At 46.6% G+C, this 71,289-nt stretch overlaps 3 protein-coding genes across 6 annotated transcripts; all 3 read left to right on the top strand.

Annotated features, from left to right (window-relative positions):
- Positions 1 to 6,699: 6,699 nt before the first annotated feature.
- Positions 6,700 to 9,561, top strand: LOC119397564 (proline-rich protein 36-like). Its single transcript, XM_037664987.1, has one exon. It carries the CDS (start codon positions 6,700 to 6,702, stop codon positions 9,559 to 9,561), a length of 2,862 nt encoding a protein of 953 aa, XP_037520915.1.
- A 22,967-nt stretch (positions 9,562 to 32,528) lies between these two features.
- On the top strand, positions 32,529 to 36,007 carry LOC119396449 (uncharacterized). Its single transcript, XM_037663665.2, has 4 exons — positions 32,529 to 32,674; positions 33,767 to 34,655; positions 35,083 to 35,153; positions 35,886 to 36,007. Exons 1-3 carry the CDS (start codon positions 32,638 to 32,640, stop codon positions 35,108 to 35,110), a joined length of 954 nt encoding a protein of 317 aa, XP_037519593.1. The 5' UTR covers positions 32,529 to 32,637; the 3' UTR covers positions 35,111 to 35,153; positions 35,886 to 36,007.
- Positions 36,008 to 39,340: 3,333 nt separating this feature from the next.
- Positions 39,341 to 56,414, top strand: LOC119396448 (pupal cuticle protein Edg-91). 4 transcript variants are annotated; one of them, XM_049417110.1, is made up of 5 exons: positions 39,341 to 39,693; positions 40,886 to 41,227; positions 54,643 to 54,979; positions 55,662 to 55,730; positions 56,372 to 56,390. In XM_049417110.1, the coding sequence occupies exons 1-4, from the start codon at positions 39,588 to 39,590 to the stop codon at positions 55,687 to 55,689; spliced, it is 813 nt and encodes a 270-aa protein (XP_049273067.1). In that variant the 5' UTR covers positions 39,341 to 39,587; the 3' UTR covers positions 55,690 to 55,730; positions 56,372 to 56,390. The 4 variants fall into 4 exon arrangements, with proteins under 4 accessions (XP_049273067.1, XP_049273066.1, XP_037519591.1 ...); XM_049417109.1 differs by having other exon boundaries at positions 39,342 to 39,693; positions 56,265 to 56,414; XM_037663663.2 differs by lacking the exons at positions 54,643 to 54,979; positions 55,662 to 55,730; positions 56,372 to 56,390 and adding exons at positions 42,275 to 42,323; positions 42,989 to 43,108 and having other exon boundaries at positions 39,585 to 39,693; positions 40,886 to 41,585.
- The last annotated feature ends 14,875 nt before the right edge of the window (positions 56,415 to 71,289 follow it).

Below are 71,289 nucleotides of genomic sequence, written 5' to 3'. Positions count from 1 at the left end.
ATGATCACTTACAGGAGAAGCGGCGACGACGCCTTCATTAGCAAAGATAGTGGCAGCCCGTGTTTAACCGCCACGCAAGAACATTTCCTGGGTGCTCGCTTGGATATGCCGGAGAGCGAGCAAGTGGAGATCTAAACGCGTAGATATACGACCCGAGGCGGTCGCTGTTAGCTTGGCGCACCCGCTTTTAGCGGTAGCGTCCCGGAGCAAGCAGGCGCGGGGTCCCATTTCAATAATTGCGTTACGGTGCTCGGCACATGGCGCCCTTTGTCTTTGGCGGTGCATAAGGAAGCAGTCGAGCATCCGGAAAGAAAGCACGCAGAAGTGGAACACTGTCTACGCAGAAACCTTCTAATTGAAGACTGTAGGCCCTGATTTTCGCTTTCGGGTAGGAAGTATGCAGCTGCCCTTTGGGGACGAGGAATTCTAACGCTCGATATTTCAACGGTGGTCTACGAGCAGTTTATCTCAGCGGGAATCTACACTCTTCCGCCTACTTTCCAGACATAGGCGTGATATCTCTGCAAACATTTTACGCCTAAATAGAATCATGATCCAGATGAGATGACAAAATGTACAGAATAGTCTTTCAATATATTTACACGAGTTACTTTTGACAGCGGAGATGTCTAAGCTGGTCGTAATCTGTTCAGCGCAAACAAAAAATTTCGCGCCGCGATGACGTCCCCACGCGTTGCCGGTTCCACAGCTGTGCGCCTGCTTCTCTAGCCCATACACTGCTCGGCGCGCCACCAGCCCGCCTGCCTCGACACTGCGCACAACCGCTCGGTCGCGCCAGACGTGACGTCATGGCCAACTGCTTATGCGCTCCTTCGTTCTCTATAATGCCGTTGCGTGGCGGCGGCGCGCAGCGCCAGATGGGGACATGGAAAGACCGAAGAAGGTTCGCTCTGCCGATGAGGAAGCCGCTTACCGGGAATAAGGGCGCGCTGCCAAGCAAGACTGCTGGACTTGATCGGTTTATAGTAGTCCATGATGTCGTACGGCCGAAACGGCGAGAGGCGACTGTGCTGGACTCGACTGGAACTGGGTATTACTTCGTATAATTTAGCGTCACCTGGAATCATTTCGTATACCTTTGCATAACTTCGTGTGGCCAGCCCCAGCTATAAAAACCGACCAGCTGCGCTATGCCTGTGGCCTTGCGCAGCTAGTGAAAGTTACGCCCTGCTTTTCTTTAGGGTATACATAAAAAAGTAATGTGCAAAAGTACGTTTCACTAACGTAACCACTTTCATCTGGAACTGTGTCCTATATATACAAGTACGCATTCATAGGAACATTGTTCTACCTGAAGTTATGTTTGAGTATGGAAGGCATATTCTAGATAAATGGCTGTCCTACTGGAAATGTTCGTATAGCGGCGAAGCTCTGTGCGTTAGGGCACGTCCGGAAATGTCCGTTGTCTGCCGGCAAAAGCGCATGTGCCACAGAAATGGGGGAAACCCCACTACTCACCACTGGTCCCTTAAAAATGAAGAAGGTAACACGCGGGCGACAAACACCAATTAAGATAGTGCATGAAACGCTCAGCGCATGCGGAGAGAGAGAGACAAGACAACGTACGTCGCGGCAAGAAGACTCAGTGTTTTCAAGTGGAAAGCTTTAAAGGAGTCTTTCTGGACAGGATTTAGTTGCGTGATGTGTGATTGGCGATGACTCGATGTTTTGTGTCATCTCTGTGTAGTGTGATAAACAGCTTCACCGGTCATAGACTTTCACAGAGTTTAACGACTCCTTAATTTTGTTGTTATACTGGCATATTTACTTCAAAAGTGAGATATCTAGACTCAAGAAACGCCATTTCATAGATTTAGGGGTCATTTGTAAAACGCTAGTCCGTATATGCAGGCGCAAAAATATTCGCAGCCGTTTTCCACTTATATGGAAGGAAATTGAGGGTGCGTAGTTTTGAGGAGTGGCCGCGTTATCTTTTTTCTCACCTGTATTTCCAATCGGATTATACAGCGAATACAATATCGACTGGCGGATGGCCGGAAACCGAACACTATCATTGGTGTTCATGGCACTTCTTGCTGAATAACGATGGCGACAATTTCTAGGGTGCCGCTTACTTTGTTTCTCATAAGAGAAGTGTGCGTAACGAAGAGCGCACTATTCCACCCTGCGTCAAAAAGGACACCAACTGAGAACTGGCATGTCTCAGTTCAGGCTATTATAGCAATAGAGCCAATTACAGTCTTTTTAAAACGATGTATTCCAAGAACAACACCGAACACTTAGAAACGCAAGAAACAGCCGTGAGTACAAAAAAAAAATCTAGGAGAGAAACAAACGATGAAAAGCGCATACTTTCACAAACATGGACAAAAGAACAACCACGCAACCGCGCAAACACGTTCACAAGCACACGCAACCACAAACACACGCGCAAACAGCGTACTACCATTGTATGGGAACAATGTACTCTTACAGTAGGTACTGCTGACATTTGTTTGGAAGGTACTGTCTCAGAGTGCAAGCAAACTCACTCAATGCAAACGTATGCAACACATAACAAAGCCCTGTACGTAGTTTCTACTTGCCATGGAGTTTTTTTTTTTTTTTTTGTCTTCCAAACGTTGTTGACGTTGCACACAACTGCACATTACGTAACCATCGCTTGAGCTGCATAGGCCTTAATGTGGCTGAAACGCGTCGACCTATATCTCTCTAGTATGATTAAAATTCCTGGAAACTCCACGCGCATGGTTTACGCAAATAATAGCGGCACTGAAATCCCGTCAGCGGTGTTTCCAAAGCGCGCGCGCAACCGTGCATAGGGTCATCGTTAAAACGCTACCGCGATGTTGCGTCAGCGCCGTCATGAATATTCGCTAACGATTGCAAATTGCCCGAGGCTTTTGTTGATTAGCGGCGGTCCCGCCTTGATGCGCCTTAATTATGCACGCTCCCCAACCGCATCGACCATCTGGGTTCACTTTGCTTGATATGCCGATAATACAGTACCGACCTAAGTACGTGGGGAATATTTGCTCTTAACTTATTGCTTCATTGTACGCCAGTTATTTATTGTGTGTTTCTTGATCCTGCTAGTAGTTGCTAGAGGAAAGCATTTTCTTCGCAACATTTCTTTTTCTTTATCTGAAGCCACGACTGTGAAAGTGAAGAAGTACGAAAAATATTAGTAGTTGTAAGATTACGTTAATTTTAGTGGTACCATTGCTGTAGGCTCGAAATAAATAAATAAATAAATAAATAAATAAATAAATAAATAAATAAATAAATAAATAAATTAATAAGTTACCAGGGTCCCTAGGCCCCTCAAACTTCAAAGAAGACATCAGGCGAAAGCTTCTTCTTTTTCGCCTTCCTTGCGCCTTCACTGTACCCTTCCTTGAATGTTCTTAGTCGCCGAGGCGCGCGGATGCTCATGCGACTTTAGGCCGAGTGAAGCGAACACTTTTGTTGCAGTGGTTGTTTATGATGAGGATGATGATGATGATAATGAAGATGAGGAATTATAACTCTACCCTTTGTAATGGGTTGGCGCCTTTCAACAATCACCTCGTTAAGGAATTCACATGGTGGGACGCGTTGTCCAATTCTGCGCTTCTGCCACGCAATATTAAAATCTGTTAACTTGTCTCCTTGCCCGACAACGTGCCCGACTTGCATAGCTAGTGTATGCTCTCAAAAATATGCTTCATTGCTGAACATTTCCATGACAGGAAATGTAATAGTTTCTTTTTGTATAGCCATATATGATGTCTCATAAGTGCATGGCGAAAAAAATATAGAAAAAGCAATTGGAGATAAAAAAAAGTAAAGATCATAGCGACTGGTGAAGTCTACGATGAAGGCGAGAGGAGCACATACGGAAAGCTTGTATACTTGTACAATGACTCGCGCATATTTTGCTGATCGTCTTTGAATAAGAGTCGTAACAACGACATCCACCGTGACACAGTGTAGTGCATTCGGACAGGACGTAACACACCGCGAGAGGGATGCCTGTCGGGATCCGTAAAACGTGAGGAGAATCAGTCAACACGAGGAAAAACAAAGAATTGCGAAGTGTTTGGACATCGCTTCATGAATAATTCAAGCAGAAACGACAGGCTGCCTTGCGTGCCCATGTTTTTTTTTTCTCGCGAGATTCGTGCTGGAGGAAGCGAGAGTGGCACTGGGAAATTGGAATCTGCATTCTAGGCTTTTATTTATTTATATTTGAGATAGCTTCAAATGGTTCGCAGTATTCATGAATCTAAGCTGACACAGATCAAAGCGCTCGGACGAGCTCTGTATTAATTGTATAAAAGTTTCATATGTGTTTACGTAAAACAACCGAAGATGATGGGTCACAACAGGGAGGATACCTGTACAAAGCAGCAGGCTTCGTCTCACTGTTAATAATAACAGGACACGAAAATAGAGTCCAAGACATGAAAACAGGACCCAAGACTGACCACATAATACCCAGAGAGTACAGCATTTTCAGTCAGATATGCCTAAGCTGGATTTCCCTGAGGCGAGTGAGAGTCGGTTTTCATGCAGAGGCATGGCGTTCGCGATTAGGAAGGAACGGTCCTTGCAAGCGTTCTTTACGATACGTGGTGCAAAATGCCACGAGAACGTACAGAAAGAGCGTAGTAGCTATGGCGTTTTGTTTGGAACCTCGAACTTACGTGGTCTTAAAAAAGAAAAAAAAAACATATCATGTAACCGTACGGGAGCGTAGATATGAATCAATGAGTATTATAACACGTGTGCAGTGTTGAGGCCTAAATATGATACCGACGAAAAAGTGGAAAAAGACATGTGACACGCTGAGTGCATTTTTGGATGCCCTCAGCGAGTCTCTGAAGGCGCCCTTTTTCGGTAGTGTGCCAGTGAACTGTGCATATAGCTATACAACATATTCACCAAAGTTTGGCCAATGATCTTTATTGACTAAAAGCCATAAATTTTCAGGAAATGAATGAATGGATGAATGAATGACTGAATGAATGAACGAACGAACGAATGAACGAACGAACGAACGAACGAACGAACGAACGAACGAACGAACGAACGAACGAACGAACGAACGAACGAACGAACGAACGAACGAACGAACGAACGAACGAACGAACGAACGAACGAACGAACGAACGAACGAACGAACCAATGAATGAATGAATGGCAGATGAATTCTCCCGGTGAAGGTGGAGCCCTCAGTCCGGGACCCCTGTGAGCTTTGCCATCTTGCGAGCTCTGTCGATCAGCTTGAGCTGTTCTTCAGGCTTCGAGCAGGACAGCGCAGCCTACCACTGCTCAGGTGTTGGTGTGTTGTTTATCGGCACCACCTTTGGGAGTTGGAAGGCCCATGCAACGAGGTAAAGCGTTGGGTGTGCCCCGCATAGCGGGCATTTGTTGTAATATGTTGCTGAATAGACCAGGAAAAAGCATGCTCTTTCGAAGGATTTTTCATTGTTAAGCTTGTAGCTAAGAGAATGGTGGTAATCACCTCCAACATATATTCTACCCTTTAGTGTCTGCACACATTAGATGTGCTGGGGTGCCCAGCTATAAATCTTCACTTATGAAGGAAATAGCAGGCATCCCGGTTAAAGTTGCTCTCAGTGGCACTTTTTATCCGCACTTCGTATTGATAGTTACGTAACTACTACCAGATTCAAATGTTGTGCCGTTTATTAAAGTTTTAAAATGTAGCTGTAGCTTATTTCGATGAATATTGACAACCTCTATTGTAGAGGTATAAAAGCTTTCTTCCTGACCAGCAGAATAAAAGTAATTTTTGCCTGGCTAACGCTTCGGATGTTCACCATCAATTTTCGTCTTCAGAATGCTGGTCTAGCGCCCTCCCAGTTCCCAGATATGTCGAGTAGATGAAACCACCGACCACACTTTGTTGTTTTGTCGCCGCTTTTCATCTTTTAGAAAGAAGAGTCTAAAAACACAGTTAAAAAAAAAGGTTGCATTCCCCTTTCCAGTCCGGGCATTCCTCCTTTGGGGGTTTCTTCTCTAGCACACGGCCACAGGGATGTTAGATCAGCTATAGAAAGATTCCCGATTGCTTCAGGGCAATTCTCTTGGTCAGTTCTTCGTAATAATTGTGTTCGTTTTTTCTTGAAATGTTTTCCTGAGCTGATCACTGCATAAAATTTCTTTTAATACCGCCCTAAACTTGGCTAAGATGTCGCAGTGGGCACACACCACTGCAGAAGGAAAACGAAATGAAAGCGGTTGCGCAACGATGCTTTATGTTTTCGCTTTTGTGTTTTGCCTCTTTATTTCTTGGTGTCATGTAATATGTCAAGACAGTAACCAGAAGTTCAGTCACAAGAATCTTCGCCAGCTCTACAGTGTAGGTGCGAGCCATGTTATAGGAACATCATCCTCCTCTTCACTATGGTAATCATCATCGCTGGGAATCAGCTGCGCGTTCGCCTCGAGCTGCGCGTTCCTCTCGCGGTTTATATGTTCTAAATGTATCGTTGTAATCGGACTGGCAGGACCAGCGCTCCAGGTGTATCGCCTACTGCATCAGCGCCTAGCCAGCTTCAAGACATCACAACAGTCTGTTCCAAAGCCCAAGGGGAAGAGGTAGTGAAAATCAAAGCTGTCCTTCAGCTCGTATTCGGTAAGCAGCGGCCACCTCACTCGCCCTCCAGCACGCAAGGCAACCGCCAAAACTATCGTGCACTTTCCGCGATGCATCTGAAGTCTGACCGACGTGAACGTCAATGCACGTTTGGCGGAAACTCAAAGCAAGCGGCTGCTTCCCAGCTCGGTTCGAGAGGCAAGCTTATCCTGAGTCGAGCAGCAGGATCAGCTCGACAGGTCAATGGCTCGGCCAGTGCCCCCGCTGTGTCGGAGAGCACCGTCACTTCGACGCAAAGCCGAGCAGAAGCCACGTGCGCTTTATATTGGACCAATGGTCCGGCCAGTGCCCCCGCTGTGTCGGAGAGCACCATCACTTCGACGCAAGGCCGAGGAGAAGCCACGTGCGTTCCTATTGTACCAATGGCCCGGCCTGTTCACCCGCTGCGTCGGAGAGCACCATCACTTCGACTCGAGGCCGAGAAGAAGGCGTGTCCATTTGCTATTGCACCAATGGTCCGGCCAGTGCCTCCACTGCGCCGGAGTGAACCATCACTTCGACGCAAGGCCGAGGAGAAGCCACGTGCGCTTCGTATTGGACAAATGGTCCGGCCAGTGCCCCTGCTGCGTCGGAGAGCACCATCACCTCGACTCAAGACCGAGAAGTTACGTGCGCTTCCTCTTGAACCAATGGTCCGGCCAGTGCCCCCGCTGTGTCGGAGAGCACCATCACTTCGACTCGAGGCCGCGGAGAAGGCGTGTCCATTTGCTATTGCACCAATGGTCCGGCCAGTGCCTCCACTGCGCCGGAGTGAACCATCACTTCGACGCAAGGCCGAGGAGAAGCCACGTGCGCTTCGTATTGGACAAATGGTCCGGCCAGTGCCCCTGCTGCGTCGGAGAACACCATCACTTCGACTCAAGACCGAGAAGTTACGTGCGCTTCCTCTTGAACCAATGGTCCGGCCAGTGCCCCCGCTGCGTCGGAGAGCACCATCACTTCGACTAAAGGCCGAGGAGAAGCCACGTGCGTTTCGTATTGGGCCAATGGCCCAGCCAGTGCACCTGCGGTGTCGGAGAGCACCATCACTTCGACTCAAGACCGAGAAGTCACGTGCGCTTCCTCTTGAACCAATGGTCCGGCCAGTGCCCCCGCTGCGTCGGAGCGCACCATCACTTCGACTAAAGGCCGAGGAGAAGCCACGTGCGCTTCCTCTTGAACCAATGGTCCGGCCAGTGCCCCCGCTGCGTCGGAGCGCACCATCACTTCGACTAAAGGCCGAGGAGAAGCCATGTGCGTTTCCTCTTGAACCAATGGTCCGGCCAGTGCCCCCGCTGCGTCGGAGCGCACCATCACTTCGACTAAAGGCCGAGGAGAAGCCACGTGCGCTTCCTCTTGAACCAATGGTCCGGCCAGTGTCCCCGCTGCGTCGGAGCGCACCATCACTTCGACTAAAGGCCGAGGAGAAGCCACGTGCGCTTCCTCTTGAACCAATGGTCCGGCCAGTGCCCCCGCTGCGTCGGAGCGCACCATCACTTCGACTAAAGGCCGAGGAGAAGCCACGTGCGCTTCCTCTTGAACCAATGGTCCGGCCAGTGTCCCCGCTGCGTCGGAGCGCACCATCACTTCGACTAAAGGCCGAGGAGAAGCCATGTGCGTTTCCTCTTGAACCAATGGTCCGGCCAGTGCCCCCGCTGCGTCGGAGCGCACCATCACTTCGACTAAAGGCCGAGGAGAAGCCACGTGCGCTTCCTCTTGAACCAATGGTCCGGCCAGTGTCCCCGCTGCGTCGGAGCGCACCATCACTTCGACTAAAGGCCGAGGAGAAGCCACGTGCGCTTCCTCTTGAACCAATGGTCCGGCCAGTGCCCCCGCTGCGTCGGAGCGCACCATCACTTCGACTAAAGGCCGAGGAGAAGCCACGTGCGCTTCCTCTTGAACCAATGGTCCGGCCAGTGTCCCCGCTGCGTCGGAGCGCACCATCACTTCGACTAAAGGCCGAGGAGAAGCCACGTGCGCTTCCTCTTGAACCAATGGTCCGGCCAGTGCCCCCGCTGCGTCGGAGCGCACCATCACTCCGACTAAAGGCCGAGGAGAAGCCACGTGCGTTTCCTCTTGAACCAATGGTCCGGCCAGTGCCCCCGCTGCGTCAGAGGGCACCATCACTTCGACTAAAGGCCGAGGAGAAGCCACGTGCGTTTCGTATTGGGCCAATGGCCCAGCCAGTGCACCTGCGGTGTCGGAGAGCGCCATCACTTCGACGCAAGGTTGAGAAGCCACGCGCGGTACCTGCGCTGCCTACAGGACTAATGGCCCAATCAGTGCCCCCGCTGCGTCCGAGAGCACAATCACTTCGACGCAAGGCCGAGGATAACCCACGCGCACTTCTTATTGTATTGATGGCACGGCCAGTGCCACCGTTGAGTTGGACAGCACCATCACTTCGACTAAAGGCCGAGAAGAAGCCACGTGCGCTTCCTCTTGAACCAATGGTCCGGCCAGTGCCCCCGCTGCGTCGGAGCGCACCATCACTTCGACTAAAGGCCGAGGAGAAGCCACGTGCGCTTCCTCTTGAACCAATGGTCCGGCCAGTGCCCCCGCTGCGTCGGAGCGCACCATCACTTCGACTAAAGGCCGAGGAGAAGCCACGTGCGCTTCCTCTTGAACCAATGGTCCGGCCAGTGCCCCCGCTGCGTCGGAGCGCACCATCACTTCGACTAAAGGCCGAGGAGAAGCCACGTGCGCTTCCTCTTGAACCAATGGTCCGGCCAGTGCCCCCGCTGTGTCGGAGAGGACCATCACTTCGACGCAAGGCCGAGGAGAAGCCACCTGTGTTCCTATTGTACCAATGGCCCGGCCTCTTGAGCCGCAGCGTCGAAGAGCACGATCGCTTCGACTCAAGGCCGAGGAGAAGCCACGTGCGCTTCGTATTGGACCAATGGCCCAGCCAGTGTCCCTGCTCCGTCGGATAGCGCCATACTTTGACGCAAGGTCGAGAAGCCACGTGCGGTACCTACAGGACCAATGTTCCGGCCACGCTCATCTCAACGCGAGGCCGGAAAGAAGCCACGTGCGCTTCTGAATGACTTAACGGATCGTCCTGCGGTCGCTTTCGACAAGAATTTGAGGAGGCCGAGCAGAAGTAGTAATTTAGAACTAGATATGCTTGTACACTTATCGATGCAATAAATATATCGCAAAATTTGTGGCTTCATTTCTGTAATACCTTTCTTCCTAGCTGTGTACTTTGCAGCTGCTTCTCTTGAATAATGGCACATGAGTTTTATGGACCATATTGATATCGGGAAATTGAAGTTTTTGCGACGTGGTCCTTGAATACACCGATTAAGAAATTGAATTCATTTAATCTAGCAAACCGATTAGAAAATTGGTGATTCCATTTAATAGTCTACTTGCGTATCGCGGTTTTGGTGTCGACTTGCCTGTAACACGCATCACACACCATCTTTGCCTGCGGCCACGGCGGTGGGCACTATTTCTCTCATGGCTGCACTCCCTTCGTGTATGGCAGTTTGGTTTGGACTGGTGAATCATAACTATAAAGAAATTGGCTCGAGGAACGGTAATTATTGTACTTAAGAAATTTCCGTAAAACCCCGAGAAAGCGCCTCCCCCCCACGGTGTAAGACAATCCTGCAAGATTGGGAGGGGGGCCCTCGCTCGGTCACGGATCAAAATTCAAGATGGCGGCGGATGAGCCGCGCGTGCTTCCAGTGAAATGCGTCATTGAATAGGCATGCATTAAATGACCTTATTAGCCCTTGTCAGGCGAATAAAAACACTGAATGAAGCAGTGAAAATGGCGGGTGGGCGCTTGCTCGGTCACTGGTGGATATTTCAAATCTCCAGAACAAGGGTAGGGGCGCTTGCTCAGGCAAGGGCGCTTGCTGGGGACTCTACGGTAAGCGCATCCATGTAGGGTATAAGTTATAAAAATAATATGGGGGATGCTTAGAACTTCTTAGAATCTGATGCCGGAGCGTAAAATTGGGACGTCGAACTTGCGGATTGAAAAAAAGGAAATTGTGCACTGAAAAAAAAAAAGACTTTGAAAGAATCCAATCGCAGTGCTCTTATAATCTTCTGGCACAATGCTGCCTGCGCAGTATACGATTTCAGAGTCGAAGAAATGGCCGAAGTCTCACTTTTTTTTAAATTCCATGAAAGTCGCTTGCACGCAGGTATATTGCTGCGTTTTTCCTACTCAACACCTGTACCAAGCTGTAGTGTACAAACTGAAGTGAATAGAAAGAAAGATTCAGTCCCGACAACATACTCGAGCTTATTATGAATAAGTGCGAATGAACAGCTTTGAATTAGATTCGTTTTTTTACATGGAGCTTGTGTAAAAAACTACAGCGTGAATCTAGAAAAATAAAAGATAAACGAACTGGACTTAGCGCACCCATTCAAGGGCATTACTCTTCTATTCTTTTTGTGAAAATGTCGCCTTTGATCGAAACTCGTACTACAAGAAATGTTCTACTTCAGTAACTCCACATTGCGGACTCCACGTACGCAACATGTATTGTGGTTAAAGAATGGGGAACTCGCGAACGCTGTGCGACTTGCAATACGTCGGTATTGTCAACCATGCAATTGGCAAAAAGCTTCCCCTCTGTGCTCTTTCTTTAATTGGGAGGAAACGATTTGCCACTTCCATCTATATCGTCTTGCCGTTTCACGATCCCTTGAAATAAGAATGCTAGTACCACCACTTCAAAAACTGTGCCTGAGCCAGTTATTCTTTCTTTTGGGGCCACTACTCCGGGATACAGCCTCAGGGATTTTTCCTTCGCCACTGAGGACTTTATCATTGGGACTAAACGAATATCGTGCTAAATTCAACCGGCTTTAGATATTTCGTCACTCATAATTGGCAATTCAAATCAATACATTATTTAACTATAGCACCTACCAGTGTTAACCTATAGAATTTAATGAAAAGCCTACCCAAAACTCGGTTAATCTTCTCTATTGGGTATGAGACTACGTCAGGTGTCGCCAACAACGACACGCAGCACAGTAACAGCGTGAGCTAGAGAAGCGGCCTTCCACAGCGTTGTGAAACGTCTAAGGGCGCCTGTACAAGTACTGTTGTGAAGTACCCACAATGGCGTTATTCATTATCGTTTGGTAACATGCGCAATAAAGAACATGTCCCCACCTCCGGATATTTTCATTTATAGAAACAGCGCGGGGTCTGGTCCCATCAGCACACCGTCATGCGGCGTCGGCGTCAATACGAGTGATTAAAAATATCATGACGCGACTGCGTCGCCACATGACGTCATCATAACGTCATCGCCCAAATTCGTGACGGCATCATGACGTCACATGATGTCGTTATCACATGACATCGTCGCTTGGTCAAAGGTGGGCCGATCACGGAGGCATTGCGAAGCCAGGTGTGATGCAAAAAGCTTGCAATGCCTCCGATCCTGGACGCAGTAGAGAACCACGTTAGGCGTAGAAATCTTTCGAGAGGGGCATCAGTTCAAACGACCGAGAAGAAGAGAGAGATGGCTTTCGCCTTGCAGTCATCTTGGGTGAATTTACAAGGGACCCTGTGAGTTTTTCATGCATCCGTATGTATAAGGTGCTTATATTCTCATATGCATTATGAATTGGACAGCCCCGAGTACCCCCTACACATGCGAATCCAAGCATCAACAGGTGTGCTCGTTAAAACGCGGCATCGTTCCCGTACTTTTCTCCCCCACACGTAGGCAGCATGCTCGGGTGCAACAACACACGTGCGGAAGCATGACGATTTCGTCTGTTCTTATGCGCTCGACCATCGTTACACTTGCCAACTGCAGGTGCCTCATCCCCCGCCAACACGTCGGTGCACTCTTATATATCGGCGCCCACTTCGGCGGTCGCTCAATGTTTAAACAGGCGAACGCGCACCGCCTTCGCGTGTCACGCAGGGGTAATATTTTCCTCTCGGCTCGACGCCTCGAAGTTTGGTAGAGGCGTTACGCCAGCAAAGGCTTTTTTCGTCCAGCGATAGACCCCAGTACCCCCCCCCCCCCATTTCCCCCTCGCCTCATACATTTGAACAAAACTTCTTTGAGAACGTCGGGGACGTCTTCTGAAACCTTTTGCTTCCGTTTTGCGTGTAGTACGTCCATTTGTGTTATTTCCGCTTCTGCGTACGACACGCATTTCAATGCTTCCTCCGAGCGATGCAGCGTTTCTTTCGGCCGCGTTGTAGAATGGCTTCTCGACCTGAAACGAGATCATAAGAAATACAACAGGTTTTTGGCGCCATTCCATGACGGACAACACGAAACGCGCCTCGAGGGAATCCATTCTTTTGCATTTTGTTCTTTTATTCGAGGCGCGTGTGTCGCTCTTTGCGGTTTCGCGTCGTTCACTCGGCAAATCCTATTTTCAATATTGCTTTTTGTCCGTCGGCGGCACTGGTCAGAGTTTTCGGAGCTACGAGGGTTAGCGCGCGACGACTAAGGGTCCGGAAGCTTTGGAACCGGAAGAGCCGAATGCGAAATGCTATGGAAAGAGCTCAACTCTTTTTTTCAGATTTCTTTTTTCTTGCGTTAGAAGTCTCTACTTTATAGATGTACTTCCATGTCCTTTCTATAGAAAAAGAAAAGAAAGTAAAAAGCACCCACAAAGAAACTTGATATTTTCTACCTTACAGTATATTGTGGAGGAGGAGGTAGCAGCTAAATAGAATTAAATAAGAATTACTAAAAAAGCCTAAATTATAGTGCTTTGGGCCAATAGCCACGATATGTTAATAAAGTACCCAGTAAGGGGGGACTCCGGGTTTATTTTCACAAGTCGGGAATATTTCAATGCACTTAAACCTAAGCACGCGGGTGCTTTTTTGCATTTTGGCCTCATCTAAACGAGGACGCGTTGCCAGAAATAGAACTAGCGCAACACCATGACTGCTAAGCTACCACGATAGGCAGCAAATCGATGGTAAAGGGAACGCAGTACAAAATAATATTTAGCAATTCGCAGTCCCGCGCGACGGCGTGCTTCACAATATTACAGTGATTTTGACGCGTACAACTACAAAACTTTATCTTTCAACCTGCCTCATACCCCAGACTTTTTCCTATACCCCTGCATGCGAATCTTTTTCTTGAACTTCAGCTTTATTAATTAATTTAGTATGCACCATAGCCATCCTCCAGCTCTAGCAGCTGGCGAAAACAGCTTGACTAGACCCAGTCATGCTGCCGCAATTTTGCTTACTTGCTTGCTGCTCTTAAATGCTGGCTTCTACCCGCCATGGATGATTGGCCAAGAAGCCGGTGGTTAATGCCATCTTCGTGCCCTTTTCGTCTTCTCTATATTTTTATTCGAGAAGCACCGGTATTTTGTACACGCCTTGTGGCTTCATTTTTTTTTTTCGTTGTTTATGGAAGTCGGAACAACTGCTGAACAACGGCAACACATTTAAACATTTCTCTGCATGCCCACATTCTGTTGCCTCACCGAGAAAGCTCTGTTTTCAGTTTCGAAATCCCGCCGTCAGCGAGGGATTCCCGCATGGACCACCCTGTTCCCTGAGCGGCATCCGCTCCCCCGGCCTCACGTCCCTTCTTGACTCACGCAGCCTGTGCTTTTTTGTTCTGTCTGTACTCCAACCCCCTACCGCCCCCTGATATCCATTGTTAAGGTTTCTCACGTATTTTGCCATGCCCGCTCAACCTAGACAAGAACAGAAACAAACAACCGGAAAAGTAGCTGTACTATGGTGCTCGATTTCTATCCGCTGTTCTTTCTCAAAGAACCAAGGGGCCCTCCATCCCCCTGTCTCTGCTTCCGCATCACGACCCGCAGGAACAGCCAGACCTGGGTGCTTCCTTGGTGCTTCTTGGTGCTTCCAATATCCGCGCTGGCGCCGGTTTCGATGCGTCCGCTTATCAGTGTCTCCCCTCCTGCTTACTGACCCCAGAGCTGAGCGCTAGTGCTTGCTGAAAAAAAAAAAAGGAATCAGCGAAGAGGATTAAAGAAAGGAAGGTATTACGCGACTTGTTGGTCTTCCTCTTCTTGCTATAGGCTAAGGCAAAATGTCGATTAGTGTTTCGCTGCTCTACCTTCCTGGTATTCGCAACAACCGTATACTTTCGGTACAGTGGTTACTGTGCTCGGCTGCTGGTCCGAAGTTCGCGGGTTCAATTCCGGCCGCGGTTCGCAGTAAAATGAATTAACTGTGTAACAAAGTTTTGATCCAGTAAAGCTGCTGTATTACGGGCAGTTCGAGCGTGAGATGCTTTTGTGAATACGGGTACAAGATTTTTCCACCCTGTGCGCGGATCCTCATCAAGAACCTCCGGCGCAGTGGTCTAGTGGTTACGGTGCTTGGCTGCTGACCCGAAAGTCACGGGTTCGATCCCGACCGCGGTGGTCGCTATTCGATGGAGGCGGAATGCTAGGGGACCGCGTACGGTTGCGATGCCAGTGCACGTTAAAGAACATCGAATGGTCGAAGTCTCCGGAACCCTCCACTACGGCGTGCGTCATAAACATATCGCGGTTTTGGCACGTAAAACCCCAGATACTATTGACACCCGTATTTTCGAAATACCCCACTTTTGTCGTTCCGGTTCTCCCTGGTCAGAATTTCCGCGGATCCTTATAGCTCGCACCTTCTGGGAAGTTTGATGTCGGCGACTGCAGAATTTTACGGTAAGCTCCGGCGACGCGACACCACAGCTGTGTGGTTTCTACCGCGGAATCCACACAGCTGCGTGGATTCCGGTGGCAGCCTGCTTCTTCGAATTCTTAGCGAAGTTTTGGCTCCGTGCCAGGCTATTACTTTCAAGCAAGAGCAAATGTATCGACCTGACTAGTTTTTAACGACTGAGCTTTTATTACGGATGGGAAGAATTGTTTACCTTACCGAACAGAAGAAACGTTGGGCCGAACAGACGAAGCCTTTTGTTTTTAACTGGTGTCTACAATTTTCGACTATCTTCACTATGACCGTCAGTACGTTTGTTGGTTTTTTTTAAACGAGAAGCTTTAGCGTAAGAACTTGTTTTCTTAAACGCGCGCGCTGATACTCAGGCGTGTATCGTAAGAAAAGTTCCTGCCTTTATAGTGCATGACAGTAAGAAGTGTCAGGCGCAAGTGAAAATGTGAGGCGCAAACGGTGGGCTCTTCTGAGCCTCAGTATCCTATTGGCTCTCAAGGGGCATGTAGAATTTTATCATGAAATGTTGCGACTACGTTAAAGACCAAGCAGCATATGCGAAACACTAAAAAATGGAAGTGTAAGAGAACATTTTTATGTTACCTGTGAGACTCCCAGTATGGTACACAAGTAAGACGAAACTTATGTTTAAAATATTACTCCGCACTTGCGATCGCATGCAGAAAAGTAACCTTAAGGAAGCTAAAACCGAAAATGGAATACAAGCGAGCATAAGCGAAGTGTAATCAAATAAAATTTGCTTGCGGAAGGTAAAACAAGACATCGCGGCTTCCACCTATGACGATGCATTTCGTTTTTCCTATACTCGAAACACAATGACAATAGCGAGTGGAATGCGCGCGCCGATGCAGAAACTGTGCGAAACCATCAGCGGAGGCCTTCTGTTCAGCTTCACCTTTTATTTCTTTCTTTACTTCTTCATTCACTCGAAGAGCTCGGTTCTTGCTCGTGATGGAAAGTGGCCTCGAGGCGTAGGGGGAAACGGCTGTAAATGCGAAGGCAGGCCAATTGCAACGACGTAAAGAAAGAAAGAATGAAATAGACTGCGTAGATGTAAAACAGAGCGGGGCTGAAGAAGCGGCTTTGGAAATGAACTGGTGCAGTTCAAAAGCTTCCGATGCTGCGGAAAGGTTTCTTGCGGCCACCAGAGAACAGAAACCCCTCCATTTGCATTCTGGAGCGCGTGCCCTGGGACGTCTGCGGAGTTTCGGCCTCGCGATTTGGCAGTACCGTATGGAGCCGGGCCCTGTTGCCTCCACCGCGCTTATGTCTTTTGTATCGACGTGCTTCGGTTTTCGGCTCCTTTCTTTCGTCCTTCGGGATTTTCTTAGAGCACGGCATGAACGCTTTTCTGTAAAGCACGTGAGCGAACACCGAAACGAGAGCGCTGTTCACGTCTGGGGGCTCGACGTTTAATCTTTACTGTAATGGTTAGAATGTACAGCGTGGTTGTGTTTTAGGCTTGAGCGCGGATGGGCATTACACCCCTGTCAAAGAGCCGAACGACAAATGAGATGTAAGCATGCGAATGGGTGTGAAAAAAAAAATCGACCGCAGAAGAGGGAAGCGAAATTTATTGGTTTTCTCTGAAATCCTCAGGGAGTCGTTCAAAGTGAAGCGAGAGTTAGTGGCAAGGAGCATTCGCCAGTCAGGGAACATTGCGAAATGCGTGTTTTCTTAACATATATTTGTTTGGGAATGGATATTTCTAAAAATGAACGGTGGAGGGGCTCTCAACTAAATGCAGCCTCGAATCAGCACGATATTTTTGAACTTAAAAATGGCTTAACGTTCGAAAGCTGCACGTGCACAGTGCGAAACGCTCTAGTAAAGGACTCTGAATAAACTTGTAGCCCAATTTTAACTCGCGCATATATCATAGGACTGATCCTTTCGCGGTCCGCCCTCACAGGTAGTACATATTGTCACGTGTGGAATACCACAGTTGCTATAACCCCGACAATGTTACGACTGTCTTGCATGTTCACAGACGTGTACGAACGCTGAATGGGCTATTCCTTATGCATACACAATACGTTTTTGTCCAAACATTCGTTATTTGAATCTAAAGCAACTGCTCGAGCATTATGAAGCAATGCTCAATATTTTAATGTTAATTACCACTGTCGCGAACTGAGCAGCACTATTATGACAAAGACCTGCAAGAAAAAAGTCAATCCTTCTAAGTTTAACTAGATTATATTTGCTTGAGAATCTATGTATTCAATGTCATTTAACCATGAGTGGACACATTCTCTTACGCTTGCACTTACGTTCTTCAAATCCAGTACAATCAATACAATACAATATCAAATCCAATACAATTGCGTCTCAGCAAGCAGGTTGCAGCGTGTACTACTGCAAAGTCTTTTTTTCGTAATAGTTTGCGCTCTGATGCATAATCAACTTGCCAGCGCTGCACCTTCAGAACAGCTATTTAGGTTAGCGAGAAAATTGCTTATGCAAATAAGCTGTCGCGATCAACGTAACTGGAACAACGCTGCGTACGTCACTTGTAGATTCGTTTAAAATAAAAAAGGAACAGTTTCGATCGTGTTTGAGTGATTAAAAAGCTTAAGCGCCAATTTCGTTGCGTCGTTTGCTCCTTGCCCCGGCAGCCTTACTAAAAGCTGTAGTAGGTCAGCATCACTTTTGCAAGTTAGACTTAATAATTGTTGGGGTTTGGCGTCCCAAAACCCTGATATGGTTATGAGAGACACCGTAGTGGAGGGCTTCGGAAAATTTCGGCCACCCGGGGTTCTTTAACGTGCACCTAAGTCTGAGCGCACGGACCACTAGCATTTCGTCTGCTTTTAAATGCGACCGGCACGGCAGGGATTCGATCCCGCGACCTGCGAGTCAGCAGTCAAACACAATAACCACCAGACCACCGCGACGGGTGCAATTTAAACTTCGACGCTCGTACTTCGAGCACTGAAGTTCCGGTAATATAGTCTGGCCATGCGTTGTGCATATAACGTTTCAGCTCGACCAAATCACTGCAAAAGCCGTACGATTGTTTGAGTTTACCCTAAAGTAAAACGTGCATTTTGGCCAAGCACTGAGTGCTCGAGAATAGAGCTTTCTTCTCGCATCGAAGAGCTCGGTGTATAAAAAATTCAGAACAAAAAAGACCGCACGATACTTTAGGTATCAAATCTATTCTCAAGAGCCTTTGACGCAGCGTTTTCACGCAAATACAGCGGCGAGTAATTTCCCCCGAGGTTCGAAAGAGATTCCGAAGACAAATGGATTAAGCGGTCTTGTTCGCAGCAAGGTTTCTCGGTCGAAAACTAGCTGCCACTAAGGTAGACGTCGAGCGCGAGAAGTGCGCCATGAAAGATCAAGTAAACGCTCTGTTTTCTTAGGTTTTTTATTGCTAAAGACGTGCTTGCAGATAGACACAATAGCTATCGTCATCTGTCAACCGGAAACGCCCTTGAATCGCACACTTTAAGAAAAAGACTCCTTTGACTCTTTTTGCCATATGTATAACTCTCAAGTATGTAACTCAGTTTAAAGATACACGTTAACTACTTTTTGGAGAGTCGTGAGACGCATGACTCTACAAAAAAGAGCGTGTCACTTTCAACGGAGTTATATATGCGAGAGTTATATATGTGCCATTCACAGCCGTAACTTCTCTAACAATTTGTCTCAATTGAGTATTGGACGCGTTTTCCGAAGGCTGTAGGTTCGGTCCCTACGACAGCAAGTTTCTTAGAAGAACTTCTTGTTGGGCGAGTTGATGCATGACTTATTGTAGGATATGTGCGCAGAGCTCGGACGAACACAGGAAAAAACGACGTAGACAAAAGGAGCGCAATTGCGCTCCTTCTGTCTACGTCGTTTCTCCTGTGTTCGTCCGAGCTTTGCGCACATAACCTACAATATGACAGCAAGTTCTTTCTTCGTTCGCTTTAGTTCTTTTCCATTTATGTCATAATTACTACACGGCAGTTAAACATTACGAATAATGTTCCCTGTGCCTTCCTTCGGTTAGCCTGTTCGGTTCATTACGTTTTGTCTAACAAAAAACGAGACCCTGATCCATACCCCTGCTTTCATTTCTTGCGGTGGAGAGCCACTCCAGAATAGTCGTCCTCCGCTGCAGTCGCCTTTAAAGGCGCAATCAAAAACATGGCTTCACAGTACAAAGGTAAAATGAAGGCAACGACGGATAGACATTTTTTTTTCTAGAGTGAAACAAGTTGGACACGGGTTGCATAAACACTCGTTCTTTTAAAGGAAAAGAGCACGAAGAAGTTCATTGCGTTTATATAGGAAGCCGCAACTTTCCAAACTTCACGCGCAGCCGCACAAGCACCGGGGCATACAGAGGCACAAATCTCACGGGAACGCTAAGGGATAAAGTGGAAATGCGGTGCCGACGGCCAGGCTCGTAAAGATGTGTTGTGCGGTAGTAGGGAACCGTTAGGAACGGTCGTAAACAGGCGGTAACCCTTCTTGACGACAACAAGCCGGGTTTGACGCGGCTGCCGAGATGGCCGTCCACACGTCGCATACGGAAAGGGAGGCGCGAAAGTGTCTCAGGTGAGACTTTTACTGCCGCAACACGCATTTTTCACCGCCTTAATAAACAACGACGACGTTTTAACGCCTCTTTAGTTCGTTTCTTGTAGTGGGCCCGCGGCAGCGTGGATTCAAACAATATAGCGTGTCGTGCTTTACCTCTTAAAACTTTGTTCCTTTCCTCCATTACTAACGTTCGCTTTCGCGTCTCGTCGGAGTCAATGGGCAGTTTCTAAGTCCGGCCGGAAATGGATAGGCATCTTACGGACGCTGGTGGGGGGGGGGGGGGGGGGGCGTGTTTTGGGAGCATAAGTGTGTGCAGGGTTCTGCATTGGGGGGGCTGAAAGGGAGGGGGGCAGGTCTCACCGCAACGAACCCCCCGCCTCACTTGCTAGAGTTACTAAAAGGAAACACGCTTCGCAATGGATGCACAACGGCCTGCCCTTGGTCCCCGGCTTTCCGGGGGTAATGGTGTGAAGTAAACAGTTCTGGGAATGCAACATCATTGGTCCTCGGCCGCCATTGCCATCAAAAACCTACATGGCCATAACCCTCCGCATTAACCAATGACAAATGAGAAAAGGTGTGAAGCAGATGGCACCTCCCCTTGGATTGCTGGGGGGGGGGGAGGTCAGCCCCCTTGCCCCCCCCCCCCCCCCCCCACGGGGTCTACGTTTCGGAGCGAACACTGCTGTCTCAGGAATTAAAGCTCGGATGTTTTTTTTTTAATTCTTAGTTATAGCTGTAAGGTTAGCGCAAAGTTTTCAGCCATCCGAATCGAAGCTTCTGCATCGCCTCAATTGCGCTGTGTTGCCGAAAGAGTCACGTGTCGAAAGTTGTCTTCTTCAAATACTGCATTCAAACACTCCTACCTCGCCCCCCGCAAAAATCCTCGGGCTTCATCCATAAAATTAGCGCACGCACGGAGTGAAGTCGCCCGAAGTGACTTCGAAGTGACTAACAACCTCGCCAAGAATTGACGCCGCTCACGTACTTTTCACCACCAGTGCGCAAATGAGTTCGTTTAGGGCACTGTTCGAAAAAGGCGGGTGGTTACTAAGGCGGACAAGTAGAGGAGGGAGGGACGGGGGAGGGGGGGAGAAGCAGAGAGAAGGTCGTTTGCGGGGTTTCCACAGTCGCCAGAGACGACGCGACGGTGGACCTCATTTGACGCGCGTCGTCCCCGCCGGATTGTTCAATTCTTCTCAACCGGAAATGCAGTGGCTGTCCGGAGGAGCTTCCGGCATGGGACGATCTAGAGCAGGAAAGCCTCATTGCTTGATTGCTAGACAAAGGTACGCGCCAGACGAGAATAATCGGCAGGCGTTCTCGGTACAGCTCTGATGATGCATTCAAGGCACAGCCTTACACCACGGTAGGCTTAAAAACAGTCCATGCGTTTCACGACAGCGCGAACGGTATTGAAGAACCACGTGCATTGAAATGTACTGAGTATGTGCAGCGCAATGGTACGAAGACAAGAGAAGACACACAAACGACATAGACTGGCGCTGACTTCCAACTTATTTATTGAAAAGCACGAAGCCCGCTTTTATGCATGCGCACCTGTTAGCAACAACTCAAACGCATCATCAGGGACCATACAAAACCTGCATCTCTTTGTCACTTAGATAAACACTTGGCGTACTTACACACCTGATACCAGATTTCTTAATGTGAGCTGCCTCGATTATTTCTCTTTCTGTTTTCGTTTTTGCATGCTTTAAAAACGTCGCGCGATCAAAGTGCGGGGTGCATTTACACTTGTTGCAGTGATCTGCCAGATGTCCGCCTGATTCGTTTTTTACATTCAAAAAATGCTCACGTGCTCTGATGTTGAAACATCGGCCCGTCTGCCCAATGTACTCTTTGCCACAGCTGAGTGGTATTTTATATACCACGTGAGTCACACAATCGGTGTAACGGTGAACATGCTTCTTCGTGCAGGATTTTTTCTTTTCTTTGGTGAGCATAGGGCAAATCTGGCCTAACTTACATGGCGCAGAAAACACCACTTTGACGTCATACCTTTCGGCAATCTTTTTGAGATTGTGCGAGAATCTATGGATGTATGGTATCACCTGCGGTCTTCGTTGATCTTTTTCTTTTTGCTGGTCAGGTTCCTTTTTCTTTATGCTCTGCAAAACTGATTCGCAGACAGCATTGACAAGGGACGACGGAAAGCCCGCAGCGTCTAAACGTCTCAACTGATTGTTCAGACTGTCTGAAGTGGTGTGCCGGCAGCTTTTAGCTAGTGCTGATTTCACACAGGACATCGCAATCCCCCTTTTGACAAGTTTAGTGTGCGCGCTGTCATAAGGCAGAAGGCTCTTCTTTGTCCTGGGGTTATACATATAGCAAACATGGTCATTGTTGAAGGTTAACTTGAGATCTAAAAATTGCATACTGTTGTCAATTGGCCTCTCATATGTAAAGGTTAGACCACGTGATTCAAAGGTAAAAACACTGGTAATCATCCCGACAACGTTTTCAAGATCTGTGGGACTCAAATCTGGTAAAAATATTAAGTGGTCGTCTACGTATCTAAAAATACTAATGACTTCTGAATCAGCAACCCGAGCATTTACACGCCTGTCAACAGAGGCTAAAAATATGTCACAAAGTATCGGTGCGACTGATGACCCTATGCATATGCCACTTTTCTGCACGTACTGTTGTCCATTAAAAGAGATGGCGGTTGACTGGAGGTAAAATTGTAAAAGTTCTAAGAAGTTTCCACTGTTTAGGCCGGTAGAGTTCTGGAAGCTACATAGCTCACTACGTGCATACGAATACTGTATGCACGTAGTGAGCTATGCAAATCGGGAATCAGTTGTTTACGTGTGCATGTAATCCCTACTTCCTTTACTCATGAAAATATAAAAAAGAACGTCTGCTCTCTGTTGCTTTAGGTATTGAAAACGTTCAGAAGAAACATGTTGATCAATGCGCCGAGAAAAATTTCAATGTCCCTAATGCATTCGCCTGAGACGACACGAAGGCTATCTTCTGATTCTTCGTTTTGTTCTCAGTCGATGTACTAGTACTTCAACACCTCTGAAACCTTTCTGCACATAACAGGATCGGAGGCATTGCAAGCTTCCTGCACCTCGCCCGCATTAGCACTGCCTTCGGGATCGGCCCACCTTTGACAAAGCGACGGTGCCATGTGATTACGCCGCCATGTGAAGTCAAGTTATGTGACGTCATTATGCCTGTATATGGTGACGTCATCGCGTGATGATGCTTTTTTGCATCACTCGTGTTCACGCCGACGCCGCCGACGGTCTATTTTCGCGTTTGAAGACGAAGTGTTCTCCTTAATAAAGTTCTGCTAGCGTTGGCATGAAGCAGTTCATGTCATTACCGAATGTTTTCGCGTTGCGTCGTTCTTCTGCAGGATTTCTTACATTCCTGTCGGCAGCAGCGCCAAACGGAACAAACATTAAAAGAACCGTCAAGGTGGCCTCCAAGAGGACAAAACAATCTAATATGAATATTTGTAACGTGCAGGAGCTTAATACGAGCGAGCTGGTGTAACGTACTTAAAGATAAGGTAGCGCGAAAACACGAGGAGAAAAAGAAGACACGTGCAACCTTAACGTGCATTCTTTTTGTCCTCGCTTTTTTGCGCTGCCTTCTCTTTATGGCATAAGAACATTGCCAGATGTGCTAAAACGAGCGCAGCCAGAATTCATCTCAAGACTTTGGTAGCGGTCGTGTGCAAAATGAACATGTTGAAGCCCTCGCGGCGCGGATCTTGGCAGAGAATCGGTGTTTTCGCATTTTGTATTGTCGCGGCAACCAATGGCGCTCGTTGAGTGGGAAATGCAGAATATTGCTACCTGTAGATTTTATTTCTTTTTCCCATGTTATCTAATCTCCCTCTTTGTGAATGCAGATGGGTAGGCCAATGGATGAAGAAAAAGGGCGGCGAAATTCGTAAGACCACAGCCCGCCACGACTGGCGATAATAGTGGCAAAACTTGAAAAATAGCGACGCAAAATAAATTCATATTTAAGCCTGTTTAGTCTCCTGAGATTCTTTTTAATAAAGTGTAACACTTTATTGGTTAGTTACACATCTTTCGACTATTTTCATCGCCTTCTTTTCCCATACGATGGCATCCATCTAAATGTCCGTTCCTTTTAAGTATGTTATCCTGTTTTTCCTTACGGTCATTATCATCAGTCATCATCATCAGCCTGACTAAGCCCAGAGAAGAGCAGGGACCTCTCCCATGTTTCGCCAATTAACCCGGTCCTGTGCTTGCTGCAGCCACGGTATCCGTGCGAACGTCTTAATCTCGTCTGGCCACCTAACTTTCTGCGTCTACCCCCCCCCCCCCTGCTCTCCCTCTCTTGGAAGCCATTCTGAGAAGATCATAGTCTCTCTTTTGGCTGCATTCGTTCACGTCTGCCGCTTCTTTTAGGTATTCTTTTCTTGGTGTCGCTTTTCGAACTGAGCGACGAATGCCAGCTCAGTGAGTCCTACACTGCCTCTGGCGAGCCTGCCTTTTCTCAGAAAACAAGCGGATCGTTCGCTGGGTGTTCTTTTTCCCTAACTGAATTCTGTCGCGCTGTGGCCACTCTCTGCTGTTTTACAGCATATGTAATCGTTTATATGGAATTCTCTCGCTCATACTCGCTTATCACGTAATAAGGAAGCAAGCCACGGTGTAGAGACGGGCGCGAAATGAACTTAAACGAGCTATCGGGCTTCCCGGAAAGTACCTTCCTTGCATTTTATCTACGCGGACAGTGGAGCGCAGCAAAATTTGGCCCAGCATTTACAGGGACCTCTTTCTTTCTCGTCTCGTCTCGCATTGCTGCTAACAGTTCAGCTACCTCTTGCTTCACTCGACTTGAACATTTGTTGCGTCTGTGTGTTTTGCCATAAATTTTAGCGCTTGGCGTACCACGTTAACTTTATTGCGCTTCTGACTCCTCATAACGTTCGGGCCTCTGGATTTCCGGTGACGGGAGTTCTTCGAACCCTGCGTTAAAAGAACCACTGGTGCTTGAGAGCGCGATAACGTTACGAGCGCGTCAAAACTTAGTTAAGATTGATTAGGTTAATTAGTGAACCACGGTGAGTCATGTTTATTATCCTTATGACAGGTTTTTTTATTAGTACACCGCTTAATTAAAGGTCATCTGCTAGGTGCATATTTGAACCTGAATATTTCGATTGACCCAAGGCGTCGTCTTCGTGTAAGGACTGTTCATTATCATGTGTAAATATAAGCGAGAGCGTGGTAAGAGCTCACACTTGATCCTAATGACTGAGCGCCAAATGTATAGTCGCACAACGATACCTAACGTTCTGTTCATGGGTTGTAGTGTGTCTTCACTGCTACATAGGAACATTAATATGCAGTCATGCGAATGTCGTATAGTTAAGGTATTTAGAAATAAGCGGTGAACACTAACAAAATTATGCGAATCGATGTAGTTAGGTGCACTGCTTTCTCGATCAACCTGCTAACACCTCTTAGTTCACCGCCTACAGAAGCGATCAGCTAATTTCTGCTAATAAGCCTTAGCGCAGGAGTATCAAGACACAGTAAGGATGTCGTGCAAGTGAAGTCGAAGAGAAGCGCCTAGCAACAAGAATGGATCGCAGTTACACGTTGCAGCGGAAACCTAGGAAGCATGGGCAGTAATGCAATAATGCTTGGGCTATCGAGAACAAAAGTTCTAGTGAGGTGACAAAATAAAGCATCGATTCTCGAGTGGCGTTTTCTACCGCATTGTCTGCAGAGCTAATCATGAGTTTCACAGTGCCTATAAGGTGCGCACAGCAAAACAAAATGAAGTACTCCATTGTGCGTTGTTTCTCCCGTAATGCGAAAAATCTCACTGTACCTTTTTTTTTCTCGCAATTTCTATGTACAGTGCTGCCGGGAAAGACTGGAGGCCTTGAAGCGCGCGCTCTTGCCTTTGGAACGAAATGCACGTCAAAGAGCAGCTCAAGCAGGTGTTTCGCGAAGGTGTTACATTATTGCATACGCAGTGCCAACGTATTGTTCTGTATATTGTGTCACTAACCTGGTGTTCCATGGGCTGCCCTTATCTCTGTCTCTCTCTTTGTGTTTCTCTCTCTCCCTATCTTGCTCGCACTTTATTTTTTTTAAAATAAAAACTGGTGAAGGTGACGTTGATTTGGTAGCGGTGGTTGTGCTGGTATCGTTCCTAATAATACGCTGTGCTAGTCAGCCAGTCAGTGGGATCAGCTTCTTCAATTGAGTGCAGAAAAAAAAAAACACTTTGCGCTCGTATATTGCAGCAGATGACGTCTGTGCACGTACGCGCGGTGGTTCTACATCAGTACACAGCATGAACGTCATCGGCGGCCTCACAGCGACGTCACAGTAGCGTAATTCCTATTACGTAGTACAGACGACCGCATTAGGAGGCCTAGCTTGATGTGCTGCTGCTCTTGAACGCATTTCTTGATATTTATATCTATGGAAAGTTACGGCGCGTGTTTGGCTTTCACACATTCTAAGTTTTTGTCCCATTCCCTTCAATAAACGTGTGCTTATAACAAAAATACAGCATTCGCTATTGGGCATAGTTGTGCACACAAGGGGGGGGGGGGGGGGTGAGAGGGTTGCGGGGGGCCCTCCCTAATCATCTTAGGAGGGCATCAAGTCAACCCCGTATCTTTACTCAATAGGCAATCAGAACGGTCCTGCCATTGTCTAATGTGCAGGGTTATGGTCATGCAAATTTTCGACAATAGTCGTAGCCAAGTACCCCTGATGTTGCATTCCAAGAAGCTTCCAACCTTTACCTCCAGGAAAGCCGGTGACCAAAGGCAGGCCGTTGGGAGCAACACATCATTGCTTCATGTTCATTTTTTGCATTCTTGGGGAAGCTTGTTCTCTTTCGGACTCATCCAAATGGTGAGGGGGTGGGGGGGGGGGGCATGTCTGCGGTAGAATATTGCACCCCCCCCCCCCTTAATAAATAGAGAACCCTGCGCACGCCTATCTGGGCGGACCCTTGGCTTCCTCGATCGTCGATATGCAGGTTCCGAAGTCGTGGCTAAAAAGCGTTGTCTTTCTTCTGCAGTTGCAGGTTGCGCATTTGCTGCCTCCCACAGCTTCAAGAATCTGTCATCCCGTAGCTTCTACTCTTTATTCTGTACGCAAAACACGCGAAGGACAGCCGAACAGGCTCACACAGAAGTATAACTAGTTACAGCAGTGACCCTAATCGAACGGTACCATTACACGCTCTAAATTTATGTATCTGCAGCTTCAAAAGTCGCCACAGAAAAGAGGAAATAATACAGCATTAGACTAAGCGCTAAAGCCACGGGGACATTGAAATAATAATCTTAACTTCCGAGTCTACGGTTACTGCTGCATGATTGCTCAATGCAAAATAGCAGTCGAACACATTCGCGTCGGCACATTTCTCGTGCTTCGCAGCAATTATTGAACACGACCTCAATGAAGTAGACGAGTTATGGAATTGGTTGTTAAATTATGACGTAATGCCTGCCTATATATACAACTCTTAGGTATCTATAACGTGCTTATGTTCTTACGTAAGACATGACAGCGAGTGGTTTAATGGGAGATCTGCAACGTCCAAGGTATTGCAACACTTCTGTTAACTGCCACATATAAACTTAACTCAGTTCTTAGAACCCATTCCTCGGAATGGGAAATATGTTGTTAAAGAAAAATTCATCTTAATGTGGTCAGGGCGATCACTGCCAGAGATGTCGCTGAACTTATCGCGAGGGTGGCGGATGACTGTGCGATAACGAATTACTCGCAACTTTAAGCGCATGGACACTCAGAAACGGAGATAGAAAGGTAGAGAAAAGACGGGGAGGTTAACCAGGGCAAATCTCCGTTGGATTCCCTGTAGTTGGGAAATGGAAAGGGGGTGAGAAAGAATGAAAGAGAAGAGTCTGTAACGACACTACATATTCATGACAACAGCACTGTCTAAAAGGAACACACCATCATGGTCTGTGACCAGTCATAACTTGCCGTTCATTCCGGTTTCTCGAAGAAACCGAAGCAACACCCTACGGCCATCCATGTTGAAGACCGGCTGAGGGCTTCGGACTAGTGAAGGCACTAGACAAAACATACTGTAGCGATTGAAATTACCGCATCACGTAAAGAGAGAAAGAGAGAGAGAGAGAAGAATGAAGATACAGTCAGGCAGGTTCAATATACCATTATAGTGTGCGGTTTGCTACCCTTTGCTTGAATAGGGGAAGAATGAGGACAGTTGGGAAAAGAACAGAGTACATGACCATTAAGGAGCCCACATCACGTGCGCTAAGTCAAAAATGCGTTGAAGCGTGCAGTAGTTTCTTCGAGCAGTTGTCCTGAGCGATCGCGCGGTCTTTTGTTCTGATAGGAGGTAAGACAACTTTTGGGTTTTCTGTGCCTGGAATGGTGTTTGCTTGCGGAAAGTGCTTGTGTTCAAGGGGAGTCAGCACTCCACGCAGTTTCTTCACTACGTGGAGTGCTGGAGACGTGGTGTGCTTTTTGCTTAGGAGTTAACGGATGACGTCTATTCATAACTACAGTTAAGATGTGGCTTGACTTCATAGGTAGGTGTAGTTCATGTCAAGGTAAGGGCAGACTGTTTGAATTTGTTGGCAATATGTTAATGAGGGACATTCTGAACAGAGCGAGAAGTTCGCCTTACTTACTCGTACCTTCGATATGCTTTCTAAAATATAATGCGGTGGAGTGTGGTGTTTTAATGGCAAGAAGTACTGGACTTGCGGGCACCTCTTTCACGACATCTATAATCGGCCTCCGAGACCGCCAGTGGGAGCTCCTGTCCGACACGCATATCAGAATTTTATATTTCACAAGCAAGTTACTGACATGACGTTTCGCCAGTCGGCGGAACCACGAAGCGCAACTTGCTACCACATAATTGCACATCTAAACACTCGCATAGTGGCTTAAGAAAAAGCGCTATGGCAACCGCATATCGTCGCTGTCTTTTCGTCCCAGTCCCAGTGTAGCGCTTACCAAGGCACTGGTCACTGTGGCAGTCAGGTTTCTGGAATTCCAGCAATGACGTATACTAGCTCAATTTAACATTTATTTTTAGTGTCTATTTATTGAGCTAACATCGCGATTCATGATGCTGTAATGTCTCGTTTTTCCAGTTAGTCACATTAAAAGCAGAACTACGCATTTCAACAAATGCTACTTTAAAAGAAAAGAAATAACAAAGCAGAAGTAGCTACTATATATCAAGCGTCGTACATGATTCTGAAGGCACTTTCTGAACACATTTGAATGAATGTGCTTGCCTGCAACAAATTATAATTTTTTTCCGTGGCTGTTGCTGAAAGCTTCGTAGTGAATGGAGCGTCTGACCGGAGACTATGCCGAACAAAATATTTCAAGGTAGAACTAGTAGACAACGTGCGTATAAAGATACCAGGCTCTATATTGTTTACAATGTAGTATACTTCCGACATTGTTTTTATTTATTTGGAGGATTTGACACAATGAATAACAAGCAAGTAGTTGTAAAGAAAAGCATACAACTCTGTGTCACGCAGAAACTAATAGCGTCAACAAACGAATTATAGAGTTTAGTGCTGGGGACCCCAAGCCGCTTGCGTACGCACGCCCTCAGGTTCCTTTGTACTACCAGCCCCACCTCAGGAAGAAAGTAAGGAACGCAAGAGCTTACGTACGTAAGCCGCTTTGGGGCCCCGGCACTAAAGCTCCCTATTATCTGTGCACGTTAAAATGCATAGTTAAGAACGAAAGCACGAGATCCATGCATAACACGTGGCGAAGCGAAACTATCACTGGGGTTGGTCAATCAGTTAGTTCGATCGATTGACTGACTGACTGGCTGGCTGATTGATTGATTGATTGATTGATTGATTGATTGATTGATTGATTGATTGATTGCTGTGGCGTACAGAGCAGTCTACGTCTTCATTATGAGTATCACATTGAATATTGGGGCCAATACTACAGCTTGATGCATATCCTGCGACCGTCGACCCGAATCGTTGCGTATTGCGTACAGATCTGCTCATATCACCCGCCGCGGTGGTCTAGCGGTTACGGCACTCGACTGCTAATCCGAAGGTCGTGGGATAGAATCTCGGCCGCGGCGGCCGCATTTAGATGAAGGCGAAATGCTAGAGGCCCGTGTACTTAGATTTAGGTGCTCGCTGAAGAACACCACGAGGTCAAAATTTCCAGAGCCTTCCACTATGGCGTCCCTTACCATCATATCGGGGTTTTGGGTCGTGAAACACCAACAATTGTTATTTTGAGAATCTCATATCACGATTTCACACTGTGCCACTGACGACTGCGTTCCACATTCCTGCGTACTTTCAGATGCGAAGCATCTCTTGCTTGGGGGGTATGTCCCGCGGCCTGGTAGTCCGCACTCACACTACGCATGCGCAACTCTCCTCCTTGCCTATCTCCAACAGCTGCGCGTTACTCTCTACACTTCTCTACCAGCACCTGCTTGCGCTTCTCCTGCGTTCTCGCTTCTGCTCTTGCGGCGCATGCGGTACTCTCATCCTCTAGTCTCCTCTCCTTCAAGTGGTAGAGCGCTGCGCGCGTTCAGTCCAGCGCTTGCTTGGGTTGACTCCTCTGAAATGCGGGCTCGACATGCCGAAATTCTCTCCTGCGCAGCGCCGCGATGAGCGCCAGCGCATGCGCGTCCCCTCCCCTCTCTCTCCTCCCTACGCTGCCTCTCTCTCGCGCGCCTGTCGACCGCGTTCCCCGCTCGCCCTGTGAGAATTAACGGCCAGGTTAGAGGGAAGACACGACGCGCGTAGTGTTCGTCTTCGCGTTCCACGACGGGAGGTTGGTAGCATGCACGAGTTCGGTAGCATGCCCAACGAACGCCAACGGAACGCGATTGCGCGAGTGCTCCGGCTTCGCATCACCTCATGATCCCCTTTAGCGGGAGATGTTGTAATTTTTTCTGTTTATAATGATCCACGGGTTATCTGGCCCAATTTTCTTCTTAGCTTTCATTACTTTCCTTGTTCGCGAAATCTTCGACAACTCAATAACGACAGAGAAGCGACAAAAAACTAGGACAAAGCAGCAAACGAACGCCATGAATAGTGAAAGACTTGTTCCCAGCCTCAAACACCGTTCGTGACGCCGTTCGTGCGTTCAGGCTCGGGAAATAGTTTTCTAGAGCAAGAAAGCAGCCAGCTTACGCAAGGAAAGAAAAAAGCTGGTTCTCCAGATATTACTCCCTCTGTCGCACCCTCAACCAATTTGTTATCAATAAGGCGACACGGCATTTGATGTTCTGCTTCATAATCACTGGAAGCTCTGATTTCTTGAGGTATCGATATTTTAAAGGCTGATTTTGTGCCAGGAAACGTATTTATTGTCGTCTGATAGATGTGCTTGCTCGCATCACATTTGTATTAATTTTCGTAGAAGACGTCCTGCATGCACCACGCATAATGTGTCGCTCTCTGGGCCATACAGGCTCTCGGCTGCACCGTTACACCGTGGGCCTTGTTCAGTTACATTATAGTGTCTAAATGCTGCCGGAGGGCAGTCCTCTTTAGTCTACATGCGATTTTGTTAAATGAATGACTTTGACATCTTGAACACCTTTCAAGCTTAACCTCGTTGGTGGTCGGGGAGCTTTTTGGCATTACAACCAAATTCAGGCATTAAATTCAGAGTGTCGAGTTTGTTGAGCGTTCCTAAACTCTACTTTGGGATGAGAAACCATTGCATAGTTGTGAACCTCGGAGTAATTACCACGACTTGTATCCCCTTGAAATACGACTACGCCTTATCGAAAGCGTGCTTTTTCACATTATTCAGTCATAGGGGATGTCACTGCTTGTGGCCATATTTGTTCACGCGATCCTGTGCTTAAAACAGCAACACCAAAGAAGCTCAACGGGCGTTGGTACAAGCACCACGATCCACGAATAGAATCACTGAACCAGTTAGCACGGATTCTTTTATTGTCTCTAAAGTGTCTTTGGACCGTCTTGCCGAGCAATTGGGCCATCCGAGGGAAGTGGCGCTTGTGGAAATAGCCTAAGATAAATTAAAAAGCATGAAACGGGATAATTGCAGAGGTGGACAAATTATATGGTTGTGTGCACGTTTCACTGTGTTGCTCCTTCGTCCCGTCTTATATCCGTTATGCCAGCGGCATTCAATGAGGACACTAACAATCCCAACGTTGGTACGTAGGTGGACCCACATATGCGTATATATATGGAATTGTTAACAGCCGAAGATTGGCTGTACGTCAGTGGTACGCATAACTTAGACGCTAAATTATGCAGTGTTCTAAATTCAGTGCTGCTCGTATTCAGCACGCAGTTGCTGTTATCGAACAATGTGCGCATGCTTTGGTGTGGTTGGCGACTTGCCGGTAAAGAAGAGTTACACAATTCTACATTGTCTCCCAAACGTGCACAGCGTGCATATTTCGTTAGCGTGCATATACAATGACATCGGGTTACGTTCAAATCGGGGTGATATCGTAATAATGTTGCTAAAAAAAGAAAACCAGGGTCTTTTCTGCAGGAACTAACCCTCTCCACCGCGTCAAGAGAGAGTGTCACATTATTTCGTGAATAACATTTCTTGATATTCCTGAAAAGAACGCTCGCGCGAGACACTGAAAACTAAAAAAAGGTGAAGTGTTCTGTTACTTTCATACTTTCTTCGCAACACCTGATCCTAACCAGAGCGGTATATAACCACCGGCGCAGTAGTTCGGAAATCGCACTTGCGCAGATCTTCGAGCAGCAGCCACCATGAGGGCCTTCGTAGCCATTGCTCTTCTATCCGCTGGTGAGATTCTACGGACTTAGTAACAGCACTTAACATTATTTTAAGGGTCAAAAACTTTTAGATGCTCCATATGCAGTGTTCAAAAGCATTAGACTTTTTGAGTGGTTGTCACAAAGCAAGCGAAGAGGCTCGTGTAAAGTAGTAGCCCCGTTCTGATATGTTCAGCTCATTTTCGTTGTAACTGCAAATTCACTTTGTAATATCATTTAGAGTGCTTTTTTATATTTGTGTACTTCCCAAAGTTTAACGTATTTGTATAAAACGAATTACATAATCAGAGGATTCAGGATTTTCTTGCCTCTACGAGGACAGCATACCTCCCAGAATGTTTGAGAGCTTACAACTCGCTCAACTCCGTACTAGGTATGAAGTGCCGTATAATCGACTCTACACATTCAAGTTTTCTTCTTGTCGAAGATACTTGGCGGAAATAAGTGTGTCAAGCAGAACACCATAAGGCACTGCGAAATACCAAATTGAGAGATATCCTTAAGAGTATTTTTAGAACAGATTCTGCAAAAAATGCGGCCTGTAATATTGCCTAAATTTGCGTAAGGTTCTTCTAAACGGTGACGTCTTTGGATAATTTTTAGAGATTGTTCAAACTATGGAATCTTTCCTGAAGAATGGCAGTTTAACCATAAAAATCTAGTAATCTTAAAAATACCAGGAATTTGAAAGAAGCATGGATTTTTTAAAACTGAACAGCTGAACTTCAGTGGATGTAGCATCAGGATCACCGCAGCAACAAATTTCGGCCATCGGTTCTTTGACGTGCACTTAAATCTAAGTAAATGGGCCTCTAGCATTTCGCCTCCATCGAAATGCGACCGCCGCGGCCGTGATCGAACCCATGACTTTCTGGTCAGCAGCCAAGCAACGTAACCACTGCAACAGCATGGCGGCTAGTCTGTGGGATATAAGGGGCCTCAGTGTGCATCTGCGTGGCAGGGATACCGCATTTGCTTGCTTTTCCTGCACGTCTGCGACACCTAATATCAGTTTTACCAACAACACTGCTACCTTTTGCAGATTGTTGCAAGCCATTTTACTGGCGCGATTATTTACTGAATTTTTTTTCTCTAATTTCAGCCTCCCTGGCTTATGCCGGTCCTCGTCCCGCTGCTTCCAAGACGGATCTTAGCAACAGTCTTGGAGCTAGTTTTGGCAGTGCGAGCGGATCTAGCAGTGCCTCTGGGTCACTTTCCGGACTTGGCTCAAGTGGCAGCTCCTCAGGATTCCTAGCCACACCTTCATTTGGTCCATCGGGATCAGCGTCCTTTGGAGCTTCGGCTGGCTCTCCTGGCGGAGTTTTCGGAAGTCTAGGCTCTAGTTCTTCAAGTAGACCTGGATCTTCCGGACCTAGCTCATCAGGCTCTTTCGGCTTTGGTCCGAGCGGAGGCTTCTATGGTCCTTCGAGCTTTGGAGGTTCCGGTTTTCCAGTCGGCGGCTATGGTCCTGGCTTTGGACCTGTCTATAGTTTTGGCCCAGCCTATGGCTTTGGCCCAGCCTACGGCTTTGGTCCCGCCTACGGCTTTGGCCCCGCCTACGGCTTTGGCCCCGCCTATGGCTTTGGCCCCGCCTACGGTTTTGGCCCTGTTTATGGTTTTGGCTCTGGCTCTGGTCTCGGCCTCGGTTTCGGCTCCGGCTCTGGTTCCAGCTCTGGTTTTGGCTCTGGCTCCAGCTCTGGATCCGGCTTTGGCTTGGGCTCTAGTTCTGGCTCTGGTTCCAGCTCTGGTTTTGGTTCTGGCTCCAGCTCTGGATCCGGCTTTGGCTTTGGCTTGGGCTCTAGTTCTGGCTCTGGTTCCAGCTTTGGCTCTGGCTTGGGCGGCAGCTTCGGTCTTTACAACCCCTCGCTTTCTTCTGGTTTCCTTGGCCAATTGGGTGGTCAGCTTGGAAGTCAATCGGGCAGCAACCTTGGAAGTCGTGGATCTGTCCAAGCAGCTGCACGAAGTGGAAGACCTGCGGCAAGAAGCTCCAGGTGAGACATTTTTAATCATGTGCCTCTAACATATTTGTGTCCATAAAAGTAAGATTTTCAGCCGTCAACGCTTTAGAATAACTCTCGAGTTTCAACACAAATACGTTTATTCTGTCCGTGCATAAAGGCAGGCATGGCGCGATTAAATTTAAGGCCCGAGTGTGTCATCCGTTAGCGACTCTTACAATTAATCTCTTAATTCTAGTTCGCGAAGCCTAGGCCAAAAATAAGTTTAATTTGTTTTACGACTGGAATATTCACAAGTTCTCTACTAATATTATTATTGCTGAGATTCACATTACTGCGAGGGTCACATCTAAATAGGTATTTTATAGATGACACCGGAACAAACAGTACTACTCTGAATAACTTGAATATATCGAGCATACGTGTCGGCGTTTGTAATGTTGTATTTTTTTTCTTTCAGTGCCTCATCTAGTGCCTCTATGTCATAAGCAAGGCTACGTAACTAAACCTAGTCATCCTTTCAACAGGAGGGTAAGTGATTTTTATTAGACCCGCGTGCATAAACAAACGTCCAATGTGTCGTAACATTTCTTTTAAGTTTTCACTTATCTTCCCTAAGTAATTGGCGCGCATGATGCTCATAGCTTCCATATCTGCCACGACTTCGATCTAGGCTCTAAGGATAATAAGAAATCATGATACTTGTAGCAGAACAATCCTTATAAAATTAGCCCGCTATTAAAAGGCTGTTCTAAGTGTTCTGCAGTGGACGATAAGCTAAAGTGCAATGTTATCATTCAATCATCTTCTGTTGTATCAGTTTTTGTCATCATTAAATTCTTTTTTTATTGATGCGTTTGCTTTAAAAAGAAAACTGCCTTTTTGTGGTGCGGGTTAAATTGAGGTGGGCGCAAGCACAATGTTGACGGTCTGCACTTATTGCTGCATGACATGCATTGCAGGCAAGAAAGTTGGCGCGATAACGGTGGTGTCATTTTACATGTATGACAAGGGCTGAAAGTTCGCAATGCTGAAATCCCTTACTAAGAGACTTCAAGAAAACCTCAATCCCACTCATTGTGTCTCCTGCCTCATTGTTTTCTAATAGGGATGACATATAACCTACTTACAATTTTAAATGTTTGCATCTATGACTGGCGCGCACCTGATACTAATTAGTATTATTACTACGCTGGGGCGTTTTACCAGATAACAAAAATACTCACTGCAAAAGTACTCAGTGCACGTTTGTTTCTCCTTCAGGTCATAGGTGTCACTTTTCCAGTGATATTAAAAGAACAAGGGGTACAACCTAAGCAATCAATGGATACTTCCCGGCTATGATTTTCTGATTACCCAATAATAAAGACTGCATCTGAAGTTGCTGTTTGTCTAATGTCTCATTGCTTTAAGCCATAAAAGGCGATATAGTCGACGGAGACCATTTTTCGTAAATGCGTTGCGAAGCATCCATCACTTCGGTAGGTGCAAAAATATGCAGAAAACCGGCGCACTGAGCAGTGCACGTTACCGATTGACCACCATCGTCGTCAGCCGCCGCAGCAGCATCATCATCATCATCATCTCCCGTCGCCGCGCTTTTTGAAGTGCTCGCGCGTGGTTTACCTTTATCGGAAATCTAGTGGCCTAGCATTACACAAGTGGTGCAATTACACATTGGACAAACAGATACGAATATATATCTCTGTTTCGCAAGACGTTGGCAACGTACATTTTGCATTCCGAGAACCCGGCTGGAACCAACCCAGAATAGGCGTTGATGATATTGACGAAGATATACAAATGCCAACGATGAGCTTTCAAAGTAAATATACAAAAGAGTTGTTGGCAGCACGTAAAGCATCATGCCGGCTCATTGACAACTTTAAGTTGTCGATTGATTGAAGGACGCAAAAATATTCTTTCTTTTAAGATCGGGGCATTGGAAGTAGAAAATAGTCGCATGTTGTTCAGAGGTCTTTCATAAAACTTTCACTGAAAGAGTATGAAAACCGTGAAAAAAGAAAAATACAAATAAATAAATAATGTGTGAGTTGCACTTCTGTACTTCGCAAACTGAGGTGGAAGTGCTTTAAAGGAGCATACGATAAACTGAAAAGAGACTGTCTGTACCTTTCAACGAAATTCTGTGCCAACTCCGTGCTGTACTCTACACGTCTTCGCTGGTCCTCTACCTTCACAGTGTGCAATAGCTCATGATATAACTCATGCAATGGCTCGACATAACTTCCTAAAAGTGATGTCGTCTTCACAAGTGTACACTCCTCTCACGAGCTCTGAGAAATACTCCAGCTCTCAGAAGACCGGCAACTTTTAGAGCGACAGCTCTATTCCTCCAAGTAGAAACCCAGAAAATGGCTCGTTACGTGAATCTGACATTCGTGCTCAGCCAAGGTCATGCCAGCTCCACGCCAAATAGCTTCAGCGAAGCACTGGTGCGGCGGGTTAGCGAAAACGACGAACAGCGGCTTAAAAGCAGTCTTTCGTGTCGCCACTCTCAGAGGCGCTGTCTACGTCATGTTCGCTGCGCGTTCGCGCCGAGAGTACCGATGGCGAAAGCAGCGCCTCACTGTTGTCTTGTGGTGTAATGGTAGACGTGGTGGTTGCTGTTACAAAAGCGGCCGTCTGGCAGGTGCTTCACCAGAACCAAGCATGTAAGAAGAAGGAGGAGCGTGGTTATCGAGTCATGAGGCTCACTAGCTATCTATCGACAAACTTGGTTTCACCGTGTTCAACCACGGTATTCTTTACGGGAAATCTCGCTGGAAACACCGTAAGCCACGCAAGAAATTACATGAGTAATTTTTGTGCCGTTGAAAGCAACACTACAAGAGAACACTGCATGGTGACCTACTGTTGTACCAACAAGCACGCATCAACAAGCACGTCTTTCAAATATTTTATTCAACGCGCTTTTAATGTTAAGTGCGAAAGGCTTCGTGTGTTCCAACATCACTCACAAGATCTTCGTTTCAACGTTGCATACTAATAGAGGTCTTATTTGATTCAGCAAATAGTGTGGATGAACCGATTTCATTTTTGGGGTACTTTTTTCCGAGTCAATTCGCTCTACCTCAAGTGGGCACGTTTTTACGTGTTGTTCGCTAAGCGAGAGTTTATGAAGACCATGCCCCACGCTACGCACAAACTGTAACTTTTTGTAGCTGCACATTTACGTCATTCACTCCTACGCCACTTTGACAGCGTTGCTGCGATATGGAAGTTTTTATAGCCTAGACGTACTCTGGTCGATAAATTATGCGATGGATTTCTGCAAAGATTCAGATTGCACTTGATTTTTTTTGCTGTTAATCACTTATTTGTAAAGAGGGAATGGTCCATTTGCTTATTGTATTGCTGGTATCCAATGCTTCAGAGGCGTAGCCAGAAATTTTTTTCGGGGGGGGGGGGGGGTTCAACCATACTTTATGCATGTTCGTGCGTGTGTTTGTTTGTGTGCGTGCATATATACACGCAAGCAAAACTGAAAAATTTCGGGGGGGGGGGGTTGAACCCCCCCCCAACCCCCCTCTTGGCTACGCCCCTGCAATGCTTGACGCGCCATCTTGTGATTTTAACGGAGCGCTCACTAGGATGTAGGCTTCGCATAACTATCACCTCTCGAAGTTTGTTAACGTGCGCCTCAATATTAATTACCAATTCCTCAATTCATTTTTAGGAACCGCAATAAAGGAAATCAACTGCAAAGAATACGCAGTGTCGCCGGAACGGCGAAGCAATTATTGCGATAGCAACGCACTGGAAGACTATATGAAGTAAGAGCAGCAGCTTTAGGGGAGATGTGCTATCGCTTCGTGCTCCCGAACTGCGGGGTCCTGTCGACAAGCCTGAGGCGTTAAGCTGTAGCTCGCGCGCAGCTGCACGTTGTTCCTTATTGCAAACTGGAATGCGAGCGCGCTTTTTCTTCAGCGTGACTGGTGTTTAGGTGAAGCTCTTTGGCTGGCGTCGCAACGACACGCGACGCGCGCGTTCGCGGCCCTATCTGCGTGCAGCTCACGCGAACGGCGCGAAGACGACTTGGAGGAAGTACGCACACTCGCGTGACCTTGGCTGAGCAGCGCTCGAAGGTCAGATTCACGCAATGAACCGTTTATTGGGCTTGTGCCCGGAGAAGTAGAGCTATCGCTCTATAAATAAAAGTTCTCCTAGCACAGCTCCACAATATAGAATTGCTTTACGAGCTCACTTAGAGAAGCAACTTTAATAAAATAAGACCACTTGGTTACTGTGGGTCGAACCCCTCGTCGAGGGCCCCACTGGCTATTGCGGCTCGCTGGGCCTGGTCAAAGATCGGCAATTGACTTCCCAAGTCCAGTTCTCCATTATTCCTGCACTTGTGCTCCCGACTGTACGTACATTTAGGTAGTAGAGATAGCATATAGTAGAGTAGTAAATGGCAAATTTGCTTAACCGTACCGTGTGACCTGCTCATCTGTACAGTAACACGCATAGAAGGGATGTTATAATGTGCGCTGCATCAAACTCAACGTTGGACGTAACGTTCTTACATCCATTGTTACGGGACAATTCGCGCTTGCTTCGGCATCGTCGACGCGGTAGGCATAACAAATAATGACAATATTGCGCATTGTGTGGATATGAAATCGAGCTCTCGGTGTTCAGTGCACTTGTGTGCGCAGAATATTACGTCGAAATGGGCACGATAACGCACAGAGTTGTGGAATGACGGAAAGCTCTTTCTTTCTACTGGAATAGCGCGTATCTCCGAATTGCCAAGATGCATCGAAGCGTTCTAGTTCGAAGAATTATTGTTCTCTGACCTTCTTGTAGTTCAGTCGGAAAAAAAATTATTTGTTGATGGAGAACTGCGAGAAATAGACAAACAAAAAAAAAAAGCAGCTGCGTCAGCTAGCGATTGTTCTCGCATTTCACAATTGTAGCTAGTGTAGTATATAATAAGGCATGCGGCATCCCCTAAATCGCACTTGTGCAGGTCTTGGAGCAACAGCCACCCTGAACAATACAGCAACCATGAGGGCCTTCGTAGCCATTGCTCTTCTATCCGCAGGTGAGGTTCTGAGACTCAGTGGTCACACCACAACCTTTTTTTGATAACGCAATTTCACATGCTAATGTTCTAAGCCTACATGCTTAAACAGAAACAAGAAAACGAACAACTAAATATTATCGCATTCTTATCGGGTACTTTAAAAAAAATCAACTAAGTTCTAGTGCCGTGGAACCATTACGTGCCAATTAACAATGTAAAATTATCATTGTCTTAAAAATGTTTCGTTGATCTGTGTAGAACAATCTATGTGATGGGCGAGCTTAGTGACTCAAGCAGAACACCGTGTTTAATTGGTGATTAAGTAGAAGCGTCCACGGCAATGGTTATCTTGTACAAAAGCAGGCACGAAATTCTTAAATGTTTGCACACTTCGAGACAACCGTACTGCGTCTTCTTCAAGCAGGGACGATTAACTGCTTTTGGTAGCTTTCAAACCTTTCTGTTATGCGCCTAGGCGCACGTAGCCATGTATACTAATACTACTGCAGAAGGCAAAGGAGGGCGTTTTCAATATGAGGAACCTCTAGTTTAATCAAGAAAGCCCGAAACCGAGCATTTGCCTTACCACAAGAGAGCAAGGAGCAAGAGTGCCGTGAGAGTGCGAAAAGGGGATCACGTCTTGCATTTGTTAAATATTTGGCTCGCATAATATGAGTATGTGTAAAGTCGCAGCAATGAAGATATTGTAAATTTTAGGCTATGAGCCGGCAAGAAAGACTTCGTTCCAAACGCCCGAATTTGGCCATTATTACTTCCTTTCTTTTTATGTGGGCCAGTGGGATGGAATATTTCCCAATTGTTTACAAAAGCTTAATATTCGGCACTGGTTCATACGATGGTCAAAGAGGTACGAAGTAGAATGAAAGAAGAACCAGAAGTTTGTGGCTAGAAGTAATTTATTTTTCGGCATGGTTCGCCGGCTGTACTTGAGGCTGTGCATTACGCTTAAGAATGCAGATGTGAAATTTTGATCGTGAGAGTTTTGAGGCGTCGATACGGGAACCCCACGATGTATTTTTACATATTTGCGTAAGCGTGAGCACACATAAAATGTTAGTGTCGCGGCCACCATTGCTGTCTACATTTCCGAAGTAGGCGGTATGTCATTTGAAATTGTTTAAGTCTACCAATGGCAATGGCTGGAGCGAATCTTTCTTGATAGCTCTTCTTTTTTTTAAACTAATTTCAGCCTCACTGGCCTATGCTGGCCCCCGTACCGTTCGTAAGGTGGATGTTCTTGGCAGTGGAAGTCTCGGAGGAAGTGGGGTCGGTGTGGCCAGACCTGGCGGAGCCCCCGGAGCACTTCCTGGAGCTGGTGTAGCTGGTGGTGCCGCAGGGTTTCCCTCGCTACCCTCACGGGGTTCATCTGTAGGAGGGTTCCCAAGCGCTTTTCCTGGAAGTCCCAGCTCTTCCCCTTCTGGCAGTTCGGTATCTGTTGGAGCTAGTGCAGCATCCGCGGGGCGACCTGGTTTTTCGGGCTCTTTTGGCTTCTCTCCAGTAGGAGGCTTTTATGGTCCAGCTAGCTTTGGAGGTTATGGTGGCTTTTACAATGGTCCCGCTTTCTACCCTGGGTATTACGGATATGACGGCTTTGGCGACTACTACGGCAATGGCTTCGGTCATGGAGGTTATTACGGCGGTGGTTTCTATCCATACTATGGCTCCGGCTACGGCTCTGGCTGGGGTTTTGGTGGTTTCGGAGGCAACTACGGTGCCCCGTTCGGTGGTCACTACTGGTTCCCAGGTAGCGGTTCATTCGGTCAGTTCGTTGGCCAGCGTCCCGCTGGATTCCCCTCCGTCTCTGGTAACTTGGGCAATGTCCGTAGCTCTTCCGCATCCCCTCGAGCCGCCACAGCATCGAGTGGAAGTTCTGCCTCGAGCAGCTCCAGGTAAGCCTTTCCCAGAACGCGTAGCTGTAATAAGTTTTCTTGTGTGCTTAAAGTTTTCAGTCGCCAACACCCGACATTTACTTTATTGCAGAAATATGGTTAGCTGGGCCAGTTTGTATGAACCCTTGTAAAAAAAGCGCTAAAATAAAGATGAAGCACGTAGGGAGGTCTGGACGACTACTTGTTTTTGTCCATACCTCCCTGTGTGCTTCGTCGGTTTTCGCGTTGTATTTACGATGATTTACGTTATGATGGCGCTAACGCACGCGTAAGTTGCTGCCTAGCCGTAAAGACGTATTGAGCTTTTACGAAGTCACTTATTCGTTTGGCAAGAACAACTAAAATGATATCTGTCTAAATTATGCGCACAACTATGAAATATAAGCCCGAATCAAATAATCTTCAGTCATTACCTCGACTACACCGTCTAACCTATGCGCTACACATCGTACGCGAAGTAGAAATCAAACATATTAAATCTACAGCGGCTCAGAAATGTTACCTCTATGTAGTATTCGTATCTACGTTAGCCCCCTTGTTCAAATTTGCTTTGTTATTCCGCCCATGTCGCACATTCTTGAACAGGAAGCATTGTTCACAATTAGTGAGGTGTCTTTATCGTTCTAGGCTTTTTTTTTTTAAATTAACATCCGGCTTACGTACCACTATTTTTCCTTTCTATCCTTTAGCCAATAATAAGATGATGTCACCATTCCCGGCCATCCTGTGAAAACCACGGTAAGTGTGACCTGTACAAGAACCTCACTTGTGACGATTAACTTGTATTAGGACTATATTTCGTAACGAAATCCTAAGCTTCTCTTTTTGCCTTTTGTTATTTCCTCGTGTGGTGGTATGACTAAATAGTTGTCGTGACTGGTATCCAGAAATCTATATAACCAGTAGTAAACAGCGCTTACGAGACGAGTCTACCGATATTAAAATACTCTGAAACAAATGTGCTCCAATGGACGACATACACCATGAGAGGCTAATGATGACGTCTAACTCGGTATTTTAGCACCATTTTAATCATGTTAGAGCATGTTTACATGCCAGGCTTATCTTGTACAAAAAGCTACTTTTTTTGCGGTATAACGCAAATTAGTGTACGATTGGCTCGGAATAAACGGCGCAAAAAAACGTAGGCATGGGTGGATGAATCTGACGGATAATTCGAAATGTTGGGATAGTATATAAAAAAAATCGTTGTCCATTGTTTGGTTCTTAGTTTCGCTAAGAATTTTTATTATTCCGCCAAGTATTGAATAACCTGTTTTACGTTTTTGTTTGCACAATCGCCCTCTTTTGCCAGGAAGAAATATTTTATTATCAGTGGATTGGTACTTTCATTTTCCCAAATCAATTAAGATTAATATTATGTGCATTTTCCTCTGTTTCAGAACCGCAGCGACTATTTACGGCGATTTTAAAGAACAAGGTCAACTACCTCTGCATTAAAATGACAATTTTCGCCAATGCTTTTGCTAATGCTCACAATAAACAAAATATTCACATTGGAATTAATGTGGTGCGTCGTTATGTCTAATGGCCTGCAATAGTTTTATATAGTCGTTTTATAGCCGCGCCTCCGTAAGGAGCGACGCACCGCTATTAAAAAATTGGCGGAGACTGCTTTGTACCGATATTTCGGAGTATCCCCGGGTTTCGCAGGAGACAGAAATTGTTAAGAAATTTTGAGAATTGGATACTGTAATATTTACTTTGTTTCATTACCTACAACGTGAGCCCAAGACGACGTGAACGAATTAGACACGCAGCACGCGCGCTGACCTGCTTTTATTTTTTTTACTCACGCGATGTCGCAAAGGCAAGGAGAACGAAGTACACGCGCTCGCGTGATCTTAGCTGAGCTGGAACATCAGATTCACGCAAAGAGCCGTTTTGCAAGTTTGTAGCTGGAGGAGTAGAGCTATCGCTCTAAAATTAAAAGAAGCTTTAGCACAGCTCCGCAAGGTAGAATCGCTTTACAGTGCAATGGTTGGTCAAGCTCACTTAGGCTGTATTGCTAGATTTCAAACAAAGTACTCCGTCTGAAAAGAAAATAAATTCTTTGAGGTGCCAAAGAGAAAGAGCAACAAATTTAGAAGTCACGCGGTTTCTTATGCATTTGCCGAAGACGACTCGAAGGCGAAAGCCAACGTCTTATTTTACCTGTCAGCGCCAAACGCGGTTTTGCACTGCCTCCGGGTTCGCAGGCATTGTAATTTCTTGCACTTCGCTTGGTTTTGCAGTGTCTCCGGGATGGGCGCTTTGACCAAGCAACGATGTCATGTGATGAAATCATCATTTGACGTCAATTAGGTGACGTCAAAGTGAAATCATGATGACGTCACCAATTTGGCGCCATAGGACGTCATCACTCCATGATGACTTTTTTGCATCACTCGTATTGACGGCGACGGTCTCTGTTTGTGTTTGATAAGGCATCTAGAAAGCCCTTGCCTTAAGGGAGCCCTGCAACTTTTTCAGCATGGTCAGAAAACGCTGCCGATCGGTAGTCGAGGCTGCTGAGAACACGCGAGCCAAACATTATAGCGCAGCACGCGGCCTGGTATTTGCAATTAATTCTCGAAGTCAGCTGGAACTCGCTCCCTCGTCTCTCTACAAATGATGCCATATAGTCAAATGACCGTGCCATATAGCCAAATTCACGGCCGTTGCCTGATTTCAGCATCTAAGCTGCACAGTTACCGCGACCGCCGCGGAAGGCAGCTACGTACCTGCGCGCTTGCTTGCTATCACACTGTAAGTAACTCGCGCGTTAGAAGAAAAGAAAAGTGCGCTAGGTCATGACACGTGCGTGACGTATCTTCTTCCCCCGTGTCATCCCTCCCTGCTTAGCCTCCAGCGCGCTCGTCGGGACGAGAGAAGAGAGAGAGTAATTACAGCCTGCGACAAAGCTCTGTAACTCCGCTCGTGCTTGACGGATTCTAATGAAAATTTGCGTTGGTCGATTTGTGAGGCAATGAAATGTAATGAAGCCATTCGATGGCTACATAGAAAAGTGTTGCAGGACCCCTTTAAAAACACTGGCTTAGCTCGGCTATGCCAGGATATACGTAGCGTTAGCAAAGGCTCAGCCGATTATTCTGAGCTTTCCACACTGTCTAGGATTAGCTTGATTGTCATGCTTACTGCTGCTCCAATGACACGCACACGGTATACGTATTATGTGGCACATGCATATTTATTTTTGCTCAACGTCAGGTTGCTTCTCTATTGCCACAAAGACGGCTCGGTGGTCAGTGAAGTAACACGCTGCGGTCTCTATGGCCCCAACACAGTAACCGCTAATTGCCAGGCAACTACTTCGGGATCCGATGAGATAAGCTTCTCGGCTCTTCTGCGCCGTCAAGCAGCATTTGCGCTCTCCTCCTCCATGGCGTTAAGGCCCGAACACACGTACGCGTTGCCGCGCGTCAACGCGTGACTTTTTGACGCGGCGCCGCGCCCTCACCCTATGGCAAGAGAGGGCGTGCGGCTACGCGAAGCTGCGCGCCCTTCCTCTCCATAAGGAGAGGGCGCGGCGCCGCGTCAAAAAGTCACGCGTTGACGCGCGGCAACGCGTACGTGTGTTCAGGCCTTTACCCACCTGCAAACGCCAGTCATAGGCGCTATCAAGCGGCCCCAGCACAGTGTCAGACGGCGACTGCACAGCGAAGGCAAATAGCTGCGCGCGCGCTGGCGCCACTGTGTCTACGACGTCACTCTTCTCGAATGCGGCGCAGACCAGCAGCTGAGAGCCGCGCGCGGCGGTGTCGGAGAGCGCGTGAGATGCCAGCTCCGGTGACCCAGCTGTGTGACATCACTGATCCTCGAGCATGCGCAGCACGGCTCATGACGCTCCACGCGAAATCGGCTCCGGCTAGGCAAATGTAACTAACGCTACAAAAGTGTATTTTGCACTAGTGGCGCAAGGCTGGAACCAACAGCGGAGTTAGTGTTCGACCTAGCTTTTTCTAAGTTTTTGCTGGTGATGTGATGTCAAGCCTTTGCTAGAGATGCTAAGTTTGTACAAGAAGTACTAAGTACGCTTAGGCATGGCTATCCTTCTCCGGTTTCGGTTAGTTCCCCACACTACGCACAAGTCACGTGATTTTGGCCGGAACATATCACGTGACCAGTTGTTACGTGATTTTAGTTAAGTGACTAGCTGGTACGTGATGCTGTGTGATTTTTAGCCACGTGACTAGTTACGTGATGTTACGTGATTTCAGTCACGTGACTACATTTACGTGATGCCAAGCCTTTGCTAAGTTTTTACTAGAAGTACTAAGTACTCACGCTGTAATAAACAGCGCAAAAGAAACTAGAGACAAAAGGGAAGAACACGGGACAAGCGCTGTTGTTCTTCCCTTTTGTCTCTAGTTTTTTCGCGCTGTTTATTACTATGAATACATACCAACTATCCCAGCTTTCTACTCTCTTGTACTAAGTACGCTTAGGCATGGCTATCCTTTTCTGGTTTCGGTTAGTTCCCCACACTACGCACAAGTCACGCGGTTTTGGCAGGAACATATCCCGTGACCAGTTGTTACGTGATTTTAGTCACGTGACTAGCTGGTACGTGACGCTGTGTGATTTTTAGCCACGTGACTAGTTGCGTGATGTTAAGTGATTTCAGTCACGTGACTACATTTACGTGATGTTAGTCACGTGACTGTTACGTGGTTTTGGCGGGCACATGCCACATGACTAGCTGTAGCATGATGTTACGTGATTTTGAGTCACGTGACTAGTTGTTACGTGACGTTACGTGATCTTTAGTCGCGTAACATACCCGCTCATCATAATTATTGCATTCTACGGCCGGACAAATCGGCACACGTGTTCTGGGAGGAAAGCAGAAGTTGAAGAAGAGCACGAAGCGAGCGCGTGCCGGTTCATTTCCATTCGTGCTACCAGGCGCAACGAAAAGCTTTAAAAAATAAGACTGCGTGGTCTACTCAACTTCAGCATTAATATCAACCTTACGTAGGCTCACGTTTATGCTCACGTCTACACTCGCATACTTCAACGCACCAGCGTTGAAACACCAGCACAAAGTATATTGAACAGAGGAGAGGGAGAGAGAAGAGAAAGGAAAGACAGGGAGCTTAACCAGAAGAATTCTCCGGTTTGCTACCCTGTACGTGGGAAGGGGGAAAGGGATGTAAAAGAATATAAAAAGAAGAAGAGATCAGATGCTTTAAAGGGGTAGGAGGCAGTGCCTTGACCAAGCCCCCCCCTCCCTCCACAAATCTTTCACCGGAGTTTTTGATAAAGATATATCATGTCAGTCATCTCTTTCAATGAAAATGTCCTTACTGGATTGCAACCACTGAAAACTCGTATTTGAAGGTACGAGATCAAAATGCGCCATGTAGAGCACCGATCATTTGAGATATTGGTGTTAAAGAGCATTGTCTGCGTGGTCGCTAAAGCTAATTATGCGCTAACGTACTCACGAGTCGACTGGCTCAGACTAAGATATAACCGTGAGTCTGAATGGTTCCGAGTGAGTAATATTTTGGTGAGTTTGAGTCCGAGTGAGTAGGGTTGACAAAAATTCTGATAAGCCTGAATCCGAGTGAGCCCCTAAGGGCGAAATATATCTCATGAGTGAGTCTGAGTGAGCTCCACATTTTTTGCCGAGCTATGGTGGTTACTGTGGGTGAGCCCATCGTCGAGGGCTTCACTAGCTAGTCCGGCACGCCGGGCCTAGTCAAGGGTAGCTATTTAGCTTCCGAAGTCCAATTCGCTGTTAAACCTACACTTGTGCTCCCGACTGCTTATACATTTAGGTAGTAGAGATAGCAGTAAATAGTAAAGGAGTAAATCACAAATTTTATAAACCGTGAGGTGTGACTTGCTAATCTGTACAGCGACATGCATAAAAGAGATGTTATAAGGTGCGCTGCATTGAATTCGATGTTGAACGAAATGTTCCGGAGTGGGTTGTTATGAGACAATGCTAGCTTGCTTCGGCATCGTCGGCGTGGTGCATATAACAAAAAAAAGCCACAGTTTCGCCGCAACGGCGAAGGAATGAATGCGATAGCAACAAATTGGAATGTAACGCGAAGAATGGAAAGCAGCTCGAAATTTCTAGCGCGTCGCTCAAGCGCAAAGGACGCACGAAAAGAACACACACAGGACGAGCGCGAACTATCAAGTGTCACAGTTGTTAGTTATTTCTGTTTGAACAGCGTGCTCGTTTCGCAAAAGCGGCCGCTGCAGCGAGCGAAGTGACCTTCGTGCGCTCTGTAACTTCAGCGCGGACATCGCGGTGCAAGCTAAGACATACAGCCCCTCTCCTCCCTCCACAAGATAAGCGCACACGAAGGTGACCACGCCCGGTAGGGCGAAGTGCACGGAGGCGCGCGCGCAACGCAACGAGTGGGCCGATGACCTTTAAAGCACGCCCCTCGCGCACTTCGCGCCATCTCGCTGGTGAGCAAGAAAGCACGCTGAAGTAAATGGTGTATACAAATAGCTCACATTTAGCATGCTGAAAGACGGTACTCTTCGTGGCCTAGCCGTCTGACGCCGCGCGCTGCGGAGCGAGAGGTCGCCCGTTCGATTCGGCGCGTCGAAAAGTATCTCTGAATATATATATATATATATATATATATATATATATATATACACGCAGTCTGCGTATCTGCGTATATTTACCCGGACCTAGAATCATCTTTTCTCGACATATATATATATATATATATATATATATATATATATATATATATATATATATATATGTATATGTATATATATATACGGGACATGACGGCGACGCCGACAGTCCATAGTACATAGTATTTGTATTTGTTTGCGCATAATGTTACGTCGAGGTCGAGACGGTAGCGTACAGAGGGACGAAATGACGGAAAACTCTTTCTATTTTATTTCGAATAGTGCACATCTCCGAATCGTCAACATGCATCGAAGCGTTCTGGCCAGAAGAATCAATATTGTTTCTCTTTCGTGGAATTCATCGAAAACGAAATGAATTGTTGCTGGGCAACTGCAAAAAATAAAATAAATAAATAAACAGACGTACAAGGAAAGCTGCTTCAGCTAGCTACTGTTCTCGCATTTCACAATTGTACCTGGGGTAGTATATAACAGGGGTTGCAGCAACCCCGAAATCGCACTTGTGCAGGTTTTGGAGCAACAACCGCCCGGCACAACGCAGCAACCATGAGGGCCTTCGTCGTCATTGCACTTTTATCCGCAGGTGAGATTGCGAGAGTCAGTGGCCGCACCACAACTTTTTTTTTTCAAATAGCGAGAATTGAAGTGCTGTACCTGCGATATCGCATGCTAAATTTTTACTCAGCCTATTTGGCTAAACAGAAACGAGAAAACGAACAAGTTAATATTATCGAATTCGCATTCCGTCATAATGTACTTCGAAAAATAACATGCAACTTTCACAACGTATAATCTAAAATTTTGATTGCTTTCAACATGTTTCGTTGCTTTGAAAATGCTCCATCGCAGACTATGCTTTGAGCAAGTTTAATGACTCGAGCAGACCACCGTGTTATATTGCGGACTTATTGGAAGCGTCCGCGGAAATGGTTCATTGGAGTTCTTATGCAAAAGTAGCCGCGCAACTTTTAAATGTTTGCCCACCTTTAGACAAAGGTGGCGCGTCAATATATAGAACTTTCTGGGATATGAAATATTTGTCTCATCAAAGGCAGTGATTTCGTGAAAACAAATATTTAGCGATATAGTAAAACTTTTAATAAGAGTAATTTTTTAAAACTGAACGTTATTGTGCGTAGATTCAAAGTGAGATTTGTAAAATACGATTAGTTCTCCCATGTGGACCTGATTAGCGCTGACGTGAAATCTGATTGAAAAAATAATTATGGAACACAAGGTGTTAAGGCTGTACGGGCATTTATACCTTTCTTGATATGCTCAGCGACGTGTGTGGCAGCTTTAATACGGCTTTTAAAATACCTTAGTGATTCACAACAAGTGTAACCTAATGGTGCTGGAATGTCGAAGTACAGTAATGGTTTGTTTTGTAAGACATCGCTTGAACTGGAGGAATGGTGGTTTTATTGTCCATTTATTAAACTTAGCCGTACCAATTGCAAAATTTAAGCCATTAGCATAACGTCATGAATCCGAGCTAGTAAAGTACCATGAATCGCTTCCGTTTGTTGAAGCCGTCAAGGTAGGATTTACATTTTTTTTTTTTTCAAGTTTTACGAACACTTCGCTCTCGTTAAGACGGAAGTGCACAAGTTATGTTGGAGAATTGTGAGTTTCGTGGAGCACGATGGCATGATTCGTGTCTTATGTCACTAATACTTTACGCACTTTATTTACTAACTTATTGGAGATAGTACGTTTGGCCCCTACGTAAAACTCTCGCTGTTTGTGTTCGAAATATGTAACACACTGCAAATTCATCGGACCGGAGACCATTTTGCATTGTGAAGGTATCAAACATGAAGTCGACGTTGTCTTTTGCTGCGCAAATACTGAGATTATGCATCTTTTACTCATTGTAGCATAAACTGCTTACCCCTTGATACCGAATGAGTGATGTACTAAAGGCAGCGTGGACGATTAATTTGTTTTTGATGACTTTACATACATACATACATACATACATACATACATACATACATACATACATACATACATACATACATACATACATACATACATACATACATACATACATACATACATACAAAGAACTTTATTGAAGGACCAGAGGGACTGGTGTAAGGAAGTCCTAAGACCCCCTCAACCAGTCGACGGCTCCACCCAGGTCGGCACCGGAAGATGAAGACCCTCCGCGATGGCCCGGGCCCTCCGAACAGCCAGTAGCTGCAGACCGAGGTCCGGGCTGTGTAACCTCCGCCGCCACGAGTCCTCGTCACATAAATCCGCCCCACGTTCGCGGGGCACTGCCAGAGCATGTGAGCTAGCGAGCAACTCTCGAGGCCGCAACGAAGACACTCGTCTTGAAAGTTCGGCTCTATCCTACGATACGTTCGCGGGCAGAGATATGTGCCCGTTTGTAGGAGTCTAAAAGTGATTCCCTGGTTTATTTTGAGCCTAGCATTAGGAAGAGGAAAACGCCTCCTACCCGGCTTGTAGCTAGACGTAATCTCATGGAACGTAGTCAAAGGATCCTTTCTGAGGTCAATGCGCCGCCCCCCCCCCCCCCCCCCCCGCCACTCGCCTCACCACCCTCCACACGGTTCGTGCATTCACGTGCAAGGGTGTGAGCGCTGGCATTAGGATTAACCCCATCAATGCTCTCAACGTGCGCTGGAAACCAATATATCATAACCATCATCATCATCACCATCATCATCAACCGTCATCATCAGATAACCATCAACCCATCTCGACTGTCTGCGACCACTCCGAATGAGCCGTGCCGCCTGCTGCGAAATCAAACCTCCAGAGAAGGCCCGAACGGCCGATCTTGAATCCGAGTAAACCACACAAGGCACCGCTGCTGCCTGAAAGGCCCGCCGCGTACTGTACTCTGCAGCGTCCACAAAAAGCGCCGCTTTAGCATCGCTACCTACACTTCGAAGAGGAGCCCGAGCTCGAGCTTCACGACGGCCTGCATGGTGCACCGGATGAATGTTGCGCGGTATAGGATCCACCTTAATATCCCCCTGCTCGTCGCCTGTGAGCTGAACTCCGTCAGACACCTCCACCCTATGAGCCACAATGCCAACCTCATCCAAGATCCTCAAACCAGCCTTAGTGCTGGGCAGACGAGCCACCTGCGCCGCAAAGTGCGCCTCAATCAGCTCATCAACCATGTTGTGCAAACCCAGCTCCAGAAGCCGCTCAGTGTTAGTCGTCTGCGGAATTCCCAGAATCCTCTTGAGTCCGACCCTGATGAGCGTATCAATCTTCTTCTTCTCTGTCCCAGTCCATTGCAAATATGGAACATGACTAAACATTCACATGACTAATAAAAAAGCATCAAAAACCCTTAGTAATAGATCCTCTCTTGAACCACCACGCTTACTCGTAATCCGGGAGATCAAGCGCAAGATGTTGCTCGCCTGACCCCCCAATCGCTCAATGGCTCCTCTGTTACAGCCTCGCACGTCAATCCACAGACCCAGGATCCTCACAGAATCCACTCTCGGAACAACCATCCCCTCCCGAGACCACAGCCTCACCGGAAGGGAATCCAAAGGCTCAAGGTTCCGCATGCCCTGTCGCGCCTTCCGAAAGAGTAAGAGCTCCTACTTCTTCGGAGAGAGCACGAGGCCCGTACCCTCAAGAAAACGCTCCGTGACGTATAGCGCCTCCTGCAGGGACTCTTCAAGCGTGGCGAGAGAGCCACCCTTACACCACACGGTAATATCGTCAGCACAAATAACATGCCCAATGCCAGGCACCCCTGCTAGCAGTTCCGACAGCCTTTGCAGAGCAATATTAAAGAGTAAAGCGAACAAGACCGACCCTTGCGGCGCGCCCTTCTCACCCAACTCGTACTCCTAACTCAAAACAGAGCCAAACCTAAGACGTGCTCTCCTCTCCGCAAGAAAAGATTGCGTGAACCGATAAGATTTACGTCCCAAACTCAGCAAAGAGATCTCCCTGAGTATGTGCTCATGAGCAACCGTATCAAACGCCTTAGCAAGATCCAACGCCAAGATCCCCTTGACATCACACGTAGGATTATTCAGAACGGCCCGCTGAATAAGGAGAAGGGCATCCTGTGTGGACAGCGCTCGCAGGAAACCGACCAGATTCTGTCTGAAGAGTTCATGTTGCTCTACATACTCCGTGACCCGATTATGAATCGCATGCTCTGCAACCTTGCCCAGACACGACGTGAGTGAAATCGGACGCAGGTTGCCTACATGAGGAGGTTTACCAGGCTTAGGGATGAGGACCACCGCGGCAGTACGCCACTCCGAAATTAGGCATGTTCTGTTTGATGACTTTCAAAACATTTCTATTATGTGCCTACGCGCACGTAGCCATATATACTACTGCAGAAGGAAAACAAGTGAGCGTCTTGAGTATCAGAAACCTGCAGTTTAATGAAGCAACATTTTCCTTAGCACTGGAAAGCAAGGAGCAAGAATGCAGTGAGTTGTATCAAAAAAGGCTCACCTTTTGCATTCGTTAAATGTTTAACTCGCATAATATGAGTTCGTGCAAAAGCGGTAGCAGTGCGAACACCGCATATTTCCGGCTGTAAGCTGGCAAGAAAGACTTACCTCATAACGCCAAAATTTGACTAGTATTACTTTCTATTTTTATGTGGGCCAGCAAGTTCAAATATTTTCCCACTTCTTTAGAGTAGCTTAATGTTCGGCACTAATAGATACGATTGTCAAAAAGCTGAGAAATAAAATGAAAAAAAAGCAAGAGAAGTTGGTGTGGAAAAATAATTTATTATTCGCCATAGTTTGTCGTCTGTACTTGAGTACAGTGGTTGTACTTGTACTGTATACGTAAGAATGTACATGTGAAATTCCGTTAGTGAAAGTTTGGAGACAAGGATACGAGAGGCACACAATGTGCTTCGACACATTTCGCAATCGTGAGCGCACATAAAATGTTAAGAAAAGAAAATTGACAAGCACCCGTTTGTAGCATGAAGCCACAAGAAACTCCATACGGATTTATCAGAAAGAAAGCTTCTTAGTTGCCAAAGAATTCCTCTTAGTCTGGGGGTTTGACCCGGGACGACCGGGAAGGTCGTTCTTCCAACTGCGCTAACCAGGAAGCTAGCAATTGGCAGCGCGAGGGCGAATTAATTGACAAATCGAAGCACATCGACGCAGAATATTGCAAATGAGTTCTGCGGAATCTCGCAAGGTGGCTGAATTTAAGAAAGTTTTTCATAACCTTTTCGGGTTAAGAAGGGTTAGGAAAAGCCTTAAGTGTTAAGAAAGACTTTCTTAACCGTTCCGCCACCTTGCGCAATTTCGCATGACTCATTTGCAGCATAAAAATTACACCATCTCCCGCTAAAGGGGACCATGAGGTGATGCGAAGCCGGAGCACTTGCACGATCGCGTTCCGTTGGCGTTCGTTGGGCATGCTACCGACCTCGCGTCGTGGAACGTGAAGAGGGACGCTACGCGCGTCGTATCTTCCATCTAGCCTGGCCGTTAATTCTCACAGGTCGAGCGGGGAACGCGGTCGACAGGCGGGCGAGAGTGAGGCAGCGTAGGAGAGGAGGGAGAAGGGGAGGGGACGCGCATGCGCTCGAGCTCATCGCGACGTTGCGCAGGAGAGAATTTCGGCATGTCTAGCCCGCGTTTCAGAGGAAGAGTGGAAAGGGGGAGGGGAGAGGGGGAGGAGAGAGGGAAAGTGGAGGGGAGGGAGAGGAAGGGGGTATGGGAGAGGGGGAGGGGAGAGGGAAAGTGGGGAGGGAAAGGGGAGAGGGAAAGTGGAGAGGGGAAGGGGAGAGGGTGTGTGGAGAGGGTATGCGCATGCGCTGTAAGGGTGGTCACGCCGCACACCACCACGACCACCACCACCACCACCACCACCACCACCGGATTGAGCTCCGCCTTAAGATACTTCGCATCTAAAAGGTTGGTGTCGCCGCCCCCAATCGCTGTGTACGTGCACATTGCCGACATACGGCTATAAGGAGTTCTGCGTTTTGAACTTGTTTAAGTCCATCAATGGCTGAAGCGAATCTTTGCTTACATTTGTTTTTTTTTACCTCTTTCAGCCTCACTGGCTTATGCTGGCCCCAGTTCTGATATTAAGGTGGATGTTGGTGGCAGTGGAAGTGGCGCAGGAAATTCGATTGGTGGGGCCAGACCTAGCGGTGTGCCCGGGTCGTTTGCAGGAGTTGGCGTATCAGGTGGAGCAACAGCGTTGCCCGCTCAACCCTCATTAGGTTCGACCGTAGGAGGATTGCCAAGCGCTTTTCCTGGAAGTCCCAGCTCTTCGTCTTCTGGCAGTTCGGGATCTGTTGGAGCTAGTGCAGGATCCGCGGCACGTCATGGTTTCCCGGGCTCTGTTGGCTTCTCTCCAGTAGGAGGCTTTTATGGTCCAGCTGGCTTTGGAGGTTATGGTGGCTTTTACAATGGACCCGCTTTCCACCCTGGGTATTACGGATATGGCGGCTTCGATGACTACTACGGCAACGGCTTCGGCCATGGAGGTTATTACGACGGTGGTTCCTATCCATACTACAGCTACGGCTCTGACTTCGGTTCTGGCTATGGTTCTGGTTTCGGTGGTCACTACTGGTTCCCAGGTCACGGTTCATTGGGTCAGATCGCTGGCCAGCGTCCCTCCGGACTCCCCTCTGTCTCTGGTGGTTTCGGCAGTGCCCGTAGCGCTTCTGCATCTTCTCGACCAGCCGGAGCATCGAGTGGAAGTTCTGCCTCGAGCAGCTCTAGGTAAGCCTCTCTCAGAGCGCGTAGCTCTAATAAGTTTTCTTATGTGCTTAAAGTTTTCAGTCGCTAACACCCGACATTTACTTTATTGCCGAAATGGGGTTAGCTGGGCCAGTTGGTATGAATCCATCGTAAAAAAAATAACAGCGCTAAAACCGAGATGAAGCAGGCAGGAAGCTATGGACGACTACTTATTCTTGTCCACACCTTCCTTTGTGCTTCGTCGGTTTTCGCGTTGTTTTTACGGTGATCTACTTTACGATGGGGCTAACACGCGCGTAAGTTGCTGCCTGGCACTAAGGATTTATTCATCTTTTACGAAGTCATTCATTCGTTTGGCGAAAACAAGAAAATGATTTGTGTCTTAATGATGCACACAACTATGAAATATGAGCGCGAATCAAATACTATTCAGTCCTTACCTCGACTAAACAGTATGACCTAGGCGCCACACATCCTACGCCAATTAGAGATTAAAGACATTAAAGCTACAATGGATCACAAATGTTTTCTCGTGGAAGTATTTGTATTTACAGTAGCACCATTGTCTTATCTGCTTTATTTCGCCTCTGTCACATATACTTGACCAGGAAGAATTTCTCAGAATTATAGTGAAATGTCTAACATTCTCGGCTGCCTTTTTAAATTAACATCCATCTTACGTGCTACTATTTTTCCCTTCTAGCTCGTCTGCCCCATCCTCTAGCCAATAATAAGATAATTTCACCATTCCCGGCTATCCTATGAAACCATGGTAAGTATGAGCTGTGCAAGAACCGGATTTGTGACGATTAGCTTGTATTAGGACCATATTTTGTAACAATTCCCTAAATTTTTTTTGCCTGTTATTATTGCCTCGCGTGACGATATTACTAAATAGTTGTCGTGACTTGTGTCCTAAACATCGCTTAGGAAACGCGTGTTCCGATATTAAAATACTTTCTGATACAGATGTACTGAATTGGGCTACATAAGTGAGAGGCTAACGACGACATCTTTCTAGCTTGGTATCTCAGTACAGTCTTTATCGTGGTTTAGCATGTTTATATGGTAGGCTTAACTTGTACAAGAAGCTACTCTTTCTTACGGTATAACCCAAGTTCTTCGGAATAAACAGCGCAAGAAAAAAAGTTGGCATAGACGGATGAATCTTACGGATAATTAGAAATGTTGGGATGATATATCAAGGAAATTATAATTATTGCCTCCTGTTTGGTTCCTTAGTTTTTAAAGAATTTTTTTATAGTGCGCCAAGTATTGATTAATCTGTTTACGTTTTTGTTTGCAGATTTGCTCTCTTTGGCGAGGAGGAATTATTATATTATTAGTGGATTGGTACTTTCATTTTCCCAAAGCAGTTACGATTAATATTATGCGCATTTTTCACTGTTTCAGAGCCACTGTGATGGTTTTTAAGGAACAATAATAACTACCTATGCGATAAACTGACATTTTGCATCAATGCTACGCTATGGCGCACAATAAATAAAATATTCAAATTGAACTAACGTGGTGCGTTGTCATCTCTAAAGGTCTGCAATGGTTGTATATGGCGACGACCACTTTGTGCTGATACTTCTGAGTATCCCCGGGCTTCGCAGGGACAGGAAATGTTAAGAAATTTTGAAAACAGAAGGGTGCACCTTGGATACTGTGATACTGAGTTCGTTCGTTCGTTCTTCGGTATCCCGAAGACCAGCAGCAAAAATTCAATCGGTTGCTGCCTTTAGTTTTCCTATTAAGGGTTAAAACGAACCTTCCACGAACCTGCCATGCAACGTTGGCAAGCATCGCTGTGAAAACTCTAAGTGAAACTAACCTGTTGTCCGCAGTGTCCGATCACACAGCATCAGTGACTGTTAAAAGGGCATTCATAGATTTTTTGAAAAGTACTGGACTTAATACTAGACTTTAAGAAGACCGCTGTGTTACGGGGTTATTGTACATACGCATCATTTCTTCCTATCCTCCTCATCATCATCACTCTTTTCCCTTTTCCCCTGTGCAGAGTAGCAGGCCAGAGCGCACAAGCTCAGGCCGACCTCGCTGTCTTCAAATGATTTCGCTCTCTCTCTAGTAAGCTTCATTACCTATAACATGAGGAACATACAGCATTCAATGTGATGAGACATAATCGCACAGGGAGTGTGCTCTGGAGCCGACATTTCGACATGGAGACGTGTCTTCGTCAGAGCAAATCTACGGGCTTCAGTGTCATTATGGATGCTTGGCAGCGCAAACCAACGGGGCACGGAAGGAGCGGGACATAAAGAGCACTCTGCGATTGTTTGGGTCCCGTTCCTTCTGTGTCCCGTTTGCTTGCGCTGCCAAATTTCCATAATGAATTTATACCAACTAGCCCGCCTATCAACCCTTCTGCGCTGCAGAGCACGCATCTGCAACGCGGCGAGCGCCTCCGCGCCATCTAGGGATCTTTCTGAGATCTAGGATGGATGGATGCTATGAGCGTCCCCTTTATAACGGGGCGGTGACAAGTGTGCTACCAGGCTCGACAAAAAGAAAGCCTTTACTCTTCTTTTTCTTAGTGTTGGCCTAGTGTCTCTACTTCAAATAAAACTATCTTACTCCAGAAAAAAAGAAACTTATATTTTCAGCCCAGTTCTCTGCCCTTTACGGCAGAATGTCCTTATTTTTTTCCAATATTTATTTTTGGAAACCACTAGAGGTGGCTACGACAGCGCCATCTAGTGAACACTCCAAGAACTATAGGTGGCTACCTACTACTACATACTACTGCTACTACTACTACATACTACAAAGGAGGGACAGACCCACACCCTAAGGAGCTTCGCTCATAAAAGGGCCCACGGTAGCTGATATGTAACTTATTGACGTGAAGGTTTGGTCAAGTTGGAACTTTTTCCTGTTTAACTCATCCAACAACCCTCGATGGCACTAATTGCGGTTGATGAGTCAGTGCTTGTCTGTGTCCCCTCGCTTTGTCAGTCTATTTTTTACGCGCTGGTAATGTCTTGCACTATAAATAGGGTTGACGATTGTCGAATCAGAACCGAAGCCGCTCAATGCGGCTGCGGTCGCTCGTACATGACGCGGTCCGTTATCGATACGATAACCGACGTAAACGCAGTTCAAGCTGTAGCTGCCTCGTCCCTGTGGTCCGTGCAGAGTCGTCGCCGGTGGGTGATCTTCGGCATCCCGAAGCAACAGCAAAAATTCAATCAATAGCTGCCTTTAGTTTTCCAAATAAGGGTTAACGAACCTTCCACAGGTTGAATAGGTGTACGGCCGTTGATTTCTGCAATGACGGTGTTAAATGGAGTGTTGAGAAAGCGCGTAGGCTCGTTTTCCATTAGGGATATCGGCGCTAAAGGTGTTCAGCTTCATCAGAATATCACTTGTGGTTAGTGAACCCTTCGAGTCTTTTGGTTAATAGACAACGATGCTCAGAGGTTTCACCGAAGGCGTCGTCTTGGCCTGTAGATTTTGTCTTAGTATTGCCGGTCATGGTAGCGTTTATGCTTTGGAAGTAATTGTTGCAGCCTAGAAGCTTGCGCGCTGGGCGCGGTTTCGATTCCTGGCCACGGCGGTCGCATTTCAATGGGGGCGAAATGCAAATAACACCTCTGTACTTAGATTTAGGTGCACGTTAAAGAACCCCAGGTGGTAAAAATTAACCCGGTGTCGCTTACTACATCGTGTCCATAATCATATCGTAGTTTTGGCACGTAAAACATTAGCATTTATTATATTAAGCTTGTACTCTACTGGGATTTGATGTCGTAACGGCTCGGGCTTTTATGACGTTTTCCAGTGTGTCTTCAGCGTAAATGGGGTATCACTAGGTGTCACAGTGCAGCAGTAGTTAATAAGTAACTCAGAAGGAACATGAGAAAGAATCAAGGCCTGGCACCTTAATGGGGGAACTGGCGCTCAGAAATAGCTCTACATTTCTGTGCCAACGACAGCGCCGAGCTCAGTCTGCGAACATCAGACAGACTGAAGAGGCTTTCAATGAGCCCAGTCTGCGCATGACGCAGATAACTATACTAGTGAAGTGTCATGGTGGGAGCGACGTGTTGAAGATATATCTTGATAAGGTGATAACAGGGCAATTTCATGAACACTCTAGGTGCGTAAGTGCAGGCAGGCAGCGTGACCACGTGCGCTTTGAATCAAAATAGGAACGCCCGTCAGTAGTGGTTATTATCATCATCATCGTCAGCCTAACTACACCCACTGGATGGCAAAGGCCGCTCCCCTGTTTCTTCAATTAACCCGGTCTTGTGTTTGCTGCGAGCACATCGTTCCCGTAAACTTCTTAATCTGATCGGCTCACCTAACTTCCTGCCTCCCCTTCGCGCGCTGTCCTTCTCTTGGAATCCACTCGGTTGCTCTTAATGACTGGCGGTTTTCTTTCCTTCTGGCTACATGCCGCGCCCATGCCCATTTCTTGTTCTTGTTTTCGACTAAAATGTCCTTAACACCCGTTTGTTTCCTGACCAACTCTGCCCTCTTCTCGTCCCTTGAAGTTACACCTACCATTTTCCTTTCCGTGGCTCACCGCGTCGTCCTGAATTTATTTTGATTATGATAATATAAAGTGAAATCGTAGCGAGGCCTGATCAATGTAGGGACATTTCTGCGTTCTTCCTGTTTCGGTAGGTCAAAGGGGCCTCCCAAAATACGATTCAGTGACCTTCTACTAGGGATTGAAACGCTGACGTCGATCCAACTCAAACACAAGTACAATGAATAAAAACTTTGGGCAATCCAAGACAAAAATTCTCATTGTCCAGTAGCGTATCCCCTTGTTGTTCTGTATTGCCGAACGCCATAGTCTTCACATGAGAAAATAATTTTACGAAACCTTCATTCTAAGAAAGCAGCTGCAAGCAGGCGCAGTTACGTAGGTCAGCACTGACTGCACGCGTGCGCATTGTTTAGACTGCAGCAGGTGCACCAACAGCGCATTTTTTCAGCTAGAAAGCGTCATCTTCCATATGGGCTCCGTGATGCACATTGCGGACGCGTTGCAGTATGCTTGTGTGGTATACAACTCGCTTCACGAATCATATGCTAATAAGGTGCACATAGTTCAGAAAAAAAAAATACTATCGGGTTCATCTACCGTGGTTATGATAGCAATTGTCTCTGTCTTCCGAACTCTCTGCGGAAAAATCTAACTTCTCTTGCAGCACCTGTGGTGAATCAAATTGCTGAAGCGTTTATACAAAACAACTCTTTGAACTATTCCTGCCTTAGCACATAGATATAAATCCTGGTGTACCTTCCTCAACTAGGAAATGCCACCATCTTAATACTTTGCGCTGTGTGCCACCACACGAAAGGCTAAAATGTTTCCTCCCTAACTATTGAATATCAGGTCTTGATGCCTTGAGCCACGCGTTATAGTCCGTTGGGCAAATTCTCGCTTGAACTTGAATGTTATTCACTTTTTTAAGGCGAAAGCTTTGGATGCCTCATGAAACGCGATATGTGACCGTTGGCGGCGACGGCAACACGAGTGATGCAAGAAATATTCACGTGATGACGTCACCTATTATGCCTTCATGACGTCACAGGTCGCCAAAATGTATGACGTCATCATATGAGATCGTCGCTTAGTCAGAGGCGAGCCGATCACGGAGGCACTGCAAAACCACGTTAGGTGCAGTGAGCTTCCAATGCCTTCAATCTCGGAATCAGTGCAAAACCACCTTGGGTGCACAGAGCTTCAAGAGGGAGGGGGTAAATCAATACAATTGATGGAGAAAGAAAAGAAGATGGCTTTCGCCTTCGAGCCCTCTTAGGCAAATGCATATGGACCTTGTAGCTTTTTGTTTCTTTTTCTTACTCGTGTTGCGCATATTTTTTACTGCTTGCATGCTGCGCATTTTTATAATTCTCTACCTCTGACGTAGCCCTAAGTGGGGCTACAGTATGTTAAATAAATAAATATGTGCTGCACGCAGAATTTTCAACAACTAAGCCTACAGTGATCGTACAGCTGGCACTTGCTTCGGCAAAGCTGTTGGGACGTCAATAGGCAAGAATTACAAAGTAGAACATTGTGTCGCCTGAGAATGCACGCGGTGCACATTGTATTTATGAGGGCAAGATATGACGTTGGAATCCTTCCGATTGCGTTTGCGAAACGAAAGAAGCGCGGATGCTTCTATTGAAATAGGATTACTTTCTGAGGCGGAATATCAAGATCGAGAGAAAAAGGAATATTTTAATGCAAAGGACTAAAATTCGCATAGATTTAGAATGAATTTAGAATAAAATTATAGGTTGAGGTTTACTCTGTAAAGTAAAAAAAGAGAAAGCTTTGTAATCTACCTGCTGCTTTTGGAATACGGAACTGTCATTAGTGTGCTATATAATAAACGATGCTGCAGAATAATATTGTAATCGTGCAAGAACCGCCACCGGGCACTACGTAGCAGCCATGAGAGCATTCGCTGCAAATGCCTTATTACTTGCTGGTGAGGATATACAGCTCTTAGCTAGCTGTCACTTTCTTTTCGAGATGAACGTAAAAAAGGGAGGGAATTGAGCGGCCCATGTTTTTGTTAGACAAAGCCATATGAAGCAAACTGATGGAGAAGCCAATAATTGCATATGGAGCGTTACATGTAGCATTTATTTGCACTGTAGTAATCGTTACATAAGGGTAAAATTAAGTAAAGCGAACGCAGAAACAAATCGCCGCCGGTGGAGACAGAACTCGCAAACATCGCGTGCGAAGGCTCTGGGTTCGTATCCCACAGGTGTTCGGTACCCAAGTCTGTTGGCTTCATTACGTTGTTCTATTTCGAAAACGGCAGCTTTTACCATTAGCAAAAAGAAATAGCAGTATTCTGTATGAACAGCTAACGCTAAAGGTGGCACGTGGAAAGATTTATCTCGAATATTCTTATCATTATATGGTAAGCATATTCGAGTAAATGTACATGTCAAGATAAATATCAGGAATTTATTCTGCCTAGTTGATGCGCACTTTCTTATGAGGTATGCACACCGACACCTAACTAATGGTTCAGCTATGTCCAGTCAAAGCGATACTATAAATATTTGAAGTGTCCGTATTCCTGAGAGCACAATGTGATTGCATTTATTCCCATATTAGTGCATGCCTGACTACGTGCCCTCATATACAGTATTTGTGGCGCCGTTTCCCGAAGGAGGTGCTTGACTAGCAAACTGCACGGCTTGCTCAATGCGGTGGAAGTGCTTAGGCATAGATATGGTGTCACCCGCATAATGACGTAATAGAAGTGACTTCTGTTTTTGTTTTGTAAGCTCACAGTAGTTATGACTTTGACACCAAAGGCCACAATATTTTTACAGGCGTGAAACCAAACTCCGATGATATTGCCCAAGAGATCATACACACGTCGTAGTCTCATGTCAGAAACTGAGGTGATCCTGCCTACAAAGAACCCTTGCTTGACCAGCAATGACATGGAGAAAGCACTTTGCTCATTACTTGAAATGTAGGCAAACATCGCGTAGGTTATAGGTTTAAAGGCACTGGCGTTCAGCCTGTCTATTAAGGCTAACGGTACTATAAAAGAACCTGTCGGAGCACCTGCCGATATATGACGCAAGCAAATCCTTTTGCAACAAGTTGGCTTGGGCGACATTCCTTCTACTACTAATCATGTCAAGCCAGCATAATCCTGCTATTATCTTCATGGTATGACCATGTGTCTTGTGCATCTGTAAATGTCTGGCTCATACATTAGCGCGAAGTAATAGGCGTCTTCAGCAACTAGATTCGCTGCAGGAACGTTGCGAGCCCGAAAGGACCCATTGAAGTATTAGCATTAACGCCGACGCAACTGTTTTGCGCCGATTGCGGAGACGAATGGACAGGGAACTGTGCGTGTTAACACTCTTATCTTACGCCTGCCATTGCGCGAGCAAAAGTTTGCATCGTTCTCTTGAATCGATTTCAGCCCCACTGGCCCTTGTTGTTGGCACTGTCGGAGTTGGAGGCAGCATCACCAGTATGGGCGGACTTGGAGGAGTCAACGTGGCGGGCCCGGTGCAGTCTGGCAGCGAAGGGTATCCTAACTTAGGTGCACCAGTTTCACCCGGAGCATCGTACCCAGGAGGAGCTCCTAGCGCATCGAGCGGATTTCCCGTATCCCCCGTCTTTTCGTCTCCGAGTAGCTCTGCATCATCAAGATATTGGGATGCATCTGGGGTTGAACATGACGCACCAAGCTTCTCTGACTTTGTTCCATACAGCGGCTCCCACAGATCGTCGATCACTGGAGGTTATGGTTTGGAAAGTGGATTAATATCCACTCGTGCACATGGCGGATATGGTGGTTTCAACAACGTCAACAACTTTGGCAACGGAGGTCATTACGGCGACGGCTTCGCTTCGTTTGGCAGGCATGACTCCAGTTCAGGCTATGGCTCTGGCTACAACTTTGGATATGCCTCAGGTGATTACGGTGGTAACTTTGGCAGCACTATCGTATTCTATTTTCCGTTTAAAGTAATATTGCATATTTTTCTTACATTTTCATGTATATTTTCTAGATCCTTCTCTCTCTCTGGCCAATAATCGATAGACATTACTATGTATAGTCATGTCACAAAGTGCAGAGTAAGTACACACAAATACTAATAGGAGTTAGCCACTCCTGTTAGCCTTTCTAAACTATTTGCCATAGTTTTTTCTTCATCATCGGCTAGGGTAACGTCCTAACGTGCCCGTTGTCTAGATGTGCGTATAGAAGCACAGATGAGAAGAGCGTAATACATTGTGATGAAAGAAACCGTTACCAGCTCTTTGCCAATACTAAAATACTACTAGAAACAGACCAAATTGTGGGCCGCCGCCTTGGTCAGTGAAGGCTTTGTTGCTGACGCAGGTTCGATCCCGGGGAGACGGTCGAATTTCGATGGAGGCGAAATGATAGAGGCCCGTGTACTGTGCAATGTCAGTGCACGCTAAAGAACTCAGCTGGCAGAAATTATCTGGAACCCTCCACTACGACGCCTCTCACAGCCTGTGTAGCTTTGGAACGTTAAATCCTATACACAAGCGAAACTAGACGGACTTTTGCTGACGAGGTAACGGGAAAACTAAATTGACACTTCGTCTGTCTTATGTGCTCTTTCATCTCAGTATTTGTTCTGATTCAATCTTTTAAAGGCTAGCCTCATCTTCCAAAGTTCAAACAACCTTTGTTGTGCGGTGTTTTGGTAAATTGATGCATCAAAGCATGGTGCTAGCGTTATCACCTGCCTCCGCCTGCGTCTTCAATTTTTTAGTTGTGTATACGCCCACGCTCACGATCCAAAATTATCGTGAAGACACCTTAGATAAATTATCCTCCTATCACTCCCCCTAAACCTCATCTTTGCGATCCTTTTGCATGATTTTCTCAGTGCTTTCAAGATTGTATTAGCAGCGCTATGTGTTCAGGAGTTGCATAACGCATTTAAATGCCTGCATGTATGGAATTGTGCGAGCAAACACAATACTTACTGCATTGAAATGTTGCCTGAGGCTTTCGTTTGATTATGTACCAAAAGCGATTTTAATGTGTTTTTCTGTCAACTTCAGGTTCTCGGCGGCGCTTTTGAGGATATTGCAAAGAACAAAAAAGATTGCGGACACAGTAAAGGGACACTTCGCAGGCATGTACTACGGCTACCAAACAATAAATGTGATATAACATTTCATATTAAAAATGCATCTCTTGCCTGTGAGGATGGTTTTGGCGTTGTTGGTGGCGTCTGCGTTTTCTTCACTCTTTTGCGGAGTATATAATAGAAATAATGCGGAAATGAGACATTCAGGGATTTGTCGGCTAATAGCGGCGCTCTATCCAGTAACCATTTACCGTAGCCAGTAACATAGCAGGACAGTCCTTAACTACACTGTCAGTCTAAGCGCAATGTCAGGGCAGATATTAAAGAAATTTGGGTCATCTACAGGGGTTCTGATACACTTCTCGTGCTTTGCGAAAAAACACAGAGCAGAACGCAAACGCTGCTGTGAACAGCTCAGCTCAATCCGCGGCAAGTGGAGTTTACAAGCGGTGTGCGAAGTTGCCGCTTACTCAAGTGCCCTCTCTCGATACAAGGCCGCTTCTCACTCTCTTCGATGCTGCCGATGGCTGCTACATTTCGTCATTTAGCGGATCGCTGCTATTGGTCGATAGCTGACACAAGCCAAAGAGCGGAGTTTGGATCAGGTCCACTTCTTGCTACAGAGTACCGTTAAGTGCCGGCGCCGCGCTCTAAGGTGGCTAAAATTACAAAGTATCAACACCAGCGCGTACGGGAACCAGAGGTCATACCCAAGTTATACATGTTGATCGCCCGTTTCAAAGAGCAAGATGACAGAAATCATAATCATCATCACACAGGGAGAGCGCGATCGCGGAGGTGAGCTTCTTGCCCCTTTGTCATAGCTGTCATGCCCCTCATCGATGTCATAGCTGTCATGCCCCTCATATCCCCAATAGATGTCATAGTTATCATGCCCCTCAGATCCCTCATAGATGTCATAGCTGTCATGTGCCTCATATGCCTTATAGACGTCATAGCTATCAGTCCCCTCATATCCCTCATAGGTGTCATAGCTGTCACGTCCCTCTGTGTAGCTTCCAGTGCGCTCGTCGGGACGAAAGAATAGCGAAAACGTGTGATAAATCCGCGTTGCTCCGCTCGTTTTTGACGGATTCGAAAAATATTTGGGGTGATCCATTCGTGAGGCAATAATCTCCACTACTGAGGTCATCCGATGAATACCTGGAAAATGATTCAGGACCCCTCTAGGGGCACCTTACCGGTGAAATTCTTCGGCGTTTTCAATGAGGTATGATTGACTACACGTTTCTTGTAATACAGTAAAAGCTCGTTAATTCGGATATCACGGGATCAGAAAAAATATCCGAATTAACCAAATGCCGAGTTATCGAAAATATCAAGAAAACAGTAAACAAATATCGGTTACATCGATACAATTTCATTTTCTTGATGAATAAATGAATCCTGCACTTATTTTATAAGAGCAGTGTAGAAGCCGCAATTTTCGTCATCCTACGGCTTCGTTCACAATGCGACTACGGCGCCAGACTTCCATGTTTAATTAGCCGAAAGCGTCTTCTGTACCCCTCCCTTATTTCATACCACCACCACCACCACCACGCGCCCGTGACGATAGTTCTTTCGTATGTAAAATGGTCGGTAACTGATAGTTTGTGCATAGCGATGTAGCAAACAGTTTTATACCAACAAGCCGACCGCTGCTGATAGCTCTTCATCTTTAAAAGCTCCCGCGATGTTTGAATTTTGTGAAATTGCGCGCGCTTTGCATCATGTAAAACGAAGCTGCTGAGTGTCGGATCCACATGTGGACAAAACCGTGGTCACTAGCTGATGAAGATAGCGATGCGGACACAACCGCCTCGTTTTTATTCTCTGGGAACGCCGTTTTCGTTTGTTTTTTTTTGTCTCACATTTGCGGTACTTCGCGCTCGACGCTCTCCGAGAACCGTCCGAATTAACCGGGTTGCGGCTAAAGGTCACGGAATTAACGAGAGTTTGATGCCATTTAACACTGCATATGCTGACCGGGACTAGGGAACGCGTCCGAATTATCCAATTTTCCGAATTAACGAGGGTCGAATTAACGAGCTTTTACTTAAGTTTCCAGAGAAGTGGGGCCATCACTTCGACAATGGTTCTTTCTATCTGTTTTTTTTTTCGCGTACGTTAAAATTTTCGTTGGCTTTACGTTCTTCGTGTTCCTATATAAAGGACTATTTAGCTTCAGTTTTTTAGCAACGTTTAACGTCTAAGATTGGTTGTAAATGAGCCATGCCTAATGCAAGAAAGGTACGTGATGGTCTACTTTTTACGTTTCTCGAAAGATATAGGTGTACCTATATTCGCGCTCTACCTGTTTTCGGATAAATAAATAAATAAATAAATAAATAAATAAATAAATAAATAAATAAATAAATATTGAACTTGTACGCCGAACATTTATTTCTTACCCTGTATTCACGCTTGTTGAATAAAGGATAATTTCTGTACAAAAAGTATGAGCGTGTGTGAACGCCAATTCCAAGACATGGGTAGTGCAAAAGTAACTAATTGGTCATTACAAAGGTTCCATAACAATATAGACTGGGGTGTTTTTACTTTCTTTTAAAGTCGCGATGTCACCTCCACTGATGAAAAAATTTGATATCTCGGCTGTGTACCCAGAAGCAGAATGACGGCGCCTTTAAGACAGCGCTGGAGTAAACACAACGAACAAAAAAAAAATCACAGCATATCCACGGAGTGAATGATGATGAGTGGGCGAAGCTTCGGAGGTTCATCGGTAAGCCGTGAATCTTCCGTGAATTCTGCCCAGTACATCATCATCGACGTGAGATCGGGCGCGATTATACTAAAGGTTCGATGAGTTATGACGACTTGCAGCTCACTTTAATTTTACATGTACGCTGTGAATTTTCATTGTTTAGAAAACCATTGCTTTAGAAAACATCTTGGGTCTTTCGTTAAGCAGCTGGCGTCTTTTCGTTTTGCTTTAGACACAACTGGCGTTCTTTCGTTTTGCTTTTACAAAACATCTGGCGTCTTTCGTTGGTATATTTCATCAATCAACGGCATTTTGAACAAAATTTTTATTGTTTAATCACGCACAGGAGAAATCTCACCAGGCACTACCTTGGAGGTAAACAATGGCTGCTAATGGGAACGAGAGACAGAAGAAGTCGGCTTTTAGCTAACACTTACACTTCTACTTCTACTAACGTTTCCTACTGGAACATGCCAATGGCTGCTAATGGGGAATGAGAGACAGAAGAGTTCGGCTTTTAGTTAACGCGCACGCTGCGAATTTTTTATTGTTCAACAACGCACAGGAAAAATCTCCCACCGGCACCACCTTGGAGGTCAAAGCGTAAGACTGGTTACGCACTACGACTACGACTACGAGGGACGAACGGGTGCCGCCTTAAGGAGCTTCGCCCCTAAAAAAAACTTTTGAAGCAACGAAGCTTGGCAAATCTTTCAGCTCCACTAACGTGAGGGACGCTCGAGACGCCCGGCAGGAGCAGTCGCTCATCGCGTCGGCTCCGTGTTTCCTGGATGATTCTCGGTGGAAAATCACCAAATACACCGGATTTCTCGTCACGAATCGACGCCACAAGTCACCACGATCACCCTGACACCAAATCAGGTGGGAGGATCTATATTTGACCATTTTACGCCCGTTTTGAAGTTTGACACGCCGGCGGAAGAGGCACCTGCATAGCGATCGCCGTAGACTCCGCCGCAACCGCGGCGACGCAGTTGGGCGTCGCGAAGGGCAACGAGGAACGCGGCGCCCTACGCGTTTTTTGCGTCGGGTTTTCTGGCCAGATGGAAGTAACTGTGGAGGGAGAAAACGTCTCGAGAGAAGAATTTGAGGATAACACCGGATGGCGACCGGTGGGACAGCGCATGCCTTCAGAGCCAATGCCGGAGCAACGAAGCGAGCAGCCTCCGACAGGGGAAAGGGACAAGAAACAGAGAGAACAACGCCTTCGCCAAATCACCAGAGCTAGCAGGATGCCGCAACTTCCAAGAGAAGACTACAAGATAATTGTTCGACCACGAGGGGGACTTCGCGTCAGCGACCACGGAGCCGCCCGCATTGCCAACAGCGTCTACCAAGCTGCCGATATACCCAGAGAAGCTCGAGAGCAAGACACGATCTGCCCCAACTACCAACAAAACATCATTGTGGTCAGCACTCCAGTCGAAGAACACGCCAACAGATACCAGCGAATTGCCTGTATCAAACTAGGCACACAGGAATTTGAAGCCAGCGCCTATGAAGCAGCCCCAGAAAACACCTCCAAGGGAGTGATCCGGGGAATACCGCTAGACGATACCGCCCGAGATATCACAGCAAACGTCATAACCCCCAGAAACCCAACTGCGCTCGTGGCCAAGCGAATGGGCAACACCACCAACGTGATTGTACTATTCGACGGCTACCGAGTCCCAAGCTACGTGAAATATGGAGGGGCCCTAATACGCTGTTCTTTGTACAGAAAACAACTGGATGTGTGCTACCACTGTGGACGCTTAGGGCATAGGGCAGATGTTTGCCCTAACCCTAACGACAAAATCTGCCGAGGATGCAGGATGCCAAATCCTCCTGAAAACCACGAATGCAAGGCCAGGTGCCAGCTGTGCGACCAAGACCACCCCACAGCAGATCGTACCTGCAAGGCAAGGTACAAGACTCCATTCCTAGTGAGGAAACGCCGTTGGGAAAGATCCAGACAAGAACAAGAGAACTCGTCCTACGCAGCACAAGAAAGGCCATCTAACGCCAACTCTGCGAGCGACCAATCGGAGTCCTTCCCCAGGTTGGCGCACGAGAGGAGAAGCCGCTCAAGGTCCAGGAACAAATCCAGGTCGAAGTCACGCTCCCAGTCAAGGTCAAGGGAACCCCAAAGCCCCGGCGCCGATGCATCGTTCAGGGTGAGCTGGGCAGACAAGGTCAAGGGGGCGAGCGCGGAGGCTTCTTCTGACCAGAAAGTCGCAAAACTAGAGGACGAGTTAGCACAACTTAAACAAATGATTTTGCAGAACAATCAGACAATTGTCGCCATGAGGGAGGAGAATAAGAAATTAAGGGAAGAAATTCACAAGTACAAAAACGGCAAGCTGCAATGCAGTGACGCCACAGTTATAACAGAGGATATTGTAACAAGTATGGAGGAGAACATTGATTCCCCTCTCCCAAAACGTAAGGCTGTAGAGAACAACGGCGAGGGAACTAGCAAACCAAAGAAAACCAAGACCGCTAACATGTTGCACGAACGCCAGGAGGAATTCCAACAACGCGTCGATTTACGAATAAGTCAAATTGAAGAAGCTATGAAAACCCAAATTGAGTCAATGAACGAAATTAAGGAGACCATGGGAGCGCAAATCAAAGAGTGGGGAACGGCTATTATGCAGCAAATTAATACAGTTATACAACAGCAGGAAATTCACCAGCAGCAACTAGATAACTTATCCACTAGGGTAACAGAACTCGAACGGTGGACTTCTGCTACAGGCCTACAAGCCAGCGGAGTAGCACCCATTAAAGTAACTACCAAAGCCCCACTCTTAAAGCCGGCTATCATGACCCCGGCGATTCCTAAGCATTCAAATTCGTAACTGCCGCCATGGACAGAAGCAACCAATATGCAATATGGCAATGGAATTGTAGAAGTTACAGGAACAAGAAAGCCGTTCTACACCAGTATCTTAAAGATAAGGATAAACCAGATATTATCATCTTACAAGAAACGCACGGTCTCGCTAAATTGTCAGGCTACCGGTCTATCGGCAGTGCTGAGGGGGAGACTAAAGCCCTTACAACCTTAGTGCGGAGGGACCACACGGCAGTGCAACACAGCACACGAGTTACTGATATAGATAATATACTAATTGAAATCATACCCACAAGAAAATCAGCGGACAGTCTCTTCGTCCTAAACGTGTACAGTAACCCGAAATTCACACGACACAGATTCCTAACACTCTTTAAGCGAACGCTTACCATCGCAGGCGACCGAGTTGTGATAATCGGAGGTGACTTTAATGCTCCCCATTCCACGTGGGGCTATAAACATGTTCACCCCAAGGGCAGGCATCTTTGGCTCGACTCGCAGCAGGAAGGTCTAACCCTCATCACTGACCCTACAATGCCCACTAGGCAAGGGAATAGTGTATGTGGCGATTCCACGCCCGACCTTACTTTTATAAAGAACACGCAATCAGCTCGATGGTTTAATACACAGCAAGACTTCGGGAGCGATCACTCCATTATTGAAATACAGCTTATAGGAGGCCCCACCAAATACAAGGGCAAACAGCTTAAGCTCGTTGACTGGGTTAAATTCAGAAATATAAGAGAGGGCATCACAGAAAACATTACAGACATTGACCAATGGACAACCAATCTAAGAAAGGATATTTCAAAGGCAACACAAATGGTCCCACCGGAAGCTCAGCTTGAAGTGATGGACAGCCGGCTCTTACATATGTGGGAAGCGAAACAAGGGCTGCAGAAACGGTGGAAAACGCAGAAACATAACAGAACACTAAGAAAAAAGATAGCCACACTAAACAAGGAAATCGAACAGTATGCACAACAGCTTTGCCGCCAACAATGGGAAGAAACCTGTACCACTATGGACAACCAATTGAGCCTAGCCAAAACATGGAACTTACTCAGGCACCTCCTAAATCCAGAGGACACAAAAACAGTGCATAGACAGAATATGAATAAA

This window comes from Rhipicephalus sanguineus, chromosome 6, assembly GCF_013339695.2.
Source record: "Rhipicephalus sanguineus isolate Rsan-2018 chromosome 6, BIME_Rsan_1.4, whole genome shotgun sequence".
Lineage (NCBI taxonomy): Eukaryota > Metazoa > Arthropoda > Arachnida > Ixodida > Ixodidae > Rhipicephalus > Rhipicephalus sanguineus.
The sequence above is the reverse complement of the archived record's forward strand: the minus strand, read 5'-3'. Positions and strand labels throughout refer to the sequence as shown.

What these genes read in the sequence shown, in the direction of transcription:
- LOC119397564 (XM_037664987.1), top strand. Translation starts at nt 6,700, where the DNA reads ATGCATCTGAAGTCTGACCGACGTGAACGTCAATGCACGTTTGGCGGA.
- LOC119396449 (XM_037663665.2), top strand. Translation starts at nt 32,638, where the DNA reads ATGAGGGCCTTCGTAGCCATTGCTCTTCTATCCGCTG. An exon ending in CATTGCTCTTCTATCCGCTG is followed by an intron (nt 32,675 to 33,766) that starts GTGAGATTCTAC and finishes CTCTAATTTCAG; the next exon opens with CCTCCCTGGCTTATGCCGGT. An exon ending in CCTGCGGCAAGAAGCTCCAG is followed by an intron (nt 34,656 to 35,082) that starts GTGAGACATTTT and finishes TTTTTCTTTCAG; the next exon opens with TGCCTCATCTAGTGCCTCTA.
- LOC119396448 (XM_049417109.1), top strand. Translation starts at nt 39,588, where the DNA reads ATGCGGCATCCCCTAAATCGCACTTGTGCAGGTCTTGGAGCAACAGCC. An exon ending in CATTGCTCTTCTATCCGCAG is followed by an intron (nt 39,694 to 40,885) that starts GTGAGGTTCTGA and finishes AACTAATTTCAG; the next exon opens with CCTCACTGGCCTATGCTGGC. An exon ending in TCTGCCTCGAGCAGCTCTAG is followed by an intron (nt 54,980 to 55,661) that starts GTAAGCCTCTCT and finishes TTTCCCTTCTAG; the next exon opens with CTCGTCTGCCCCATCCTCTA.